We start from the raw sequence: 71,898 nt of genomic DNA, 5'->3' as shown, positions 1-71,898 counted from the left end.
GATTCCTCAGATATCTCTCACTCCTTCCACCATGTGAAATCACAGCCAGGAGGCCCTGGTTGTGAACCTGGAGGAAGGCCCTCATCAGAATGTGACTGTGCTGGTGCCTTGATCTTGGACTTCTCAGCCTCCAGAACTGTGGGAAAGGAATTTCAGTTGTTTCTAAGCCACTTGATCTTTGGTATTTTGTGATAGTAGCTCTAATGGACCCACTGTCTGTCCACCCTCTGGGAGAGACTGCCGGGGCAGAGAGCCAGATGAAGATAGGTGAAGAATCTAGAAGGCTATGGGGCGTCTGGCTGGCTCAGTTGGTAGAGCATGCAACTCTTGATCTTAGGGTCATAGGTTTGAGCCCCACGTTGGGTATAGAGATTACTTTAAAAAAAAAAGAAGAAGAAGAAGAATCTAGAAGCCCAAATGGAAGGTGTCCACCATGCAGCCTCTTCAGCCTAGTCACCAGTTGTGATAGAACAGGAAAGGAAAATTGTGATGGACACCACAGGGCTGGGTGAGCAGAGAAGAAACATGCCCCATGAGACCTCCAGAAATAGTGAAGAGGGCCTCTTTGGAAGGGGCCGATGCTCTCCAGACAAGTGGAGGTTTCAAAAGCCACTGAAATGGAGTTTGTTGGAGTCACTGTGACCCCACTGTGAAGGCTCTAAAAGGACCCAGGGAAATGGGGATGTTTATCTGGGAAACATTTCTGAATTTCCAAATAGTCTTCTCTCGGGCATATACATATTCATAAGTGTTCCTCTCGGGACCTTATGATAAATTTTTCACTTCCTGTCTGGAGGCTCCATTCTCAGAGCCACTGGGTGGGGGGGGGGGGCGCAGTCAGGTCGAGGCACAGAGGAAGGATGTCTTCATTAGCTTTGTGTGGTTTTGAAACATGAAGAAACAAGGATGCAGCTGCACGCAACACTGGGGTCTGTTGATTTCTCCACTGGACGTGTTTTGATAAGCATGACTGATAAGATGTGAAATCCCCGCGGTCCCCAGTTGTTCATTTTTGTAATATAAATAGTTATCTTTATTTTAAATGCTATTTGGTGACTTTTATATTATTCCTGAAAAGGCCATATAAACGCATAGTTCAGAACTGAAAACAATGTAAAAAGCCTCATTTCCCCTCTGCCATCTTTCTGTTCCCTACCCTTCACACTGATAACCACTTCTTTTCTTTGCTGAGATACAGCACTTGCAAATAAATATCATGATCCTGTCCCCCGTCTTTCCTTACACAAAAGGGAGTATTCAATACACAACACTTCATATCTTGCTCTTTTTCTACTTACAAATATATCCTAGAGATTGCTTCATATCAACACATAGATTCTCACTTTTTTTTTTTTTTTTAAGATTTTATTTGTTTATTTGACAGAGAGAGACACAGTGAGAGAGGGAACACAAGCAGGGAGTGGGAGAGGGAGAAGCAGGCTTTCCACCAAGCAGGCAGCCAGATGCAGGTTTTAATCCCAGGACCCCAGGATCATGACCTGAGCCAAAGGCAGACACCTAACTACTGGGCCACCCAGGCACCCTTTTTTTTTTTTTTTTTAATAGCTACATAATATTCTGTAGGCAAGATTTTACATAATTGATTTAGCCCACCCCTTTCTAAAAATTCAAGGCCCACTGCATTCAGTTTCCAAATCTGTGAAATGAGTGTTGTAGAAGTACCTACCTCTGGGGGGAGGAGGGTTGGGTTTAGGATTTAATAACATGATACATCTCAGAGCCCAATGGCGTGTTGGGCACCTGCTTAATGCTCAGTTAATATTTCCTCTTCCCCTGTCCCTTTCTTCCTCTTTCTCTTTTCCTTTGCTTTCTTTTATTTTTAAAAAATATTTATTTATATGAGAGAGAGTGAGTGAGAGAGAACGCGCAGGGTCAGAGGCAGAGGCAGAGGCAGACGGAGACACAGACTTCCTGCGGAGCAGGGAGCCCTACGCAGGGCTGGATCCCAGGACCCTGAGATCATGACTTGAGCTGAAAGCAGACATTTAATTGGCAGAGCTATGCAGGTGCCCCTCCTCTACTTCCTTTTAATCCTCCTTTTCTCCTTTCTCCTTCCCTCATTCTCCTTCTAAGAGCAGGGAAAAGCAGCATATGAACAGTTCTGCCCATGAAAACAATTTTCCCTGTTTCCAGGTCCGGGAGGAATTACGGAGAACTGTGCCAAAAAGCCACCACAATGTTGGATAGTAGCATAAACTAATACATGCTAAATACACCTCTTTCCCCTTGTCTCTTTTTTCCTCTTGGTTTTTTTTTTTTTTTTTTTTTTCCCGTGGCATCAAATATGAAATGGGCTGTCTTCATATCAGATCCAGGAGAAATGGGACAGAGTAGCAACTAGATAATGTAAGCTCCACGAAGGAAGGAATTTTATTTTATTATTTTTATTTTTAAAGAAGATTTTATTTATTTGAGAGAGAGTGAGAGAGTGAATGAGAGACAGAGAGAGAGCAAGAGTCGGGGAGAGGAGGAGCAGGGTTGGGCAGAGGGAGAGGGAGAAACACACTCCCTGCTTAGCAGGGAGCCTGATGTGGGGCTCGATCCCAGGACCCTGAGATCATGACCTGAGCTGAAGGCAGTTGCTTAACCAACTGAGGCACCCAGGCCCCCCATGTGCAGGAATTTTTAGAACATTTCTATTGAGATATAACTCATGTACCATGAAATTTGTCTTTTTAAAGTATATGATTCAATGGTCTTTGGCGTACTCAGCTTAGCAACCACCACACAATCCAAATTTAGGACATTTGAATCAACCCTAAAAGAAACCCCATGCCCATTTGTCCTCACTCCTCATGCCCCCAAAATGCAGCCATAGACAACCTGTAATCTACTTTCTGTCTTGATAGATTTGTCAGTTCTAGGCATTTCATATAAATGGAACTATACAATATATGGTCTTTTGTGACTGACTTTTTTCACTTAGCATCATGTGTGCTGATTATTCATTTTAATATTAACAATGAATTATTAACCAACTATAAATTATTAATAAATGCAACCAACCAAGTATCAATCATCTATTAATCAATTTAATTATTAACAATAAATGATAATTGACAACAGGTTAGTAATTAATTAAATAATTATAGGCAGTAATATAATTAATGCATTATTTATAAAATGTTATTACATTATTAATATTAGCGAAATTTGCTTCTGAGTGATGAAGTTTTGAGTGATGTAATTTTCTTCTTCAAGCTCTTAGTTTTCTTTTTTAAAAATTATATATATATATATAGAGAGAGAGAGAAAGTGTGTGTGGGATCCGGGTGGCATGGGGGGAGCGTGGAGGGGAAGAAGGAGAGGGAGAATCTTAAGCAGATTCCCCACTCAGGGCAGAGCCAATCCCCAAGCTCCATCTCATGACCCTGAGATCATGACCTGAGCCTACGTCAAGAGTTAGACACTTAACCACCAAGACACCCAGGTGCCCCTATACCCTTAATTTTCAAAATTACATCTGAGCTTGTGATTGTTAGTATAACTTGAAAAAAGTATGTGTAGAGCTGTCACTTTGCAAGAAGGGCTGTCTTTCTAAAATAAATGTTTGGATTTTACTCTGACTACTAATTACTTAGTAAAATTAGCAGAATTTTAAAACTCCTCAGGTTGAAAAAAATCTTGTTTCAGAAAATTCAACAAAATAACCAAAATGTTCTTTAGTAAGTGAATGGATAAGTAAACTTCAGTACCTCCGGACAATGGAATATTATTGAGTGCTAAAATGAGCTGTTAAGCTATGCAAAGACATGGTGAAACCTTAGATGCATATTACTGAGAGAAAGAAGCCAATCAGAAGGCTACACATTGTAGGATTCTAACTATATGACATTCTAGAAAAGGCAAAATCATGGGGACAGTAGAAAGATCAGTGGTTGCCAGAAGTTAGGGGGAAAGAGGGATAAAAAGAGGGGCCCAGGATTTTTTTTGGGTGGTGAAGCTATTGTATGTGACACTGTATTGGTAGCTATACATTCTGTTGTCAAAATTTGTGTGATGTACAACACTAAGTAAACTATGGGCTTTGGGTGATCACGATGAGCCGATTCAGTGTACCTACTGTAACAAGTGTTCAGGGGGATGTTGATAGTGGGGAGGCGGTGCACGTTGGGGGAAAGTGGGTTTATGGGCACTTTGCATTTTCTGCTTAATTTTGCTGTGAACCTAAAACTGCTCTAAAAGTTAAGCTTATTTAAAAAAATCAAAATATGAAAGTCAGTGAATAATATTCAGCACCCTTACTTTCAGTGAATAACATGTGGGGCTTTGAGCTTTTTGTTTGTTTCTTTCCGAGCCTGCTCTGAAGCACACTCAGTCGGGAAAACGTTGCACAGTTGGCTCTCAGATGCTCAAGAATGTGTTCCTCCTCCCAGCTGAGCTATTTGACTTTTAGCCTCTTTGTATGGAACGGAAGAATGGAGAACACAACAGTCCCAGGAAATCAGAATAAACATCCAGTAAGAAAATCTGTTGAGAAATTTGTGGCATGAATTTTGGGGTTCTCTGGGTGGTTTGAAAAGCATATGTGACTCATCTATAAACTGCCCAAGTTGTTAGGAGTGGGCAACTTCTGACATCAGTGTGCTTTTCTTGTTTTCGAAATTTGGGAACTTTTCACTTTTCTTCTGGTAAGATAGCCTGGCTTTCTTCTGGGGAACATCCCCTACTCCTCTCTCAGCCCATGTGAGGCTCCAGCCCCACTCAGGTCAGGCAGCAGAACCCTCTGACTTAATCTAATCAGAGTGTGCCAAGACACAGGCAGCAGGGACTGACTCAGAGCTTAAGGCAGGGTTTTCTTTCTTTTCTTTTTTCTGGAGCCCGCTGTGCAGGTTTAAATCCCACCTCTCCAGTCCCAGCACCTACTCGCCAGTCACCTTGGGTAAGTCACTCGTCCTGTCTGGGCCTCAATTTACTCTGTAAACAGGGACCAGGTATCTACTTCCAGCCTCATGCTACTGTTGCTGGGATAGAATGAGTACTATCTGTAAGACCCGAGACAGTCCTTGCTTTCTCATTTTCACATGGGTATGTAGTAGGCATCTCAGACTAATCATGCCCCAAATGAACTCGCTCTCTCTCTCTCTCTTTTTTTTTTTAAGATTTTATTTATTTATTTGGCAGAGACAGATCACAAGTAGGCAGAGAGAGAGAGAGAGGAAAGCAGGCTCCCTGCTGAGAGAGAGCCAGATGCGGGACTCTATCCCAGGACCCTGAGATCATGACCTGAGCTGAAGGCAACGGCTTAACCCACTGAGCCACCCAGGCGCCCCCAAACGAACTCTCTTTCATTGACTCTTCCTCAACTTAGTTAATGACAACTCCCTCCTTCCAGTTGTCTCGAGCCCACATCCTTGGAGTTGCCTTTGACCTCTCTTATTGTCTTACAGATTCTCCCAGTTCTACCTTTGAAATATATCCAGAATTCAACCACATCCACTGATGCCAATCTGGCCCAAATCACTGTCATCTCTTGTCTGGATCATGGTGTCATCGCTTCCTGAGCAGTCTCCCTGTTTCTGCCCTTGTCCCACTTCAGCTTCTTCTCAACAGGAACAAGAGCAAGTCTGAGAAAATGCAAGTCAGAAAATGTCATTTCCTGCTGCTGCATCTCTGACCTCAGCTACTTCTTTTCTCCTTGCTCCTTCTGCACCAGCATCCCTTCTTTGACCTTTGCTCCTCTTCCAACACACCAGATGTTCAGCACTTGCTCTTTTTCTCCCTCTCTACTGGAACTGTTTCCAGATGTCATGTGGTTAGGTTACCTCACCTTCCTCAGATCTTTCCTCAGATGCCACCTTCTCAGAATATCCTGGCCCTCCATCCAATGTTATCACCCTCCTCCAGTCCTTATTCCATTCCCTCCAGTTTCATTTCTTAGCTCTCATCTCCACCTCACATACACTATGATTTACTTTTTTTTTATCTTGTCCATTATAGGTCTGTCCGCCCTCCCCATATGAGCTCTGTAAGGACTGAATTTTTTAAAGTTTTTTCATTTTTTGTAGTAATCTCTACACTCAATGTGAGACTCCTACCTATGACCCCAAGATCAAGAGTCATTCTCTCTTCTGAAGGAGACAGCCAGTTGCCCCAGGACTGACTTTTTGTAAACTACTGTATCTCCTGTACCCAAAACAGTCCACAGAACACAGAAGGTGCTTAGTGAACGTGTATGCATGCCTGGAAAAATAAGTGAATGAGAGGAAAAGACTTAACGTTAAAGTCTGATATTCATCAACACACAGTTTTCCAGGGTCTACTAGGTACTAGGGACTAGCTAGTCATTGGAATCATTCTCAAGATAAAGACTATTAAAGACTGTTTCAGAGTCCATGTAGAGGCTGTGTGGAGCAAAAGATGAGGAAGCTATCTGAATCCAAAAATAAAATCAGGAAGTATACAGCATATGAAAGAAAACCTTAGGAAAGGGGCGCCTGGGTGGCTCAGTGGGTTAAAGCCTCTGCCCTTGGCTCAGGTCATGATCTCAGGATCCTGGGATCAAGGATCGGGCTTTCTGCTTAGCGGGGAGCCTACTCCCCACCCCCTGCCTGCCTCTCTGCCTACTTGTGATCTCTGTCAAATAAATGAATAAAATCTTTAAAAAGAAAAAAAAATAAAGAAAGAAAACCTCAGGAAAGACAACAAGGAGAACGCTTATAAAAATGTTCAAGGCATGGAGTATCTAAGCTGTTCCCCGGAAGTTCAGGACGAGCAAGTAAAGGTGAAAAGGTGAGGGGTGAAGAGACGGTAGGGTGGAGAGTGCCGAGAAGTCACTGAATCTGTGAGGCTGAGGTTAGCCCCAACTGAAGGAGTGGCTGAGAAGTTGACTTCTGCACTTGAGCCACCACCCAGATTAAATAAACAAACCAGTGACTACCAGTGACGCCCAAGTGAATGAAAAGCATTTCAAGGCATTCTGCAGAGTCCTACTAATTCTTGTGTCATTGAAAATGTAGAATAAAGAGTGAATACAAGGTTCAGCTCTGCTCAGTTTCTGGATGTAGGAGGAGAAATCATGCAGCTTTCCTTTTCACAAGACTGCTAGAAAAAAAAAAAAAAAAGATAGATCACGGGCTACATCAGTGAGTGTGATTTTCAGTCATTTTGATATTCAGCATTTATTCACCCTTTTTCTGGTGAAAGTTCTTTGAGAGGTATAAAACATGTTGAGACGATAAACACCTTTCTAGGAGAACAGGCCCACTCCAAGCTTTTCAGTGATGCTCAGAGCTTCATGGTTGCCACCGATCCATGCCCAAGACCATATTTCTAGAAGTTTCTGCCGTAGATCACAAAACCTCATCCAGAACACATTGAGTCTGCCAACTCTGAGCCAGCTCATAGTGGGTGTCCATTAACTATCTGTTGCCTAATCATGTAGAGGTAGTGTTTGCCGAACAGACTTGAAAAGAGATTGTCTGGGTTCAAAACCCTTCTTGACTAACTTAATTTTGTCCAAATTGCTTACCTCCATTTCCCTATTTGTAATATGGAAATGATAAACTACTTCTATGATGGCAATGTTGCAGGGAATTTGTCAAATGCTTTGTCAAACACTCAATGATGTTAGCAAAGACTGTTGAAGGAGGAAAAAGAAGAATTATGTAATTAATTTAGCCTCTCCCCTCTTTCCCCCTCAACATTGTACTTCACTAGTCAGTAGGTGAACAACAGGTGCTGGTGGATGAATTTTAGCTGTTAAATCTGTTGAAGGCCCTGGACCTATTAGTTTCTCAGTCTCTGGTGGGTGATCAGTCTGTTGTCACTGGGTTCACACTGTGGGAGAGGGAGTTTGGCCGGCATTGCTTGAGAGCATACCAGGCATTATTCTAGTGGTAGGGGCTCCGTGGTGGAGAGAGATGGGGACTGGCCCTGCTCTCATGGAGCTGACCTTCTAGTGGGAAGTGTGAAGAGAGGAAGAAGCACCATTACTAAGAGGCTATGTCAGGTCTGTTCTTTACTGGTTCTTACAGGTAGCCTGACACACAGGGAAATTACAGGATAAGATACTCAGCTCAAAGTGACCACTGGGTACAGAGCTGGGATTTGAGCCCAACTCAGTGTTTTAGGAGAGGAGACATGGCCTGGCAAGAACCATGTATGCACAGTGAAGCGGAAAGAGCAAAAATTTTAAAATGTATATATGTATATATAAAATATTAAATAGTATAAAGTATAACTACTTTAAAGCCATCAGAGATCAGAATAAAGGCTGGAAGGAAAGATAACAAACTGTTAGGTAGTGGGGTCAGGATTTTGGAATAGGGGGTGGGGTATTTTTCTTCTTTTCCCTTTCCAATTTGTAAAATGTGATTGTATTACTTGAATGATTTAAAAATATCTAAGGAAGTTGACCAAGGAAGGAAGATAACTCAAAACCCACATGCGAGGACCCACACTTCCATGAACCAGCTATATGGCTCAGAGGTGGTCTCTCCTATGCTGCCCCAGACGTCCCAATATCCACCCTGCAGTGTTCCCTACAATTCTGTTTGAATGCCTTCCCCACCTTTTGTTTGCCCTTCAACAGCCTGATCTAGTGTCACTGTCTTTTAAAAGCCTTCCTAGAATCTACTGACTCATTGGGATCTCTCTAGTTTGCACACAACCATCCCAGTACTAGTCAAGTGGTCCCCACTTACCCACAGTTTTACTTTCCATAGTTTCAATTACCAGTACTCAACTATGGTCTGGAGGGAGATGCTGCTCCTTCTGACAAATGGCCTAAAGGCCAATAGTAGACTAGGGCTATATCACAATGCTTGCATGATTCACCTCCCTTTATCTCTGATCTCAAGCATTTTATCATTTGTTATCATCATCATCATAAGAAGGGTAAGTTCAGGGGAAAGCTCTTACACTGTTGGTGGGAATATAAGTTGGTATAGTCACTTTGGAAAAGAGTATGGAGTTTCCTCAAAAAACTAAAAATTGGGGCACCTGGGTGGCTCAGTGGGTTAAGCCTCTGCCTTTGGCTCAGGTCATGACCTCAGGATCCTGGGATTGAGCTCCACATCTGGCTCTCTGCTTGGTGGGGAGCCTACATTTTACATTTCCCCCTGCCCACCACCTGCCTCTCTGCCTACTTGTGATCTCTCTCTGTCAAATAAATTTAAAAAAAAATTAAAAATAAAGCTATCTATAACCCAGCAATTGCACTACTGGGTATTTACCCCAAAGATCCAGATGTAGTGAAAAGAGGAGGCATATGCTTCCCAATGTTCATAGCAGCAATGGCCACAGTTGCCAAGATGCTCTTCAACAGACAGATGGATAAAGAAGATACGGTCCATACGCACAATGCAATATTACTCAGCCATCAGAAAGGATGAATACCCAACTTTTGCATCAGCATGGTGGGACTGGAGGAGATTATGCTGAGTGAAATAAGTCAAGCAGAGAAAGTCAGTTATCATATGGTTTCACTTAATTTGTGGAACGTAAGGAATAGCATGGAGGGCATTAGGAGACGGAAGGGAAAAGTGAAGTGGGGGAAACCGGAGTGGAAGATGAACCATGAGAAACTATGGACTTTGGGAAACAAACAGGGTTTTAGAAGGGAGGCGGGGTGAGGGGATGGGTGAGCCTAGTGATGGGTATCAAGGAAGGCACAGGTTGCATGGAGCACTGGGTATTATCCAAAATGAATCATCGAACACAACATCAAAAACTAATGACGTACTGTATGGTGACTACCATTACATAGTAAAAATTAAAAAAAAAAGACGGTTAAGTTCAGTATAATATATTGTGAGAGAGATCATATTCACATAACTTTTATTATAGTGTGTCATTATAATTATTTTATTTTATTATTAATTATTGTTGGTAGTCTCTGACTATGCCTAATTTATAAATTAAATGTTATCATAGGGTCTTTATGTATAGGAACCAACATAGTATATGTAGAATTTGTTGCTAATATGTAGACCACAAGAATTTGTGGGTCTTGGAAGGTATGTCCTGTGGTTAAGGGGGGGGCCACTTAGCTGAGTGTCTGCTAACCGTTTGCTAAATGACACTCAGCTAATTGCCACCTAATTCAATCCTCAAAAGAATTCAATGACACCCTCAGGTATTGTCTTCAGAGAGGTTTTGTTACTTGCCCAAGTGGCACAGCCCACTCAGGTCTACCTGGCCAGAAAGGTTCTTTTCTTGCTGCTCTACTCAGGGATTCCTCATGGTCAGTTTATTTCTGTGCCTTCAGCAAGCTACCATGGTGCCCAGCACATGGTTATTAATGTTGGTTGAATGAACGAAGGTCAGAATATGCCATTTTTGGAGTTTCAGTGTATTGTAACTGTGTGCAAATAGGTCCACAACAATACTACTGTGTGTTGAGTGCTATACTGTCCTAGGTGTGTCTGTTAGCCCAGTTAATCCCCACTTTAACCTGACAAATAGGCACTACACTGTGTCCATTTTATAGAGATGAAAACTCCAGGTCAACTTGCCTGGAGTGCCTAGCTTAAGTGTCTGACTTCAGCTGAGGTCATGATCTCAGGGTTCTGGGATTGAGCCCTGTGTCTGGCTCTGTGCTCAGTGGGAGTGGGAGTCTGCTTGTCCCTCTCCCTCTCCCATTGCCTCTCTCCCTGCTCATGCTCTCTCTTTCTCTCTCCCAAATAAATAAATAAAATCTTAAAAAAAAAAAAGTGCAACTTGCCCCAAATCATAGCACATTTAGATGGTGTACTGGGAGAGTGTTCATTTCTTCAGGCATTTGTGATCTTCCCCAAGGGCATACCAGAATGTTTGACATTTGTAGCTGATACAAAGTGAGAGAGTTCACAAACCAAATGACTTTGCAGGAGCAAAGGATTACAGGGTCCTTCTAGATTTTATTTTCCAAGTGTTCATTTTCCAAGCACTCATTACATTTAACAGAAAGAGACACTGAAAGCTGAAGGTCTCCCAAGTCAGTCCTGATGAATAATTAGAAATTAAGACAAAGCAAATCTGAAAGTGTAACTCTGTGGATGGAAAAAACAAAACAAAAAAAACACTCTTGATTACTGTTGTGTAAGTGCCAATTGGCATAACCTCTGATTGGGAGCAAAATTCTAAATGTCTAAGCCCTTTGACACTGGAAACCCATTCTTAGGTCTGTATACTTGGATATGTGAAAAAACTTGCTGACACAGAAATATTTATCCCAAAATTTAATGTCATAACAAAGGAGTAGAAAATCCACGTGCCTATTGATCAGGTCTAGTTAAACAAACTTTAGTAGACTATACAATGGAATATAGAAGTCGTTTAACAGAATTAAGTAGAGCAATGTGTGGTGATGGAAAATGTCTTCAACGTATATCATGATGTGAAGGAAGCCAGGTGTACAACAGGGCATAAAGAATGCTATAATTTTTATGAAACAGTGAAAACTTACTTATCTCAATGTACAAGTATGAATGCTGCCTGCTCCTTACTATAGTAAGAGGAGAGTCCAGAGAAGGAGAAAGAATGATTTTCTACACATATTACTTTGTTCTATTTGACTTTTATTCCACATATATTTGTTGTATTTATTATCAATAAATAAATACCCTTTTTAAAGGGATTGTTTTATGGCAGGTCTTTGATGTTTTACAAGCCAAAATAATACCAGTCTGTTCAGTTGAGTAAGGAATGGGTGTCAAGCTCTGTTACACATTAGGTGATTTTGGACCTTGCACAATATTCAATATAAGAGAAAGTTCGTGCCCAGGATGAGAGGGTGGAGAAAGACCCAAGAAGGTGAGAGAGCAGATAAATGAACCCCTAGCAAAACCAACATTTCTCATCCCATTTCCACATAATTTTGTTTAGATCTGGGATTGTGAGAACAATTCTACGAATTCAGTTTGGAAAGGGTGAAATAATGGGTGTCAGAAATAAAACTTCAGTTGGTCATTCATTCATTTATTCATTCAACAACCACTTGTGGATGCTACTTTGAGTCCTGGGATACTAAGAGAATAAACTTCAATTCCTGCCAACCTAGCCTCCTAGTTGAGTTGGAAGAGGACATGTAGAAAAAATTTTAGAGGACATGTTCCAGGGCTGGGTCAGCCAGACCAGAGCTTTTGGGATCTGTATTGTCCTAGGAGATCTACTGGCATCTGTGTTATTCTGCTAGGAAAGTGTTCCGTTTGGAGATTAAACCCAGTTTGGTAGCTACATGGGATCAAAAAAGGCTTCTCTCCTGAAGATGTCATATAGAAGGAGATCTTCAGGAGTTAGGATGGGGAGGAATGATATCTCTGAAGGCCCTATACCAGGGAAGACCTTGGGCTAGTTGGGGTCAGAGATGCCAGGAGGTCTTGTGTGCTTTAGGGTTGGGGAGAGATGTGCAGGCTGGGGGGAGTAGCCAGGAGCTTACATGCTTGCTTGCTAAGTCTAGAGCAAGGGGAGAGGTGAGGTAATCAGAATTCTGTTTCAAAATTTGCTTCTTTATAAAGGTTGGTTTAAAAGGAAACTACCACCCTGTCTGTAGTGGAAAGAATGGATGGAGGAGGTAGGGAGGGTGGATTTGGAGAGAATGCTTGGAAACTCTTCATAGGTGAGAAAGAGGGTAGACTTTCTCTTGGACTAAGCCAGTGGTAGTGGAGATGGCAGAGTGGATACTTAATAATTTTTAGGCAGAAGGAACCAACTTCTAGGTGGATGTTTGTGATGAGGGAGAGGGAAGGAGCACAGAAGACTTAAGACTCTCCTTGTTTGAACAATGGGATAGATTTCAAAAGATTTACCAGAATTCAAAAGATCAGAAAAGAAGGGGTCCCTGGACGGCTCCATTAGTAGAGCATGAGACTTTTGATCTCAGGGTCATGACTTCCAACGCTACATTGGACACAGAGTTTACTAAAACAAATGAGCAAAGAGAAGACAAGCTGGTTTGAAGGAGGAAGATTAACAGTTGAGTTTTGGATGGAGTGATATTTAAGTGGAGATGTTCCCTCCTCTACCAACGATCTGGTGAAATGGGTTCTCATCTTTCAGTGTCTCAGATCCTCCCTCTGCCCTTCCTTTAGTTTGTGTGGGACTTTGGTGTGATGGTCCATTATTAAAATCCCATCTTTGCTTCCTTCCTTCCTTTTCCCTTAAGTACTCCATTGTACTTGCCAGGTGTGTTGGGCTGAATATTGTCCCCTCCCCCATTCATATGTTGAAGTCCTCAGTACTTCAGAATGTGACCAGTACTTCAGAATGTGACCAGATTTGGAGACAGGGCCTTCAAAGAGGTAATTAAGTTACAATGAGGTCATTGGGGTGGGCCTCTTCTGATAAAGCTAGTGTCCTTATAAGAAAAAGAAATTGAAATGGAGAGGGGCACCTGGGTGGCTCAGTCTGTTAAGCATCTGACTCTTGATTTCATCTCGGATCATGATCTCAGGGCTCTGTGCTGGGAGTGGACCTGTTTAGGATTCTTTCTGTATCCCTTTTTCTCCACCCCTCCCCACCACTAAAAAAAAAAAAAAAAAAAAAAAAAAAAAAAAAAGCATTTAAAAGAAAATAAATTGGAATGGAGATATGTGGACACACAAAGGGAAGACCATGTGAGGACACAGAGAGAAGGTAGCCATCTACAAGCCAAGGAGAGAGGACTCAGAGGGTATCAGCCCCTTGGATATCTTGATGTCAGCTTCCAGAACTGGGAGACAATAAATTTCTGTTGGCTGAGCCACAACAGAATGTATGGCTTTATTATGTCAGCCCTGGCAAATCCAGCAAACCCCAACCTCCTCAAATCCCACTCTCTGCCTACTTTTGCCCTTTTTCCTAGGCAGTGGGGAGTAGCCAGACAAAAGAGCACCCCCTCATTGACTGGCCTTTGTTAAAATTTCTGACTACTTCATGATACCCTGAGAATCTCTCTGGTTTCCCTGCTTTGTCCACTCTGCTGGTGTCCTGGAATTCTACCAGCCCACATCCTCTCTCAGTAAATGGATGACCTCATTTCACTGACAAGCAGTCAAAAGAGGATGTCCATATGTCACTGTCTGCCAACCCATGAACATAACGCCTGAAACCATGGTCTCCACCTTCCTTCTGTGAGGTAGCAGAGTTTCCACACACACATCCCGGTGCCTCGGTTCCCTCTTACCTACACATGAGCTCTTCACAAGTTTTCAGGGTTTTTTTTCCCAGCAATTTCCCCCTCTTCTGCATTATCAGCAGTTGCCTGTCTCTTGGGCTTTCTAGTCATCCTACAGACATAATGCTATAGGTCTCTCCTAAGAGAGAGAGACTACAAGTTGTCCTCTTGCTATATCCTCATTTCTCTACTCTTTTGGCTGAAAACTCTTCAAAACAAGTCATCTCTCTTAAGGATACCAGTCTCTTCACATATATTCTCATGAACCTACTTCATCAGGCTTTGTCCTCCATATTCCTCCAAAAACTGTTCTTGTCAAGAGCACCAATAACTCCCTGTCTGGTCTCAGTTTCTTGTCGCAGGGGTCACTCTGGCCAGGTCCCTATGCTGAAGCTCTTCTCAACCCTCTGACCTCTGCTACAGGCTCATACCCCTGGTTGAGTCTCTGAAACTGTTGTTTCTGCACACACTCTCTATGTGATCTTATTTATCCTCTTGGCTTTAAAAATTATCTGCATGATAAAGCCTCCCATATTTATGTTTCCAGCACTGACCCCTTGGATTCCAGATATTTATACCCAAGTAGCTACTTGATATCTCCTCCTGGGGGTGTAATAGGCATCCTAAACTTGCCTCCCAAACCAAATTTTTATTTGGTGACTTTTCTACCAAACCAAATCTTCATCCCCCGTCTTTCCATCACTCTAAATGGCAATGCTGTCTTCCCTTTGGTCAATTACTCAGACCAAAATTCTTGGAGTCCTCTTCGACTCCTCTTTCTTGCAAACCCCACATCCAACTCATCAGCAAATCTTGTTGCTTCTATTTTCAAAATGTTTTCAGAATCCAGCTGCTTGTTTTCTTGGCCACTTTTGTTACTACTTCCTTTTTAAAGTCACCATAAATGGTCGCGGCCTTTCCATCCTTGCTTTCCTACAATTTATTCTCAATGCAGAAGCATTGAGAATAAATCACCCAGTGACCTTGAATAGGTTAAAAATAAAATTCCCTGTCCAAAAAGTCCTTATCCTGTCCTACAGGGCTGTTAGTGATTTGGCCCTCTGCTACCCTCAGAACTTTCCTGTTCTGCCTCCCTTAACCCTGAATTCCAGTTCCAATGGCCTCCTTGCTGCTTCTGAAACTGGCCAAGGGCTTTTCTTTCTCTTTCCTTCCTTCCTTTTTTCTTCTTTTCTTTTTCCTTCCTTCCTTCCTCCTCTCCTTTCCTTCTGTCTCTCCTTCCCTCCTCCCTTCCTCCCTCCTTCTCTTTTTTCCTTTCTTCCTCCTCTCCTCTTCTTTTCTTTCTTTTCCTTTCTTTTTTTTTTTTTTAAAGATTTTATTTATTTGACAGAGAGAAATCACAAGTAGGCAGAGAGGCAGGCAGAGAGAGAGAGAGGAGGAAGCAGGCTCCCTGCTGAGCGGAGAGCCCGATGCGGGACTCGATCCTAGGACCCTGAGATCATGACCTGAGCCGAAGGCAGCGGCTTAACCACTGAGCCACCCAGGCGCCCCTTTTCTTTCTTTTCTTTTCTTTCTTTCTTTCTCTCTCATTTTCTTTCCTTCTCCTTCCTTCCTTGCTCCCACTCTCCATTTCTTTCTCCCCAGAATTTTTTGTTTTGTTTTGTTTTGCCTCAACCATGATTCCTGCTATTCCTTCCATCTGGAAAACTTTTGCCCCAGGAAGCCCTGTGGCTTGATTTTTTGCTTTCTTTAGGTCTCTGCTGAATATCACAGAGAGTCCTAGTGCTAAGGAAACTGGAAGAGAGTGCAGGGGATGTCTGAGACTAGCCACTGGATTATTTATTGAACCATCACGTAGAGTGCTTGCTGCGTACCAGACACTTTTCCAAGCTTATCCCATGGATTCTAGAATTACATCTCTAGCCTCACAGAGCAGGTAGTAGTAGCTAATATTTGTTGGATACTTAGCATGTGCCAGGCGTTGTGCTAAACACACTGTAAATATGACCTCTCTTAATCCTTACCATACCCCATGAAATAGGTAGTGCTATGATCCCTGCTTTACAGCTAAAGCACAGAGCTGTCAAGTAACTTGCCCCCTATCACTCCGGTAGTGGGTAGTGGAGCTGGGTTTGAACCCAGGCTTAACTACTGATGTCACTTGAGTTAAGGGGTAAGTGGTAAGGCTTGAGTGGAGCTTTTGAAGGGAGCTGAGCAGGCATTTGTCAAGGCTAAGAAGTAGCAGTAGAGATCTTTTCCCAGGCAGCAGACACTGCTTGTAGGCATGTGCCCAGGTAGCCAGCTTTGACACTTTGCAGGATCAGCGGTGGCTAAAGTGTAAAGTACAAGGCTGATAAAGGGAGCTGGCCGGAGAAGTACAAAGAAATATTGTCGGTTTTCCCAACACCTGCGGAGAACCCTTAAGGCAGCGGCTTTTCCCTGGAAATGCAAAGTCTGGTCTTTGTCTGATTAGGAAGCTGGCTGTGAGCGGCTGTAGTAGTAGAGGTCTTTCAAGTTCTTTAAGTCTTTATTGGTCGGCGGGCCTGGGAACTTTGCAGGAGTGGGTGGGGGGTGGGAAAGGAAGCCGAGAAAAGGCGAGTGCAAGATAAAGGGAAGTGCAGTTTCCGAACCGGGCTAACTCTTTTCTCTCTGCCTGAGCGGTGTCTGGCGGGTCACTCCTCCAACTTCGCCCGGCCGACCTCCTCAGTGGGCCCCAATGGCCAACCACAGATGCGGTTCAGTGTCTGAGGAGGAACCCTGCTGCGACATTTCCAAGAAAACCAAGATCTGTCTCTGCGTCTTTTTTGGTCTCCTGGTCGCGGTGATCATCGCGGTGCCGGTCGGTATCCTGATGTGGCGCCATCCGCTCCAGGAGTGGAAGGGGAAGGGCACCACTGCCCATTTTTACGAGATCCTCCTGGGACGGTGCTACACTTATACTCAAATCGTGCGACCTGAGCTGGGGTGAGTCGGCGTCCGTGGCGCGCGGCTGGGCGCGGCTGGGCACAGCTGGGCACAGCTGGGCACAGCTGGGCACCGCGCGCGAAACAAAGCATCTTCTATTCCGGGTCAGCAGAGAGCCCGCTGGCCAGCGCTGAGCAGGGGGTGCTGGCCTTGCCACTCCGTGCCACTCGCCAGAGTGCTTGGAGTTGGCCCCGAGTGAGCGAGCGAGCGGAAGGGGAGCGCCGGGCTCGCTGGCCCAGCCGGCTCAGCGGCGGAACCCCTGCGAAGATGCCCACCTTCTGCGCAAGGTGCACTGAGTCGGGCGGGTCCCGAGCTACCCGCGCGAAGATAACTGATAGGGGTGTGTGTGTGTGCGCGTGTGTGTGTCTGTCCTGGGGGATCGCTAGCGTTTTCTACTTTGAATGGGTTTTCTGTTCGCTGTCTCTGGCCCCAAAGTGCCCGGACAGTTACGGCTGACACCTGGTTAAGTGGCTTGTGGAGGCTGCAGGGGGTGGGGGAGCGTCAGGGGAGCCAGACCATTAAAGTAATTTTTTTTTTTTTCTGTGAGTATAAAACAGTACTTCTCGCGCGCCCAGAGATATAGCGGACCAGAGAGCCCAGTAACAAAACCAAAACAATAACAACTTTTTAAAATTGAGATAAAATTCACACTGTAAGGTGCATCCGTTCGATGGATCTGTACAGACCCTGAAAAGTCTGTGGAACCTTTCCGGACGGTTCCTCGTTCCTCCTGCCAGGTAGTTCGTAATCTCCGCTCGCTTTCTTGACTCCAGTCGCAGGGTTTGGTTTCACCCAGAGAACTCACTTTTGAAGTTGTTCATAAAGGAGAACCAGCCAGAAGTAAGACCTATTCCCCAGACTGCCCAAGGCGAGCACTGGGGGCCACGGCTTGTGCTGGGAGTTTGAAATTGCACAATTAATTCCGGCTGCGAACACGGGAAAATCCGCATTCCCCCGCCCCCGCCCCCGCCCCGTCTGGCGCGTTCTCAGCCCACCGATCCTAAGGAAGATAGCGGAGGTCTCGCTTGCACATTTTTCAAGGCCAAAGATTGCCAGGGTCGCTTAAGTGCTTTGTTTCCGAGTAATTAAATAGTTAATTGAGAAACCAGAAGTTGAGCCGTTCCTTCAGGTTGCACTTAAAAGTAGCAATAAAATCGAGCGCTATCTGATCTGACATGTAATGATAAATGCCGTCTTTTAATTTTCATCTTAGTGTAACAGTTCTAAAATTTTTGTTGTTGCTCAGTCATCTTTGGTAAATTTACACTGTTGGTGAGATGATCACCACGGACTTGCAAGCCAGATGCACCACAGAAGCCACATGGCATGCTAGTGTTTGTCAGGGCACTGGCTCAGTATTAAGCACACACACTCACACACAAATATATATAGATAAAAATACAGATCTCCAGCGTACGCACGCAGGTATATGGACATGTACATACATAGGTATTTGTGTGTATGTTCAAAAATAACAGAAGAGGATATCTGTTGTTAATATTTCCTGAGCATCCTTCCAGATACCTCACAATACATGCACATAGGCGCGCTGTAGAGATGGGTTAGTAGTTAGTACGTCCTGCATGCCAGGCGCTTAAGAAATACACATTCATTGAATCCTTCACTCTTTGAGGCACTTAACTATGGCCATCCCTATTTTACATATGAACAAACTGAAGGGCAGAGTGTGAGTAAATTGTCCAGATTTGGGCTCCAGAGACGGAACTCAGCCTCTACACTATGCCTGTGCTGCTTATAGAAGGTCTGTAAGTAGAGTGACCATTAAATGTATTGACCATGCATGGGACTTTTTGAAAAGAAAGGGGATGCTGTTAATTATACCGACTCAGTAGACTTAAACTAGAATATGTGATCACTTTATCCTTGGGTGGTTTAAGAGCACACACTAGGAGACCTGCTGCTTGGATTTAAGACTTGGCTCTGTCACAGTGTAATTTTGGGCAGATTACTTACTTTCTCTGTGCTGCAGTGCACTAAGCCGTAAAATGGAATGAGGGTATCCACCACGTGTGGGAATTCTGAGGATCAGGAGGGACAATCCTGATAATGTAGTGAGTCATAATGCTATTGTTTTCAGAACTGCAGTATCACAGACATCTTTCAACAGTGATAAATATAGATCAAGGCCAACATCAAAATGGATAGCTAGTATTAAATTTATTGAAATCACAATCCAGTAAATCAGTCCTCCAGTGATGGAATTTATGCTGTTTCTAATTTTCTTTTAACTGATCTTTTTAATTGTTTTTTTAAAAATATATTTTTTATTTTTTTATTAACATATAATGTATTATTAGCTCCAGGGGTACAGGTCTGTGAATCACCAGGTTTACACACTTCACAGCACTCACCATAGCACCTACCTTCCCCAATGTCCATAACCCTACCTCCCTTCTCCCAACCCCCTTCCCTCCAGCAACCCTCAGTTTGCTTTGGGAGATTAAGTGCCTCTTAACGGTTTGTCTCCCTCCGGATCCCATCTTGTTTCATTTATTCTTTTCCTACTTTTCCTAACCCCCACATTGCCTCTCAACTTCCTCATATCAGGGAGATCATATGATGATTGTCTTTCTCTGATTGACTTATTTCGCTAAGCACAATACCCTTTAGTTCCATCCATGTTGTCGCAAATGGCAAGATTTCATTTCTTTTGATGGCTGCATGGTATTCCATTGTATATATATACCACATCTTCTTTTTTTTTTTTTTTTTTTTTTAAAGATTTATTTATTTATTTGATAGACAGAAATCACAAGGAGGCAGAGAGGCAGGCAGAGAGAGGAGGAAGCAGGCTCCCTGCCAAGCAGAGAGCCCGATGCGGGACTCGATCCCAGGACCCTGGGATCACGACCTGAGCCGAAGGCAGAGGCTTTAACCCACTGAGCCACCCAGGCGTCCCTATACCACATCTTCTTGATCCCTTCAGCTGATCTTGTTTTTTAATTAAGCACATGGCCTTGGAGATCTTTCAGTGTTAGTACATGTAGATTTACCACATTATTTTTAACAGCTCATGGTATCCCACCAGGTAGAGGGAACTGTTGGGACAGAAAATTAGTTACCAATTTTCAGGCCTGTTCATTCATTCAGCAGATACTTGCCGAGTATCTACTAAGTGCCAGGCAGTGATCTACTACCGACGACGCGGGAGTGGAAGACAAACTTCCCACTCAGGAAACTTTCATTCCTCTTGGGAGTCACGTGCTTCAGTGAATGTCTTTGTATATATATTTCTGTGCGCTTACAGGAGTGTTTTTGTAGGAGAGGTTTTTGGTGGTGGAATGGCTGGATCAAAGGGCGGATTGTCCATATTTTAAATTTTGATAAGAATTTCTAAATCCCTTCAAAATAACAGTACCATTTTAGGCTTCCATTACTATCTATCACAGAACATGCTTTCCATTGCTCAACAGTATCAACTTTTTTTTTTTTACTTATGAGAAAAATGGCTCCTAATTGTTCTCTGATTATCAGAGGGTGTCAGCATGTTGTATATAGTAAATGGTCACTTACATTTTTATCTGTGAATTTTCTGTTCAGACCCATGCTAATTTCCACTGAGCTGATTATTTATTTCTTTTTAGGGCAGTTTGTTATATATTGAAGATCCTATATATGGTATTTTCTTCTTCTCTGGTCACTGTCCTTGGAATCCTTGTGATTTCTGTTGTGCAAATGACTCCCTGCCCCAGACTTGACCTTCAAGGTTATGACTCTTTGATCAATAATCTGTTTCCTTCTATGTTATTGCAAGTCTGGCATGCTGATGTCTTCTCTTCTAGTCATACCCTCTTAACATCAGAAATCTTTTCTCTGGGGCACCTGGATGGCTCAGTTGGTTAAGCTTTCCACTCTTCATTTCGGTTCAGGTTGTGATCTCAGGGTCCTCAGATGAGCCTCCGGAGTCCAGCTTCATGCTCAGCAGGGAGTCTGCTTGAGTTGCTTTCTCTCCTGCCCCCACCCCTCCCTTTGCACTTGTGCACGCACACTCTCTCTCTCTCAAATAAATAAAAATCTTTAAAAAAAATCAAAAAACAAAAAACAGTAACAATGTTCTCTGTGCCTATCCAGCCTTCATGAATAGTCTCCTTGAGGTATTTCTGAGCTCAGCCTGCCACACTCACTTCCAATCCTGATGCCACATTGTGGTAGCCAGGGCTCTCCAGGGAGACACAAAGAGGTGGGGAGAGGCAGAGATGGGGGGAGAGGAGAGGTTTATTTTAAGGCATTGGCTCCCATGCTTGTGGTGGTCAACAGGTCCAAAATCTGAAGGGCTGGGCAGACAGGCTAGAGACCTAGGAAAGAGTTGATGTTGCAGCTTGTGTCTGAAGGTTATTTGCAGACAGAAGTCTCTTTTCCTTTGGAGGGGTCAGTCTTTTCTTAAAGGCATACGGCTGGCTGATGAATGGGAACCATCATTATGGAGGGTAACATGTCTTAACTCAGAGTCCATTCATTTAAATATAACATGCACACGTGTGTGTGACCAAATATGTGGGTACCTTAGGTCCTGCCAAGTTGACATGGAGAGTGAACCATCATGCAGATGTTTTAGGTTCTCCAGAAAAAACATGTCATTTCCAGATACCACTTTCTGTGTTGGTTCTTGATTGCTGATAAACTACCCTAAACTGTGGTGATGGAAAACAACAGCCATTTAATATCTTTTACAATCATGTGTTGTCTAAGATCAGTTGGAAGGTCTTTTCACTGATGTCAGCTGTATTCATTCATCTGGGAGGTTGACTTGACTGGAACCCCCCAAACGTTGTACTTATGCAATGGTGCCTGGGTTTTGTGAGGCTGGCTGGGCTTCTTTTTCTGTGTCCTCTCAGGGCCTCTCCTCAATTTCTTCAGAGCTCATAAACTCTTTAAAGTGAAGTCTGGCAGGCCTTCTTTTAAAAAAAAAAATTCAATGCAATTAATTAACATATAATGTATTATTTGTTTTGGAGGTAGAGTTCAGTGATTCATTAGTCATATGTAACACCCAGGGCTCATCACATCCTGTGTCCTCCTGAATGCCCATCCCCCAGTTACCCCATCCCCCACCCTCTCCCTTCCAGCAACCCTCAGTTTGTTTCCTACGATTAAGAGTCTCTTATGGTTTGTCTCCCTCTCTGACTTCATCTTGTTTTATTTTGTCCGGTCTTCCCCTATGATCCTCTTCTTTTGTTTCTTAAATGCCACGTATGAGTGGGATCATATGATAATTGTCTTTCTCTGATTCTGGAGGGGCCTTCTCAAAGTTAGCTAGCACCCATAGCTAACACAGCATCCCTTCTCCCACATTCTAAAGGTTAGAACAGTCACCAGGCCTGTCCAGCTTCAAGACAGAAAACAAGCCCTACCCCATGATGAGAAGAGTAACAAAAATTTTGTGGGTGGCTTTAACCCTGTGTCTTTACATTAGCTTTTAAACGTTTATTTCCTTCTTGTCTCTTTTGTTCTTTTGTTACATCTATTGCTCTTTACACATTATTATCTTTTATTAACTAGATTTAATAATGATAGAAATCTGATACATGCCTCCTTGAATATAAGCTCATTGAGTATAGAAATTTTTTTTTAAAGATTTTATTTATTTATTTGACAGAGAGAGATCACAAGTAGGCAGAGAGGCAGACAGAGAGAGAGAGAGAGAGAGGAGGAAGCAGGCTCCCTGCCGAGCAGAGAGCCCGATGCGGGACTCGATCCCACGACCCTGAGATCATGACCTGAGCCGAAGGCAGTGGCTTAACCCACTGAGCCACCCAGGTGCCCCGAGTATAGAAATTTTTTATTGAGTGATAGATGTCGAGGACCTAAAATGGTGCCTGCAATATAATAAGCAAAAATAGTTCATTGAATTAAATGAATGGTATAGAAGCCAGTATATTACAAATAATAAGAAACAAACAAAGCTATAATAAATAAACTTCTCCAACAAACTTTTCCATACCATTTCTCCCAAATCCATCAATCTCTATTTTGGCTTTTAAGGTGTTGATTTTTCTTTTATGTAAATAGCTTCTCAGTATTTCTTTGTAGATCTTAGGACTCTATTTTCATATATTCCTTTTCCAAAGCCTCTGACCGCCCCTAGAAGTCACTTTCTGCCAGTCTTTGAGTGTGGGTTGGCGAACATTGAAACTTGTCCCTGCTTGTTGAGCTGGGATTTTTTTAAGTTCAGCCAGGAGCATTAAATGCAGATGACACGTGGTTCTGATGTCTCAAGATCACATTCAGGAGCTGCAGTCCATCCTGAGATGGCCCTCAGCTTGTGAGACCTGAGAGACATCCAGCCATGACTCCCCAGAGGGTTAGCAGATGCCTAGTGCTCTTGATAGTGTGGGAGAGTGTCACCTGTCGGGGCAATAGTTGGGAGCAGGGGATGCAGGAAGGTGGGGCACAGTCTGCAGGAGGAAATGGAGAGCCACCACATCCAGAGATGGACTGGGTTCAGAGAGGCCCTCACTGGTACATTACGGTTCCAGGAAGCTTCTTGCCTTGGGGAATGCCAACCCTCCCCATAAATTTTGGCCATCAGTGATAGCTGCTGGCTGTTGAGGGACAGGAGTGGGCATTCCTCAGACAGCTCTCTTCATCCCTGCTCCATGCAAGTGGGGTTCCCAAAGAGAGAGACACTTTTATTCACCCCTGCACCCCTGTCATTGCTCATCACATTATAGTCCCTTAGTAGATGCTGGTTAAGCTGGACTCAGTCAGGTCCCCGTCATGCTGGTAGAAGCATAAACATACACCATGAGACACTTCATAGAGAACGTTCTGCATCCGTTTTATTCTGCTTGCTGTTGATCACAGACAGCTGTATCAGCTACACTGGGCCTGTACTGACTGTTCTTTCTGATTCTTTTTCTTCACTTCTCAATTTCTTTTGCTTCTCCTTCCTCTTCAGAATTTCTAGCAAGATTTTTCAAGGGACAGTTCTTCATTTTTACTACCCCAGGCCTCCCATTTCAGTGACTTTAGCGTTTTATTTATGTCTACTCAGTAAAATTCGTGAGTTCAAAATGTACAAGATAGCAAATTCTTGCAAACACATAGTAGAGACTCGCTGTGTGCCTGGTGCTAGGGCCACTGTGGGATGCGGGGTGGGGTGCTTCAGAGAGTCTGAAAACACCAGGCCTGGTGAACACACCAGGGTCCTGCAGGGAGGTCTGGGATGACTGGCCTGGAGACAGCATTGTGCAGGGGCAGGGTGATCTGTAATGGCACACGGCTGTGTCCATGGGCAAGAGGGGCCCTGTGGAGGGCAGAGTGGTTTCTGTTCTCTAAAACCTTTACTAGATTCTGTAGGGGGGTGTAAGAGGTACTCAGCTACCCATCAAACAAGAAAATATGTGAAATGCTGTGAGTCAAGTTCCTGCACCACACCACAGAGATTCAGAAATGAGCACTACCTGCCTGATGGAGCAGAGTCAGGAAGGACCCCACGAGAGAAGTAGCATATGAGGTCTTTCTTTGATGACGGAATTTCAGCAAAGGGTTTTCTGAACAGTGTGTGTTAACCTATTCAATGAATCTGGGAGACAGATAAGCTGCTGCTCCTGGGGAAAGACTGGCCAATGGTTGGATCAAAACTCTTTATAAAGAGTATGGGACTTTGACAAGACCCTGCTGGTGAGAGGGTGAGGACCTCATGTTAGCCCACACACAATGTGGAGAGTATAAGCATGACCATATTTGAACAGGACAGGATTGTGTAGCATGTTTTCCCTGTGGGTGGTGGAATGACTTCCTGTTCAATATCTGTATTTCCAGTGAGACCCTGAACTTCATTAGGGCAGAGTCAAGTTGACAGCCTCATATTCATCTGTGTGTCCTAAGTTCTTAGGACTATGGTTGTCAGGCTTCCTTTAACCCTATGTTTCATGCTGGTGTTCTAAGGCACATCAGTGGCCAGAGTCTTAGATGCACCGGACTGAATGGGGAAGGTCAAATTGGGAAGGTGAAACTGGTTTTCCAAGGGCGGGACATGGGTGCATGGGTGTAGCTGTGATTGTATATGGGGAAGTTGGACCACAGGGCTGAGTTATCTTTGGAAGGAAGGGTGGAGTACACAGGCAAGTAAACAAAACTGCGAGGGTTGAGATGCTATCAGGACACCCGAGAGAATGTAGCTGTGGGGTAGAATCTTCTAGAAGGAAAGGCTACTTGAAAGCCCTGGGAGCACCCCAGATGGCTGAGTGGGGGAAAGCAGAGATGAGAGGAGATGGAAAAGGAAAGCTGCTACTTCTGTGTTTCACTTCAGAAGTTCCTAGAAAGGTCAGGAGCGCTGCCCGCTAATGTCACGCCCATGCTTCTGGTTCTGGTATCATTATTAACAGCCGAGGGAAGTGGTGGTGTCTACCTAGAGAAAACTTTTGTTCTTTATCACAACGAACACTCACGACCTCTCTGCTTCCCCCTTTCCTCTTTGGAGAGAAAGCCCTTGGAAAATTGTTGCCAAAGTTCGCTTAGAAATTTTGAAGAGAGAATGGTTGAGAATCCATGTTTATGGGTTGTTAGCAATGTACTCGGAACCTCACATAGTTGGTTTTGTTATCAGAATCCTGTCAGAAAAGTCTCATGACACATCCTGTGGTGGAGGAAATGAAGCCCGAGAGAGGTTAAATAATTTCGCTTCTCCTGCAGTTGGTTAGAGCAGGCTGGGTAATTTGTGGGGCCCAGTGAAAATGAAAATGTGGGACCCATTGTTCAAAAAGTAGGAAAAAGCTTTTACTTTCCTCTGAGGTCTTGTCACCAGCTGGATGGTTTTCACTTGCTATTTAATGTTGAGTCCCCTTGGGCACCAGGAGTCCTGCAGGGACACAGCTGACCTTCACAAGTGCCTGGAGCTGCTCTGCACAACTTGGGACACGGGGAAGGTGCCCCTGATCCCACCCAGATGCGCTCAGCTCCTGCTGGGGTTGGGGTGTGGCAGCCTGAGAACCCATCCCAGGGAGATGTGAGCCAAGGCTTCAAGCTCCCCAGTGCAGGCTCCAGCACTCCATTGGCCTTGTCTCACAAGACACAAAGCAGATAAAATTATTAAGAATTTTTGGACAGCAACTGCAGAACATTACACTCCTGGACCTGAGCCCAGGACCCCATGTGACTGCATTGGTCAGAGGCCTGTGAAGTTGGCTTTGTAGTTAGTAAGTAGCAGAAACCCATCTCTTTCCATTCTTGGCGTCATCAGACCCATTAGACTGATGGAAAACTGAGGCATGCAGTGATTTTTGTTGTTGTTTTTGTTGCTGTTCCTAAGGACCAGAGCTGGTAAGTGGTAGAGGTGGTTTTTTTTTTTTTTTTTTTTTAAAGATTTTATTTATTTATTTGTCAGAGAGAGAGAGAGCGAGAGCGAGCACAGGCAGACAGAGTGGAAGGCAGAGTAAGAGGGAGAAGCAGGCTCCCTGCGGAGCAAGGAGCCCGATGTGGGACTCGATCCCAGGACGCTGGGATCATGACCTGAGCCGAAGGCAGCTGCTTAACCAACTGAGCCACCCAGGCATCCCTAGAGGTGGTTTTTGAACTGACAGATGACACTGCCTAAAGCCATCACATCATAAAGCTCCAAAAGAGTGTGTTCTCAGCTCGTCTCATGCCCTCAGGCAATCCATTCCAAAGATAAGAGCATTTGTAAAGTCTCCAGATGGAGGTATGTATTACTTTCTCTGTCTCAAAGATGAGTCCTGAGGCTGCATTGTGAGGTCCTTGGGCTCCTCCTTTTAGGGAAGCAAGGTCCTAGAGCCCAGAGCTTTGTCTCTGTACTTCAGAAGCTATTATGGACTGTTAAGGTAAAGCAGCAGAATGCCCAGTCCTGCCTGGTGGCCAAGCCAGTTTCTTTGTGGCTTATCTTTCCTGTTGAGCCATCTCCTCCCAGAGCTTGGTCAGGAAAGATGTAGGGCACACTCTGCACTCCTAATCCTGTGCCTGTAGAGGGCCTTGCTGATTGATCACACTTCACTGGGTGGGCCTGGCCCAGCCTCAACATGGTCTACACAGCAGGCTGGGTAGATGCTATCAGTTCGTTGGAGCTGTTCCAAGAGATGACATCTGTTTGTGATTCAGTGTCAGAATCATGTTGCTTGTCAGCCTAGATAGATACGTTTAAGTATTTTTTTTTTTTTTTTTAAGTAGGCTCCACACTGGGGCCTGAACTTACGACCTGAGATCAAGACCTGAGCAGACATCAAGAGTTGGATGCTTAACTGATAGAGCCACCTGAGAGCCCCTGTTAAGTACTTTTTATCCCACCTGGGGATAGTCACCATCCATTTTCAGTCCTGGATGCTTAAGTTCAAAGGTGACTAACAAGTGAAGAGGTCGTAAGGAAGGGGCAGCAGGAGGAGAAACTGGATCACAAAATTCAAGGGGCTCGGGCAGCTTGATTTGGAGGAATTTGATGGGACAGAGTATCGGTGACCAAGTGGTCTCTACTGGTCAAGGGATAGTCCTGATGCCCGGGTGTGTATTGTGTTGCTCTCTCTATAAGGCCAACTCAAAGCCTCAGATAGCAAAAAGTCAAGAAAAACGGCCAACAGGTGCACAGTTCATCACAATTTGAGTTCATTTGTCAGAGTAGAAGTTTCAAAAAGTTAAGAGCTTGACTTTCATTAACGTACAAAATCAGTGCATGCCAAAGATTTATTTCCTCCTTTATGGAGGAATCAGTGAAATGATAAAGTCAGTATAAAGAACACCTTGGGAGCACTGAGTATTTATACATATTCAAAATAGAATATTAGTGGGGCGCCTTGGTGGCTCAGTGGTTAAGCCGCTGCCTTCGGCTCAGGTCATGATCTCAGGGTCCTGGGATCGAGTCCCGCATCGGGCCCTCTGCTCAGCAGGGAGCCTGCTTCCTCCTCTCTCTCTGCCTGCCTCTCTGTCTGTCAAATAAATAAATAAAATCTTTATAAAAAATAGAATATTAGAATTAGGCTGATAGGTTAGATATAAAACTGGTTAATGTTGCACAAGTTAATTAAAAGCTATAACCTTTGGGGTATATCTTTTCTATCAGACAGAAATTATTTGCATCTTTAACCAACCACATGTATATTGTTAGCATCTAACTTCATAAACTTTGATAGTAAATAGGAAAGGCAAAGACACATTCTGCTACATGATTAAATATTTCTAGGGGCAACCTATCAATGTTTTTGTAAGATACTGAAAGGATTCTACCCACCTTTTTGCCATATTTCCAGATGCTAAGTGTTTTTGTAACACATTTATTCAGTAAGTGTTTCTCAAGCTCCTTTTATGTCCTACAAACTCTTCTAGATCCTGGGCATATAACAATGGACAAAATAGATTAGGTTCTTGTTTACATGGGTCTTTTATTCTAGTGGGATTGGAGTATAGTGGATAAAACAGGAAAATACACAGTATGGCAGATGGTGGAAAGTTCCTAAAAAGAGTGCTCAGCAGTAGTCTTAAGGTGTTAAGTACAATAATAGATAAGAAAGGCTTCCCTGAAAACTAACATTTTAGCAAAGATCTGTATAAGGAGGGAGAGCAAACCTAGAAACATCTGGGAGAGGCTTCTGGGCAAAAGGAAGAACAAAGACAAAGGCAAAGGGAAGCAACAAGAACACTATGATTGGATCTTCTGTTAGGGAAACGCTTTAAAAATGTTAAACTAGACAAAATAGTCAACCCCCTTTACCTAATCCCCATTGTTGATGACTAACATTCTGCTCTTAATCTATCTCCTCACTTTTCCCCCCTAAAGAACTTCATTTATTTAAACCATTTTATTTTTTATTTATTTATTTTTTAAACCATTTTATTTTTAAGATTTATTTATTTATTTGAGAGAAAGAAACAATATGGCAGGGAGGGGCAGAGGGAGAGGAAGAGAGAATCTTTTTTTTTTTTTTTTAATTCTTTTTATTAACATATTATGTATTATCTGCCCCACGGGTACAGGTCGGTGAATTATCAGGCTTACACATTTCATAGCACTTACCATAGCACATACCCTCCCGGATGTCTATAACCCAGCCACTCTATCCCTACCCACAACACCCCCGCCCCCACCCCCAGCAGCCCTCAGTTTGTTTTGTGAGATTGAGTCTCTTCCGGTTTGTCTCCCTCGCAATCCCGTATTGCTTCATTTGGGAGGAGAGGATGTTGAAGCAGATTCTGCATCCAGATCCAGGCCAATCCCATGACCCTGAGATCGTGACTAGAGTTGAAACCAAGAGTTCTATGCTTAACCAACTGTGCCACCCAGGCACCCCTATTTACTTATTTATTTTTAAAGCAGGCTCCATACACAGTGTGGAGCCCAGTGTGGGTCCTGAACTCATGGCTCAAGATCAAGACCTGAGCTGAGATCAAGAGTCAGGTGCTCAACCAGGTGCCCCTCCCCTAAAGTACTTTAAAAGCAAATTCCTGACTTCATATCATTTTGTCTGTCAATGCTTCAGTTTGTATCTCTAACAAAAAATAACATTAGAAAAACATATTTGACATACCATTGTCACACCTGACAAAACTGAGACTAATTCTTCAATATTACCTGTATCCACCCTGTTTATTTTTTCATGAGTTTCTTAAAAATACGGTTTTATGATGGATTTGTTCAAATAAAAATCCACACGTTGCATGAGGCTACTTTATCCTTTAAGTAATATCTTAAAGGATATCTTAAGCATCCTTTAAAAAAAATCTTACTTTTATGTATTCTCTGCACTCAAAAAAGGGCTCATGTTGAACTCATGACCTCAAGAGCAGGAGTCATATGCTTCATTGACTGAGCCAGTCAGGTGCCCCTCTTAAGCATCCTTTAACTCCTAGCCATTTTTCCTTCTCCATTTTTTAATGCCTGTTAATTTTGAAGAGACTGCGGAGACAGATTGGATTTGAGGGTAAGCAGGAATGCATTCCAGAAGGAGCCATGGATTTCATCAGTTGCAGCAGGAGGGACATAATGTCACAGCACCCCGCATTTAGGGGGTTAACAGAATTGGGTATTATCTGCTTGATTCATTTATTATAAAGTTCTTCAACAACTTTTCATTTAATTAGCTTGGCACAATTTGGGGATTATTGCCAAGATCAATTATGTCCATAGGGGCTATACAATGGATATTTTATAATTTTAAGACATCTTCTGCATTTATTTACTCTGATTCATCTAAACAGAAGCCTTTCTTTCACCCAACATTTGGATGCCTTGAAATACGGTCCAAAAAGAAAGGCAGGATAGATGCTTGATTCTTTTTCTTTATTGATCAGTTTGCAGAATAATGGGCTAATGCCCTATCAACATCTAGAGATGACCAACAAGTTTCTTTTTGGTTTCAGGTCTGTAACATTAAAAAAAAAATTTGTTTTTATTAACATATGGGTGCTTGGGTGGCTCAGTTGGTTAAGTGACTGCCTTCAACTCTGGTCATGATCCTGGAGTCCCGGGATCGAGTCCCACAGGGCTCCCAGCTCCACGGGGAGTCTGCTTCTCCCTCTGACCTTCTTCTTGCTCATGCTCTCTCTCTCAAATAAATAAACAAAATATTGGGGTGCCTGGGTGGCTCAGTGGATTAAGCCTCTGCTTTCGGCTCAGGTCATGATCCCAGGGTTCTGGGATCGAGCCCCGCTTTGGGCTCTCTGGTCGGTGGGGAGCCTGCTTCCTCTCTCTCTCTGCCTGCCTGCCTATTTGTGATCTCTCTCTGTCAAATAAATAAATAAAATCTTAAAAATAAATAAGTAGATAAATAAAATATTAAAAAAAATTTTAAATTAACATATAATGTATTATTAGCCCCAGGGGCATAGGTCTGTAAATCACCAGGTTTACACACTTCACAGCACTCACCATAGTGAGGTCTGTAACATTTAAAAAATAAATCACGTATGGTCATTTTTACCAAGCCATTCAACTTGGTATTCATAGTTTTTTTTTTTTTTTGAAAGGTTTTTCTTGTTGCACTTACCCATTTTAAGTACAATTTAATTAAGTTATATAATTAAAGCAACAGGTATAAGCATATTTACAAATAGATAAACAAGCAAGTTGGGTGTGGTAGACAGCAGCCTATTGATTACGCAGAGAGAATGGATACTGTTGGTGCCTACAGGGAGTCACAGAGACAGGGGTCAGGTAAGTGTTTTGCAATAAAAATGAATTGAGATGTGGTCAGGTATTTTTTTCTTGCCATTAAGGAACAGAAAATTACCAAGACAAAGTTTTGTTTTTTGTTTTTTAAGTAGGTTCCACACCCAAGGTGGTGCTCAAACCCACCGCCCTGAGGTCAAGAGTTGGATGCTCTACTGACTGAGCCAGCTGGCTGCCCCAAGACAGAACAGAACAGGAAAGTGAATGAGATAAAATCAAGAGTTGATTTTGTGTACGTGGGTGTGTGTATGTGCTTGCACGTGTGGGTGTTTCAAGGATTCAGGGTTTGCTAGGGGAGGTAGAATTATGTTTGCGGATTTACGTAGTTGATGTGAGCGGGGATCGTCTTTTTTCAACAAAATCTCCCCAGTAAGTATCTACTGTGGAGCGTGGGGATGATGAGACTCTTGTTTTGAAGACAAAAACGTAAAAGCCGAGATCAGAAATTTGACAAATAAATGGAGCAAGAGAATATCTTTTTATTTTCCCTCTGCAGTGACTCTCACTTTTTCTAATTACAAAAATAAAACAAGCCATTGGAGGACATTGAGAAAAATACAAAAATAGAAGAATACAAAATCACTTGACCCCCAAAGTGGAAATTCTAAGTAGTGAATGCCACAATTGCCCTCCCCCCCAAGATAGTAGATTCACAAAAGGAAGATAATAGAGCTGGTTAAATGAACGGTTTCAGTATACGTAATTAAAAAAACATTATTTGACAGAGATTAGGTGCACATGCAGGGGGAGGAGGAGAGGGAGAAGCAGGATCCCTGGTGAGCAGGGAGCCCGATGTGGGGCTCGATTCCAGGACCCTCAGCATATACATTTTATAGATATAATTCAAATGTCTTTTATACTATGACATTTAGGAAAATCACTAAGCTCGGTTTTCTACTTCTTGGTAGAATGTATCAAACATGATGCATCCACGTGGTAGAAAGTTATCTAGGTCTTTGGTCCTTGGATGTTTTGAAGCAGTAAAGTCTAATTTGAAGGGACATGAGTAATTCTCCAAGACATATTTTTACTTGGCCTCCATCTGTACTGGCCTCAATACCATTCAAATGTTACTTTTATTATGACTATCCAGCAAATATTATGGAGCCATTGCTGTGTTTGGCCCCTCATAGTTTTATTGCAAATTTCATAATAAACGTACTTACCTCATTATCTCAGTTCCTGGGCATAAGAGTTTGTTGATGAATTAACTTAACCCAGAGTAGTGTCCAAGTTAGTAATTATATCTCCTTGGGAATTCTTCAAGAGCAAAGAAAGACTGAAAACAAATAAACTGTGAGAGATCTAAAATTACAAAGGAACATTTGAGACTTGGGTCAAAGACAGTGGATCACATTTTGGGGAACTTCCTTCCTGTTTTAGCACTTCTCTCTGGATTCAATTTTTTCAAGGTGACTTTTGAACCTCTGGATGGGAACACATCAGTTTACCACTGAAAACTGTCCTCTTTGTACTTGCTATGTCTTTTTCCTTCTTTAATATTCCTTATTCTCATGTCAGTATCTCCTCTCAATTTGTCTTTTTTTTTTTTTTTTAACTGAAGATGTTAAATTATGAACATTTTGAACACACTGAAATGTTAGGGAATAATATTACAGATACCTATCTACATATCATACAGAGTTAGCAGGTGCAACATGTTTGCTTTCCATCTTTTTTCCTAGGGTTTTTTTGCTTGCTTGTTTGCTTTTGAGTTTCAGTCTCCATGAATTTGAACTTGCAACCCTGAGATCCTGAGATCAAGACCTGAGCTGAGATCAAGGGTCTGATGCTCACCAGACTGAGCCACCCAGGTGCCCCTTTTGTAGCTTTTACAGAAATAACACATGACGCTTAAAATCAAAGTCTCTATCTCCACAATTCCCTTTTCTTCTTTCTTTGGAAAGGAGGCTTGTAAACTGAGTATTTGATATTTTGGATTAATGTGATAGGAGTCACGCTTTGCCAAGAGGGAAGAAGAACAAGGAAAGTCTATTTGGGTTGGGAACCAAGTGTCTGCCACATTATGTTTACCCAAACTGGTCTCCAAATTTGTGGTGTCAGCTTACTTTTCAGAAAAGGAATCTGAAGGTCCTTGTTTCTAGGCATCCTTACCATGGCTTGGAACAATTTTTGCCTAGCTCTTTGTGGCTTTAATTTTTGTTTCCCTGATTACTAACACAATTAACCATCTTTTTATGTGTTTATTGGCCATTCTAGTTTCTTCTGTGAAGAGCCTATTTTTGGTTTTTGCTTGTTTTTATGCTGAATTGTATGTCTTCTATATACATTCAAGATTTTAATTATTTTGGTCTGTTACACGGATGGCAAATATGTCCTCCCAGTCTGTGTCTTTTTTTTTTTTTTTTAAAGATTTTATTTATTTATTTGACAGACTGAGAGAGATTACAAGTAGTCAGAGAGGCAGGCAGAGAGAGAGGGGAAAAAAGGCTCCCTGCTCAGCAGAGAGCCCAATACGGGGCTTGATCCCAGGACCTTGAGATCATGACCAAGCTGAAGGCAGAGGCTTAACCCACTGAGCCACCCAGGCGCCCCCCAGTCTGTGTCTTGACTCTTGATTTTATTTGGATCCCTTGTATTGCTGATGATTTTAATGTGATTACATTAATGTGATTAATGTGTTTATCTTTTATGTCTGTGCGTTTTGTACCTTATTTAAGAACTTACTCTTTTTTTAACCAGAGGTCACAATAAAGATCACATATATTTCAAAATTTTTGAACTTTTGCAATAAACTTTTTTTTATCCATTTGGAATTTGTCTCTGTGTGTGGTGTAAGGTAGGGACCGAATTTCATTTTTTCCCCACAGATGGATAATCAGTTGAGTGAATACTATATATCAAATAATCCGTCCTTTACCAGAGGCTTTATAATGCCCCTTCTATTGCACTTCAAATTCATTAGTTGGTTATGGGATTCCCTAATCTGCTTTATAATCTGTTTATCCCTAAATAATTACCACATTGTTTAAATTACTAATGTCTTGATATCCAGCATGGATGGTCCAATTTCTGTTGCTAGACATTAGTTTACATATTTTGGAAGTACTTAGAGAAACAGAATCATAGGGCGCCTGGGTGGCTCAGTTGGTTGAGGTCTGCCTTCATGATCCCAGGCTCTTGGGATCCCAGGCTCCCACCTCTAGCTCCCTGCTCAGCCGGGAGCCTGCTTCTCTCTCTTCCTCTACGCCGCACTTGTGCTTGCTCTCTCCCTCTCTCTAATATAAATAAATAAAATCTTTCTTAGAAAAGAGACAGAATCATATGCCCTGTACTCTTTTGTGTCTGGCTTCTTTAATGGCTTTGCCTTGATGTTTTAAAATTCATCCCTGTCGTGTGTATCTGCTGTAAACTGTTCCCTTTTATTGCTGCATAGTAGTCCATTGTGTGGCTGTGTACCCCAGTTTGTTCTCCATTCATCTTTTGATGGACATGTGGCTTGAATCCCCTTTTGGATATTACCAATAAAGCTCCCATGGACAGGGTTATTGTGTGGATACTGTGTTTCATTTCTCTTCGTTGAATACCCAGAATTGAAGTAGCAGAGCTACAAGCTTAAAAAGCTAATGAAGAAACTATTAAATGATTTTACAAGGTAATCGTGTGGTTTTACATGTTTACGGTCAGTGTACGAATATTCTAGTTGCTACACATTCTTACTGACAATTGGTATCGTCAGACTTTTATACCTTAGCCATTTTAATGGGTTTGTAGTGGTATTTTTATAGTGTTTTTAATTTTTCATTTCCCTCATGACTAGTGATGATGTTGAACATCATCTCATAGGCTTATTGAATTAGGTTTTCACCCTGCCAAGCAGGGAGCCTGATGCAGGACTATCCCAGGACCCTGGGATCATGACCTGAGCTGAAGACAGATGCTTAACTGACTGAGCCCCCCAGGTACCCCTGGCTCTTTAGTAAGTCTTCAAGTCAGGTAATGTAAGTCTTCCAGCTTTTCTCCTTTTGATTACTTTGGCGAGGTTGTTTGTATTTTCACATAAATTTTAGAATCATTTTTTGAATCACCGTTTGCATCCACATGGATGGAACTGGAGGGGATTATGTTAAGGAAGTCAAGCAGAGAAAGGCAATTATCATATGGCTCCACTCATATGTGGAACATAAGCAATAGCACAGAGGACCACAGGGGAAGGGAGGGAAATCCAAAGGGGGAGAAATTAGAGAGGGAGCTGAACCATGAGAAACTCTGGACTCCGAGAAACAGTCTGGGGGTTTTGGAGGAGAGAAAGGTGGGGGAGGGGTAACAGAGTGATGGGTATTGAGGACTGCACGTGCTGCGATGAGCACTGGGTTTTATACTTAACTAATGAATCATTGAGCACTGCATTAAGGATGAATTATGTACTATACAGTGGCTGACTACACATAATAAAAAATAAAAATGAATAAAAAAAAGTGGGTAAAATTATTTTAGAATTGTTTTGTCAATATTAACAAAGTCTGCTAAATTTTTGATTTGTGACCTGTGAAATCCACATTTCACATTTTAGCGATACATTTTAGATATTTAGATACATTTTAGCGATAGTTAACATCTTGATAGGGAGCCTTCCAAGCCATGAATATGGTACACTTCTGTTTTTTCAGGCATTTAAAAATTTCTCTCAGCAATATTTTGTTTTCAGACCACTAATCTTGCATATATTTTGTTAAATTTATGACTCAATAGTTTCTATTTTGGGACTGTTACAGCTTTATTGCTATTACATCAAAGTAGAATATATATGTGTGTTTATATAATAAGTACATATGTGTATATACATGCATACATATATATATAATTTGATAAATGTTTTCTTTAAAATTTTTTTATTTTTAAGCCTTTATTATGCAGTTCTCACACATTCGCAAAGGCAGAGCAAATAATGCAACAACCTCCCTTGTGCACATCATCCAGCTATGGCAGGCATCACCTGATGTCCAGCTTCCCACATCCTGGGTTCTACTGACTACAACCCTGGTGTCAGTTAACATTTTTGAAAAATGTTTTCCAGTGGTTCAAGTTTTGAATGTTGGTATTGTATCCACAATTTTTAGATAGCAACAAGTTTGACATGTTTGAGAAATAGAACAGTTTTGGCACCTAGCAGATGAAGGGCAGAAGTGAACAATTTCAGGTCAGAGGTAGTCAGAGATGACACAGTTATGAAGGCATTTGACATTTTTTCTTAAATATAGTCCAGAAAGATCCAATCTTACACAAGAGCAAGTCCTAAAGTGATACATTTCCTTAGTGACCACACATTTTATTTATGGTTATCTCCTGTTTAATAACTAATTCCCTATGGACCAAAAGCTTTGGAGGTTAGGAGTGCTGTGTGCCTTGTTTGCTGCTATTTTCTAAGAGTATACGTAATACTCTGCATGGTGCTCTGTATTAACTGGTCAAAAGAATACAAAGTATAAATAATTTTTAATATGAGTATTTTATAAGTTCATGTTTATAACATTTGGATATTACAGGAATGATAATAGATCTTGATGAACCCAAAAATTTAAGCTAAGGGATTATATAGAAGTGACTATCACAGAATGACTCAAACCTCAAGATTAACTCTATTTTCTAATCTGTTTTGCTTTATAGTTTTAGGAAAATTGTCATTCCAACAGGTGATTGATTAGTAAGGAACTGGCTTGCTTAAAATTCTAGAAGTAGCTCTTTCTGCCCACAGGTCCATCCTGTGCTTTAATAAAACCACCTTTTTGCACTTAAAAAAAAATTCTAGGAGAAGACATGCTCAGGCTTGAGATGGGCATGAAGGGTGAGCACATAGAAAGATAGATTCAGGGATATTGCTTTCTTAACAATACATGTATGAAATATTTAGAAATGTAGGCGTATTTTCCAAGATCTTCCCCCAAGTAAATTCACAAAATACATGATTTGACATAAGGGCAGAAAACCAAAATCAAAACCCAAAACAAATCTAGGAATCAAAAACAAAAAGATGAGCATCCCCCGGCCCCCATTGGTTTGGAAATTAAAACAGCCCTTCTTTGGTGATGATCCAGACAATCAGTTCTCAGTCTTCATATGCCTGGACCAGTCAAGAGCATCTGATACAGTTTCTCACTTCCTCCAACTTAGTATACTTTATTCTCTTGGCTTCCAGAATACCCCATCCTCCTGCTTTTTGTCCCACACTCCAGTCTGTTGGTTTTTTTCTCCCAATTTCCTTTTTTAAAAAAAGATTTTATTTTTTTATTTGACAGACAGAGATCACAAGTAGGCAAAGAGGCAGGCGGAGAGAGAGGAGGAAGCAGGCTCACTGCTGAGTAGAGAGCCACATGCGGGGCTCGATCCTAGGACCCTGGAATCATGACCTGAGCCAAAGGCAGAGGCTTTAACCCACTGAGCCACCCAGGTGCCCCTTTCCCAACCTCTTTTGTTGGATTGCCTCAAGGGTAAATCCTTGGTCATGTTCTCTTTGTCTTTTGGGTGCTGATCTCAGATCGGTTCATGGCTTTGGTTCTCCTTAACTTTAGACTCATACATCCCTCTGATTATTCCGTAGCTTCACTGCATGTCTCATAGAAATTTCAAATCCAGCGTATTTAGAACTGAGCTGGTCAGTGCCACCTCCACCTAAGCCTTCTCCATCCCAGTTCTGGGCAACCCCATCCCTCTAGGGGCTCAGGCTACAAACCTTGGAATTACGATTGACTCCTTTTTTTTTTAACACCACACATCTAATCCGTTAGGAAGTGTAATGCGAATTGGGGAATTTATCACTATTCATCGTCTTTGCTGGACCACCCTGGTGCAGATGACCACTGGTACTTGCCCAGATTCCTGGTCTATGTGCCTCCACTCTTTCCCTCATTTGGGCTGTTCTCAATGAGGCAGTCAGAGAAATCCTTTGAAATTTAAAGTAATATCATGTGCTTCCTGTGCTCCGGATCCTTGGTGGCTCCTTAGTTCTGCATGAGTGGAAGCTAAATTCTGGACAATGGTTTGGGAAGCTACCTGAGTCAGCCCTCACCTATGTCTAATATCCACCTGCCTTTCTGCAGCCATGAACCACACTGGCTTCTTTACTGTTTCTTGAACATATCAGGCAATAGGGCCAGATTCATGGGATTAATGACTTCTGAACTTTATTTATTTATTTACAGCATAACAGTATTCATTATTTTTGCACCACGCAATCCGTGCCCTCTCTAATACCCACCACCTGGTTCCCCCAACCTCCCACCCCCCCCCCTCCACTTCAATCCCCTCAGATTGTTTTTCAGAGTCCATAGTCTCTCATGGTTCACTTCCCCTTCCAATTTCCCCCAACTCCCTTCTCCTCTCTAACTCCCCTTGTCCTCCATGCTATTTGTTATGCTCCACAAATAAGTGAAACCATATGATAATTGACTCTCTCTGCTTGACTTATTTTACTCAGCATAATCTCTTCCAGTCCTATCCATGTTGCTACAAAAGTTGGGTGTTCATCCTTTCTGATGGAGGCATAATACTCCATAGTGTATATGGACCACATCTTCCTTATCCATTCGTCTGTTGAAGGGCATCTTGGTTCTTTCCACAGTTTGGCGACCGTGGCCATTGCTGCTATAAACATTGGGGTACAGATGGCCCTTCTTTTCACGACATCTGTATCTTTGGGGTAAATACCCAGTAGTGCAATTGCAGTGTCATAGGGAAGTTCTATTTTTAATTTCTTGAGGAATCTCCACACTGTTCTCCAAAGAGGCTGCACCAACTTGCATTCCCACCAACAGAGTAAGAGGGTTCCCCTTTCTCCACATCCCCTCCAACACATGTTTTTTCCTGTCTTGCTAATTTTGGCCATTCTAACTGGTGTAAGGTGATACCTCAATGTGGTTTTTAATTTGAATCTCCCTGATGGCTAGTGATGATGAACATTTTTTCATGTGTCTGATAGCCATTTGTATGTCTTCATTGGAGAAGTGTCTGTTCATATCTTCTGCCCATTTTTTGATATGATTATCTGTTTTGTGTGTGTTGAGTTTGAGGAGTTCTTTATAGATCTTGGATATCAACCTCCAAACTACCAAAACTCATACAGCAATTCAGTAACGTGGCAGGATACAAAGTCAATGTATAGAAATCAGTGGCTTTCTTGTACACTAACAATGAAAATACAGAAAGGGAAATTAGAGAATAGATTCCATTTACTATAGCACCCAGAACCATAAGATACCTGGGAATAAACCTAACCAAAGAGGTAAAGGATCTGTACTCGAAGAACTACAGAACACTCATGAAAGAAATTGAAGGAGACACAAAAAGATGGAAGACCATTCCATGCTCTTGGATCGGAAGAATAAACATTGTTAAAATGTCTATACTGCCTAGAGCAATCTATACTTTTAATGCCATTTCGATCGAAATTCCACCAGTATTCTTCAAAGAGCTGGAGTAAATAATCCAAAAATTTGTATGGAATCAGAAAAGACCCCGAATCGCTAAGGAAATGTTGAAAAACAAAAATAAAACTGGGGGCATCACGTTACCTGATTTCAAGCTTTACTATAAAGCTGTAATCACCAAGACAGCATGGTACTGGCATAAAAACAGACACATAGACCAGTGGAATAGAGTAGAGAGCCCAGATATGGACCCTCAACTCTATGGTCAATTAATCTTCGACAAAACAGAAAAAAATATGCAGTGGAAAAAAGAGAGTCTCTTCAATAAATGGTACTGGGTAAACTGGACAGCTCTAAGTAGAAGAATGAAACTCGACCATTCTCTTACACCGTACACAAAGATAAACTCAAAATGGATAAAAGACCTCAACGTGAGACAGGAATCCATCAGAATCCTAGAGGAGAGCATAGGCAGTAATCTCTTCGATATCAGCCACAGCAACTTCTTTCAAGATATGTCTCCAAAGACAAAGGAAACAAAAGCAAAAACAAACTTTTGGGACTTCATCAAAATCAAAAGCTTCATAGCAAAGGAAACAGTCAAGAAAACATAGAGGCAACCCATGGAATGGGAGAAGATATTTGCAAATGACAGTACAGACTTCTGAACTTTCTTGATCCTGACTCTGAGATCAAGAGTCCTATGCCCTACCCTACTGAGCCAGCCGGGCACCCCAAGAATCTTCTGCCTTCAAGACCCTACTTGGAAAATCCTGACTTCCTCAGTGAATCTCGCCAGTTGCTCTCTTTGCCCACAAGGTGGCAGTGTCCACCTTCAATTACAGGTTTTCCCAGCCTTAAATTTGAGACTAAACCTACTTGTTTTCCTTGGGCCCAGTCAACGTGCCCTGCAGGACTTGACAGCCGGAAAATTCATGGAATGAGTGTAATTACCACTTGTGATCTAAGTGCTTTTAAGGATGAGGATTGTGTGAGAGCTTTCCCTGGGGGAGGAACACATGAAGAAGCTGATGTTGCTTTTGCGGGGCAGGGGGACACTTTGAAATAAAACTTATTTGTGGGAAGCGTGGGAGTGCATCCAGAGAGGTGACAGCACAGACTTATGTAGCATAAAGTAGGCTGACAACATGCGGATTTCACCACCAGGTGTACCTGTTTTTCACCTTGGCATAGGACTTTAACTCTCTGCCCATCTCCCGGATCCCACTGCTGTATCGCATCACCTGGGAAACACATGCCCTGTTCTGGTCCTCAGCTTCTTGTGCGATCCAGGGAAAGGACAACCCCTCTGTGGTCTTAGGTCCTCATTTCTGTTAGAAGCAACTTTGTTTCCTGTGGGAGGCAGCATTGTTTCAGAGGAAGAGCCTCTTTTGGAATGTCAGGCAGCTCTGCTCCTCCCTCATTGTTTGGTTTTAGTCCTTCCTACTGGAAGGGGGGGGAGGACATGCTGTTGACCTTGAATCCTGACTTTTGTGCCCAGCCTGGTTGGCACAGAACCTTCAGATCACCAATTAAGGAGGCAAACAGAGAAATACTGTCACGGCTAAGATGCAACTCAACATGCGGACTTTATTAGCAAATCGGGTCTTCCAGAAACTATTCCTAGAGCTGCTGCCAAGCATAAACCCTGCTTAAGGCATGATGGTTTTCCCAGGCCTTTCGATTCTTTAGTATCCCACTCAAGACTGCAGGTTCCTGTCAATGTCCTTCAGCCCAAGACCACCAGGAATACAGAGCAGTTGAACAAGAAGGGTTTCATGGCTCTTTGCAAGGGTGAGCACTCATTACAGGACCCATGGGGGCAGGGGAGCACTCAGTGTGAGGATGTTAGCAAGGATTTTAGGGCTGGAGCTTGTTTGATGACATTTAGGGTAAGTGTCAGAGAGTCTGGCTTTGCCTGGATGCTGCTCCGTATGAGGGTCATTCTTTGATGCGGTATGTTAATCCTATCTGTCGGCTGGAAGAATGAAGCAAAGTCGAAGCTGTCACTGTTAAAGAAGGAGCAGTCACTGGTATTTGTGACGATACAAGGATATTTGGTCTTTCTGTGTGTGTGTGTGTGTGTTAGCTGGAACTCCAGGTAGATGGGCTAAACGTTTGTGCTAGAATGAAGAGAACTATCTCTTAAATGCCCTTTACAGGATGTCCTTGGTTAAAGGATTCCTTAGAGAAAATAACTTCATAATCTCTGAGGCATGAGTCCCTGGAAAATCATTTAAGCTGTGGAGCTCTCTGGGGAACAAGATGGAGCTGTTTCATCATTTCAATCCTTCCAGTTGTGTGACTGACCATACAGAACCCAGAAGGTCAGTCGGTGGCACGATCCATGATTCTGGGTGAACAAGTGTGTGTCCCATACAGGAGAGCAGGCAGGCAGGATCTGGTAGGTTATGCAGGAAGCACCATCCTCCCCTCTCTCCGTCTGAGCCTCCGGATTGCTTGTCTCCTCGGAAGTATTCATAAACTTTGACTCTTAGTATGATCTGTGATGAAGAGTGATTTGACAACCCAGTCTTGCTTAAGGAGGCAAGGAAGTCTTAAAAGTGGAAAGAAAGCTCTACTGGAGAAACTCTGTGGCCCTAACCTATACCTCTCCTCATATTTTCACCTCACTGGGCCTCAAAAAGTGGGATTGGGGCACTAAGTCTTGCCTGGTTATGTGCTTTTGTCTTTTTTTTATTGGGGGGGGAGGGATAGGGTGGCTGGGTGATGAACATTGGAGAGGGTTGGTGCTATGGAGAGTGCTGTGAAGTGTGTAAGACTGATGATTCACAGACCTGTACCCCTGAAACAAATAATACATTATATGTTAATAAAATAAAATTTAAAAAGATTTATTTATTTATTTGAAAGAGGGAGAGAAAGAGTAGTGGAGAGGAAGGGCAGAGGGAGAGAGCATCTCCAGCAGGACTCCTTGCTGAGTGCAGAGCCCTCTCCACTCAGGGCTCCATCACAAGACCGTGAGATCATGACCTGAGCCGAAGCCAAGAGCAGGACATGTAACTAACTAACTAACTGAGCCTCCCAGGTGCCCCACATGCTATCGTCTTTAACTGGAGGGATGATGAGAAAAAAACATCGTAGCTGAGAGAAAGGGGGGAGGGCACAAAAATGACGGGGAGTGACCGGGTGGCGATCCATGTTCATTTCTGCTGGACACTGGAGTTCCTAAAGCCGTGGTTTTCTCTCATCCCAGGTCCTAGGACTTTCCAAGATTCTCAAACGTTTGGTCTAATTGCTCAAGTGACTCTAAACAGAAAATGAAAGTTTTATTATGAACTTCATTGTAATACATGTTTATTCTAGGAAAATTCGAAGTATAAGGAGGGGAGGATGACAAAGCAAAGCAACACTTACACGCCGCGCAACCAGACACAGCTATTTTTATAGTATGGTTTAATTATTGTGAGCCTTTTTCTCCCCTTCAGTTTCTAAAGTTCAGTTGTGATTGTACTATATCTCTGCATAAAAAAATTGACCCCCCCTCCTTTTTATGTCTGTCTGTCTGTCTGTATTTATATTTAAATTCAAGTTAGTTAACATATAGTGTGTTACCAGGTTCAGGGTAGAGTTTAGTGATTGATCAGTAACATCACAAGTGCCCCATCCCCCAGTGACCCCATCCCTCCCCCACCTCCCCTCCAGCAACCCTCAATTTATTCCTTAGTGTTAAGGAGTCTCTTATAGTTTGACTTTGTTTTTACCTTGATTTTTTTTTTCCTTCCCTTCCCTTATGTTCATCTGTGAACATGAGTGAAATCATATGGTGATTATCTTTCTCTGACCAACTTATTTTGCTTAGCATAATGCCCTGTAGTTGCACCCAGTTTGTTGCAAATGGCAAGATTTCATCCTTTCTGATGGCTGAGGCATATTCCATTGTAGATATACACCACATCTTCTTTATCCATTTATCTGTCGATGGACATGTGGGCTCTTTCCATAGTTTGGCTGTTGTGGACATTGCTGCTGTAAACATCGGAGTGCACGTGCCTCTTGCAGTCACCATGTTTGTATCCTTTGGATAAATACCCAGTAGTGCAATTGTTGGGTTGTAGAGTAGCTCTATTCTTAACTTTTTGAGGAAATGCTACACTGTTTTCCAGAGTGGCAGCACCATCTTGCATTCCCACTACCAGTGTAAGAGAGTTCTAACACCCTACCATATTTTAGGTACCTTGGATAATACATGAATCCATTTTTACTGTAAGCCAGTAATACAGAAAATATGGGGTGAAAGTAGAAATTCGCCTTTATTTTTCTTCTGAGAGACAACCCCAATTGCCAGTTTGATGTGCATCTTTCTGTTTCCTACAAGGTGAGGTCTACCATCATCACGTCATGTAAAATAAACATCCCCGAAGAGATTCCAAGCTCTTTATAAATACAATGTTCAAAGGCTACTTTATATTCCACTGAGCGAAGACACCTTTTGAATTCATCCCCTTCTATTGGCTGCGCCCCTCTAATCTCTCCAGAACCCATCAAAAAAAGCAAAGCCACAACACAGGCAGATAGAAACCCACAGCGGTTATGAATGCAGTTAGATTTTGCATGTCACAACAACTGGGGGAGCACACAAGAAAAATCACTTTCAAAATGAGGATACTGATTCATACTTAATCAGTGAGTGAATGGTTTTGTTTTTGGTTCTGTTTCTATCTTTTGTAGCAAAAAATTAGAGAACTTTATACAATTTATTGGGGTTTTAAGTTTTAGTGCCTTTGACAAGTCGCCAGCACCCTGATTGTAACTTGTTCTGTTCCTTCTCAGCTTTGTACCATGATATGGCTCTCGGTAGGACCTAGGTGAGAATTTATGGACTGGAAGAGTGGATGGATGAATGGATCAACAGGATGACAGTTAAACCTACAATGGAATGTTACTTGGTCTTAAAGGGGCAGGGGATTCTGACACCTGCTACAACACGGATGAGCTGTGAGGGCAGTTGTGCTGGGTGAAATCAGCCAGTGAGGGAAAGACAAACAGGGCGATTCCGCTAACGCAGTTTCTAATTCCCTGGTTTGGAAAGTGGGAAGACAATTTCCAGGGGCTGGGAGGAGTGGAGAATGGGAAGATCTTGAAAAATTCTTGCTTCGGCCTTTTCCACTTTTCCCATTCTGACTTGGTCGGCCTGGAGTCAGGCACCGTACCTTTTCCAAAACTCTGGAAGCTCTGGTTACTGGAACACTGGTCAAGGGTGGTGGGAGCTGAGAGCCACAGGGCCAGATGACTTCCAACTGCCCTTCTGGTTTCAGCCCAGACAGCCCTCGGGAATAGCCCCAGGGGTGACAATCACCACATCATAGTCTCTAGCACAAGCGTCAGGTCTACCTGGAAGTATCACCATTTTGGGACAGATGAGCCATTTTTAAAGAAAAAAATTTTTGAATTTCCAGAAACGGCTCATATTCTTTCCATGCTGCTGCTTTGGTCAGAGCTTCACCTCCATCTCTGCTGGACACGGGAATGCCCAAGCCCTTCTGATTCTCTGTACCAGGCATCTGACTGAGAACAGCTTTCATTGGCTGCTGTTGGGGACAAAAGCGAAGCCTGGGGACTTTTGCAAAGAAGCTGCACTTGTGACTATGAAGCTCTTTCCTGCAATGACCTGTATGAATGAGTTGGGCAGATGTCTCTGGACGGTGTCATCCTAATGCCTTTTTATTTCTTTATATTTATGCCAGTGGAAATGCTGACCTGCACATTTAGGGTGAAATGTTTACTTTTGAATTCAAGGATCAAAAATAGCTTCATAAAGTCTGTCTTCAGACTTCTCTCTGCCTCTCCTCATTTTTCTCTAACTTTGGGGCACTTGGAGGCTATGGTCACGGAGACAGAGAAAGGGAAGGCAGCTGAGTCATAAACTCTTCCAAGGTCTATTTCAACTCTAATGTTCTGTCACTCTGCCCTGTCTAAACAAGGATCTCTGTGAAATTTTTAGTCTGGGATTCTTGAGCCCAGAAAGTAGTGTTCTTGAATTGGGTCTATATGCCTAAGAAATGTAAAAATAATTTTGGAGGTTTGTGAGTTCTGTAGGAAACTCCACCGAGTCTTTGGTGATTACATAAGAATACATTCATGAAAGCATCTAGCATATAGCGGGGACTCAGTACACATCCCTTTCTCTTTCCTGCCAGATATTTTGTAGTGGAAAATTCTCTTGCTTTTCATCTTAGGAAGACATCTCTCCTCCTTCAGCCTTTGTCTGTCTCAAGTCCCACAGATGCTGCTAGGGCCAAAGGTAGAAAAATTATATGAGGGAGTTGGAATCTGGAACAGCACATTTCTGAGAAGGCCACTGCATTAGATTAATGGAACTAAAGCACGATTCCCATGAACACCGTCAGGTGCCCCATAAATTTTGATTGACATTGAAGTACATAATGCAATAAACTTTTTTCCTTTAAATGTATGATGCATGGAGAAAACCCAGTGGAAAATAGTTTCCTGGCACAGCTTTGGAAGGGCAGCTGAGATGCAGTTAAAATGTCCTGTGCAGATTGGGGAACGGAGGGACCTCGGCATGAGAGACCCTTGTCCCCAACCCCGGAAGCCAGACACATGTGGTGTGGTAGCTCATGGAATCCTCACAGACCTTCATGAGTGAGGTGTTACTACTTCCCTTTTACAGATGGGGAATCTGAGGAGCACTTTGCTGTGGTAGTGAGGTAGGAGCCTGACCTTCAGGACACATCTGGCTTTCCCATGACCTTGATGCTTTGCTTAAGTTCACAGCCATCAAAAGTCCTCATCTGTAAAATGGGACAATGGTGGTGTCTCCCTGTGACAGAGACTCTTTTTTCTCTAGAATTGAAACAATGATTTTAGGCATGATTTTAGGCCATCACGGTGGAAGGTTGCATTTCTCACTTTCACTTGCAGCCAGGTGTGGTCTGTGACATTTTAGCAAATGAAATGAGAGCAAATAGAAAGAACGTCTTCTAAGTATCTGTTCTTAGGAGGCGGCCCACATACCCATCACTGTTGCTGTTTTCCTCTCCTCTTCCTTCTTCTTTTTCTTCCTCTTTCTTTCCCCTACTGTTTTGTGCTGGCTGGAATGTAGTCATGATGGCTGGAACGGAAGCAGCCATTTTGGACTGAGCAGATGCGTCTCTCATATGTGGAATGTCATAGAAATCCCAGATACTGGCCTTGAGATTGAGATATGTAAGAGAAATAAAGCTTTCTCTTCAGTCCCTGCAATTTTAGATCTTATTAACCCAAGTCAAATCCTGATACATTTGCTAATAGAAATGTTTTGAGGTTAAATGAGGTACATATGTAAAATGTTTATTAAGCCCCCAGTAAGTGCTATGTGTTATTATTTTATTATTGTTATTATTACTATTACTACTATTATTATTATCTCAGTCCACCTAGGGTGGGCTGGATTACTGATCTGGAATTCCATCCTTTGGTTGTTTTATATCAAAACTATTATATTTTTTATAGGCTAATTCTTACTAAGGTGAGGGTGGATGCCATGCCCATCCAAAGCTGAGAGAGAAAGGAGACCATCATATTGCCTGTGGCCAAGGGGGTAGACTGTGGTGTTACCCTCTGGGTTGTGTTTGCACCCTAGATCTGACTCCTAGTAGCTGGTGGTGGTCTCACCACCCCAGGTGTGGACATACTGACTCTCTGCGCCCCTCCACAACCTGTGAGCATGAGCTCCAGACCTAAATTAGCTGGGGAATTATGGGCTACACCTGCTTCTGTTGGTGGCAGATGATTGCTTATAGCCAGGGGCAGGAAAAGAAAGATAAGAAATAGAATGCTGATGTTGAGTGAGTTTTATTCTGTGCTGGGCACTGTTCTGAAAGGATTTACCATGTACTTTATTTAAGCCCAGAACATCTGTATTAGGTAGATACTTTACAGATGAGGAAACAGAGTCCAGAGGGAGGCTGACTTTCCCAAGGAACACAGCACAGGCAGGCAGCCCAACTCAAGGGCTTTCCTCCTTGTCCTAAACAAAGGGGTTTTCCGACATTTCCTTTTCCAAAAAGAACTGGTAGGAAGGGTGGCTTCTATGTCAAAAGGTCAGTCAGTGCCTCATTAATGTTTTCTGATTCCTTGGCTTATTAAGGGGAAGCCAGTCTGAACTGGGAAAGCAGAAGACCCTCTGGAGTGGAAAAGAAGCTCAGGAGGGAATGGGAAACTGGGGTTCTTTATTTTCCCCGGGGGCAAGTTGCCTGACTTGGTATTGTCCCTAAGATCCCCACTGCAAAGGCAAGAGTTTATTCAGATAATGATAGCTGAGTGCTCCAGAGGAGTGCTCCCACTTCTTTGTCCCAAGGAAATGATGGGTTTCCATGTACCTGTTACCAGAAACGCAGGAAGAGTTCTAGTTTCTGTCTTCTCCAGCACCCTTAGGTCCCCTCATTCCTCCAGCCCCTCTTCCCTGCCAGCATTCTCCCTGCCAGGGGTTGTATGGGGGGAAATGGACTTGGAAATCTGTTTCAGAGACTTTTCTCTTTCTTTGGGTGAGCTTAGAATTTTCCAGTGATGGGTCAAAAAGAAAAAAAAAAAAAATCCGATGAGACCGCATTAAAAAAAAAAAGATTTTATTTATCTGAGAGAGAGAGAGCATGGACGGGGAGTGGGGTGGGGAGAAGCAGGCTCCCAGCTGAGTAGGGAGCTCAACCCAGGACCCAGGATCATGACCTGAGTGAAGGCAGATGCTTAACTGACTAAGCCATCCAGGTGCCCCAAGATGAGACAACTTTCACGCTTAAAACCATCCAATGGTTTTCCACTGTAATTAGAACAAAATCTGAAATCGTTTCTTTGGTCCAATGGGACTAAATGTTCTACCGCTTGATTATTGTTTCTGACCTGATTTCTTAACCCTTCTCTTGTTTGTTCTTTTCTGCTGCAGCTGTGCTGTGCGCCACAGGGCCTTTGTATCTGCAGTACCCTCTGTCTGGAATGCTCTCTTCATCATTCAGTCTCAACTTAAATGACCTATTAGCTCTCCTGGCCAGCCTCCCCAATCAGTCATTGCTTCAGTAAGCAATGCTGCCCCTCCCCATTGATTTTTCTGAATACTTTAAATAATTCGTACTTATTTTGTTAGCTGATTTGCTTGTTTGTGTACAGTATCTCTAAACAGAGTGATCTCCAGGAGAGGCAGGGGCCTTGCAGTGTAGGGAGAGTAATGCTCATCTCCTAAAAAATACTACATGATTGGATGAGACAATGCTTCTGAAACTACTTGACCCAGAGCCAGGGGTTCCCAAGTGATAGTGGGAATTGTCAGTGACATTGGAAGTGACAGTGTTCCCAAGTGACCCTGGGTAATTATGCTCCAGAAATATGTTTGAGATCTAACCTTTCGTGCTTTGTTTTATTTTCCATGTTTTATCTCGCAGACATAAAGACTGCCAAAAGATAGGGAAGGCGTTCACAACTGCGTTTCTTTCTAAGGACCCTTGCAGCAGCACGGAACAGGACTACCAGCCCCTCCTGGAGCTGACCGCTCAAACTGTCCCTTGCAACAAGGTAACAGGGGCAGACTCTTGGTTTTTAAAACAGAGGATAAAAGCCAAAGGAAGGGGCCATAGGACCACATTTTGACCAGAACGAGGGAAGAGGAACATCTGGAGATTGGAATGTATGAGTGGTTGGCCGAGATGGAGTTTGTGGGGTTTTGGGGGGACCAGGATCTCATCAGGATTTAGGACGTCTGGGGAAGGATGGTGAGAGAGAGAAATGGGAATGGGTAAAGAGGAGGGAGACGTGGCCAAAAATCAGGCAAAAACGAGCCTTCCTGAAACCCAACCCAACCCAACCCAAACAAAAATGACCCAACCTTACATAATTGCCAACTCCGATGATGATGATGTTAATGACAACTCACAGTCACCCTGTAAAACAAACAGGTCAAGAATCAAGACCCCCATTTTACCAGTGAGAAAACCTAGGCTTGGTGAGGTCAGGGGTCAGTGAGGGCTCAAGTCTGATGGCCTCCAGAGTGACCAGCCGAAATGTTAATAGTGTAGGATTAGGAGCCGGAGCGGCCTGGGTTTTATACATTGATTGTTCCAGAAAAGGCTTGTAATGGGTGCATCTTTCCTGAAGTTTGCATTTAAGATGAGAATTCAGTGCATGCTCATCATCTTTGTGAAGCTCCCAAGCCGGCCCCATGTTACAGCCGCTCATCCCAGCTTGGAGAGCCGGGGACAGGAGAGAGCTCCTGCCCGAGCAGGGAGGCTCTGCTTGGTAAACGAGCCCCCGGTGACAAGCATTGAGGCCACAGACGTGAGACTAAGCACTTTATTTGCAGTTGTCTCATTGTGTCTCCTCATGCCCCTGAGTTCCTTATGTTTATTACCCGTACCATTTTATAGTCAGGGAAAGTGAGGCGTAGCAAGGTTTTGGCTGCCTGGGGTCCGACAGCTGTAAGGGCTGGGCAGGGGGCATTCCGGGGCGGCAGGCGTCTGGGGCCCACACTTCCACCCATACCCTCCACTGCCTCCTGTCAAGAAGGAGTAGACCCATGGGCTCAAGATTGTTCTGAAATTTGAACTTACGTACTTTTACAAGGGACCCCTCCCCCAAATTCACAGTATTTGTCTTTTTATTTTCCTTTTTTTCCTCTTTGTGGGGGTAGGAGAGTGTTTGGGAAAGCAGCAGAGATTATGGAGCACGTGAAGAATATAAGAGCACTTTTCCCAGAAAATAGCATGGAGACAAAATGGTTTTGCAGATAACTTTAGGAATTTCCTAATGCCTGCTCCAGATGTGTTCTGGTTCTGTGTTCGTTGTAAGATTGTGATTGGTGGTTTTCAGACTTTTGTTTACTGTCACCAAAAATAACAAGGCATTTAGTATTATGACCTAGAACACACACACACACACACACACACACACTCCCCATGCTCTCAGGATCACACACAGAAAGCAGTGATTACTCTGTGTGATTTTCTCTGATACTCTGTTTTTCTTTCATTTAAAAAGATACGGAGTTTGTGTGTGTGTGTGTGTGTGTGTGTGTGTGTGTGTGACTTACTGAATTGCTCTTGATGACAGATTGTGTTTTCCTTTCCTAGACCCTCTTTTGGAGCAAATCCAGCCAGCTGGCCCATGACTACACGCGGGTCCAGGGGGACCTGTTCACCCTGGAGGACACACTGCTGGGCTACATGGCGGATGGCCTCAAGTGGTGTGGAGACCCGCGCTCTTCAGGTGAACACCAGGGCCTTTTGGGGTTGCCCAGGGACGTGTTGGGTAAAGGAGCCCCTGCTGTGCAAGGGGCCGTGGCAGGTACCTGCCTCGATGCCATCTCCAGCCTTAATGATGATCCAGGCTCATGTAAAAGACTGTTCCTTCTCTCTTTTCTTTTCTTTTCTTTTCTTTCTTTCTTTCTTCGACAGAGAGAGATCACAAGTAGGCAGAGAGGCAGGCAGAGAGTGAGGAGGAAGCAGGCCTTTTAGGGGCCCCCATGTGCCCCTAAAAGACCGTTCTTTATTTCTGGAAAAACGGACTTCTGAGTTTGGGGTTGTCTGTGTTCCCTGATTCCCTCCTTTCTTTCTTTGAAAATATTTTATTTATTTATTTGACACAGACAGAGATCATAAGCAGGCAGAGAGGCAGACAGAGAGAGAGGAGGAAGCAGGCTCCCTGCTGACCAGAGAGCCCAATTCAGGGCTCGATCCCAGGACCCTGAGATCATGACCTGAGCCAAGGGCAGAGGCTTTAACCCACTGAGCCACCCAGGTGCCCCCGATTCCCTCCTTTTTGAGAGCAAGTGTAGCTGCTTCTAGATTGGCGGTGTTTTGCTTTCTATCAGGCCAGTATTCAGGACTAAAGAGTGCTAGAGCTGGATGTAGCCTGAGAGGGAGCCAGGCCAAAGTCCTTCCTCCCCAGAGCCACCACAGCCACGGCCCTGGCCACGGCAGCAGAAGGCTGGGCTCCTCTGTGTCTCAGGCCAGCGTAGGGCTTTGCTGTTATTTTTCAGAGGCCGCCTTATCTTACCCAGAAAGACCCAGAACACCACACTGAGGGAAGATGATTTCTAATCAGAAAATCCTATTGAGCCTGTTTTCACTTCTTTTCTTAATCTTTTTATTTATACTGAGCGTATTTTTACTTTATGTTGTTTTATTATTTCTTTAAGAATAAAAATTAAAAATTAAAAAAATTTTTTTTAAAAAGATTTATTTATTTGCAATAGAGAGAGAGAGGGAGAGCATGAGGTGAGGAGGAGCAGAGAGAGCGAGAGCGAGAGAGAGAGAGAGAGAGAGAACTCTCAGGCAGACTCCTTGCTAAAGGTTGGAGCCCAGCACGGATTTTGATCCCAGGACCCCAAGATATGACCTGAGCTGAAATCAACAGTCAGACGCTTACCCAACTGAGCCATCTCGGTGCCCCGCTTTTGACTATTTTAAAAAGTAAGCACTTAAAGACTGACTATAAAACTTCTTCATTGCAGATTTACATCATTTCTTATTACAACAATGATGCACGCTTATTTGCAAAGTACTTGTATATTATGGAAATGTATAAAAGTAAAAAATGAGGGCTTCTGGGTGGCTCAGTGTGTTAAGCCTCTGCCCTCAGCTCGGGTCATGATCTCAGGGTCTTGGGATCAAGTCCCACATCAGGCTCTCTGCTTAGAGGGGAGACTGCTTCCCCGCTGCCACCCCTCCCCCTGCCCTGCCTGCCTCTCTGCCTACTTGTGATCTCTTTGTCAAATAAACAAACAAAATCTTAAAAAAAAAAGAAGTAAAAAAAATGAAGGTCACCCTGTACCTTCCCCACTCCTAGGTTTATATTATTTCTCAGAAGGGGATTGTTGTCAATATTTCGGTACAAAGCCTTCCCACACATGGCCCCACACTCACATGAACATATATATTAAAATGTACACATACTGTTTTGCAACTTTGCTTTATTCATCTAGAATTAGTAGATAGAAATACAGCTGTATTGGGGAGCCTGGGTGTCCCAGTCGGTGGAGCACCGGACTCTTGGTTTTGGTGCAGGTCGTGATCCCAGAGTTGGGAGATGGAGGCCCTGGTCAGGTTCCGTGCTCAGTGCAGAGTCAGCTTGGCTTTCTCTCTGCCTCTCCCTCTGCCCCTCCCCTCTCTGCTCGCTCTCGCTCGCTCTCTCTCAAATAAATAAATAAAAATATTTCTAAAAAAGATTTTGTTTATTTATTTGACAGAGAGATACAGCGAGAGTAGGAACATGAGCAGGGAAACTGGCCAAGAGAAAGCAGGCCTCCCGCCAAGCGGGGAGCCTGATGCGGGGGGCTTGATCCCAGGACCCTCATGACCTGAGCTGAAGGCAGATGCCTCATGACAGAGCCACCCAGGAGCCCCTGAATAAATAAAATCTTAAGAAAAAAAAGATACAGCCATTTTTTTTTTTTTTTAAAGCCCTCATTTGTCTCCTTTATGGACGTTAGCATAACTTATCTAATGATTTTCTGACTGACGGACTTTTAGGTATTGCTATTGCCAGTGTTGCAAGGATCACTGTGTACAACACACAAAGACACACACACGGATACCATGGGCACATGCACATCTGGCTGCTTGGGGAAGTGCTTTGGAAAGGTAAATTTCTACAAATGAAATTTCAGTGCGGAACAAATTGCGGTAGGAGCTGATACTGTCATTCAAAAGGTGGTAATCACTTACACACTCATCAGAATATGGGAGGTCACTTGTTTGCTCATTCCTCCTGCCAGTACTGGTTCATACTTAGAAAAATGTCTTGGCCAATTTGATAAGCAAATAATACCTTGACTTGTTTTGCTTTGCTCTGATTATGAGGCTGATCATATTTATGTCATTTAATGGTAGATATTTCTATTTCTTTTATAAACTGGCAGTTCACGTATCTTAGCTGTTTTTATTGGGATGCCTGTTATTTTCTTACTTACAGATGTTCTTTATAAATTCAGAATATTAGCTAATACTTGCTGCTCAGTTATAAAAATCCCAGCCATCAGGGGCACCTGGGTCGCTGTCGATTAAGCGACCAACCCTCAATTTTGGCTCAGGTCATGATCTCAGGATTGAACCCTGGGATCGAGCCCTCTGACTGAGCTCTGCACCGGGCTCCGTGCTCAGTGCAAGTCTGCTTGTCCCTCTCCCTCTGCTCCTCCCCCCATTCATGATCTCTCTCAAACATATAAAATCTTAAGAGAGAAGTGCCTGTGTGGCTCTGTCAGTTAAGCATCTGCTTTTGGCTCAGGTCATGATCCTAAGGTTTGTGGGATGGAACTCTGCTTCAGCAGGTTCCCTGCTCAGTGCAAAGCCTACTTCTCCCTCTCCTTCTGCTCCCTCCTCTACCCCTACTTGTGTGCTCTCTCTCTCAAATAAATAAATCTTAAAAAAAAAAAAGTCACATGTTCTACCAACTGAGCCAGCCAGAAGGCCCTAAATTTTATAGTTTTTGCCATGTTTCTTGCTTTCCATTTTACATTTCCCATTTTGCAGGTCAGCTTTTCTTAGTCATTCATTTATTTCTTTCAGGTTTTAAATTTGTTTGCCGTAAAACCTTCTCCCTTTGGCTTTATTTTTTTTTTTTTTTAAAGATTTATTTATTTGTCAGAGAGAGAGCGAGAGAGAGCGAGCACAGGCAGACACAGTGGGAGGCAGAGTCAGAGGGAGAAGCAGGCTCCCTGCGGAGCAAGGAGCCCGATGTGGGACTCGATCCCAGGACGCTGGGATCATGACCTGAGCCGAAGGCAGCTGCTCAACCAACTGAGCCACCCAGGCGTCCCTGGCTTTACTTTTCAATTCTAGATCATGTCGTTTCTGAAAACAGGGCTTCTGTCGGATTCATTTTTTTCTCCTCAGGACCTAACCCTCAATTAATGGTTGTATAGTCAAGTGGGTGAAAAAAGCAAAAGTAGGTACACATATACACACATGATAGACTATTATTCATTCTTTTTTCAAAAAGAAAATCCTGCCGTTTGCAATGATAGATAAATCTGAGGGCATCGTGCAAAGTGAAATAAGCCAGACAGAGAAAGATAAGTAGTGCATGAAATCGCTTACATGTGGAATCTTAAAAGAAGAAAAACTTCCTCAAACTCCTAGAAACAGAGAGAAAAGTGGTTGCCAGGGGCTGGGAGGTAGGGGAATGAGGGAGAGGTTGGGAAAAGGGCACAAACTTTCAGTTATAAGATGAATAAGGTCTGAGGTCCTAATGTACAGCATGGTGATTATATTTGCTAACATTATTATATAATTGGAATTTGCTAAGAGAGCAGAACTTAAATGTTCTCTCATACACATAAAAAGATCAATACGGGAGATGATAAATGTGTTAAATTAACTCCATATGTGGGGGAATCTTTGCACAATCTCTCTCTCTCTCATATATATGTGTGTGTGTATATATATCCTCACATTGTACACTTTAAATATCTTACAATTTTGTCAATTATATCTCAAAAGATAATTTAAACCATTTTGTGCACTAGACGGATATGCCTGGGAGACGTACCATGGAAATGATGTATTTGTGCTCTACATCTGCTGAATCTCACGGACTCCTGAGCCTGTCTTTTTGGGGAGAGTGAGCATAGAAGGACTCAGAGGCTCTCTGAACCCAGGGATGTGGGGGCTGAGGCAGGTCAGGGAGAAAGACTGGTCAGCAAGAGAGAATTGGCAGGAAGTGGAGGAGTAGTTGGCAAGAGTGGCCCCTGAGGGTCCAATTTTATCCCTGGTTTTTCCTGGAAGAGGGGATCTTGGAAGAGGGCTTGTTTCTGCCAGATGAATTTTTGCTGTAATTTCCCAGAATGATGACTCAGAGCTGGTCACTGTGTTCCTGTCTGGAATTTGGAGGATAAGGTAAGGACTTGGAAGGGACGCAGGGGCATTTAGTTAAATTGGGTCCAGATGAGTCCATTCTCCCTCCTCCGTCTTGGCAGTGGTGGCCATTGGAATATGGCCCCGCTGTGATCGAATAGCCCGGGAAAAACGGAGCTTAATTACACCCTTACTTTTCTACTTTAATTATTTTCTAAAACCTATGTCTTTTAGAAATGAACTATCAGTCCTGTCCAGACTGGAGGGAAGACTGCAGCAACAACTCTTTTTCTGTGTTCTGGAATGCAGTGTCCAAAAGGGTAAGTACTAAAAGGAAATCTTAGAATTTTAGAGACCAGAGAACTTTAGAGATCATCCAATCAGGGGTTGGTTTTAATCCTTTTTTACACCACAAATCCTTTAGGGAAAAAAGTTAAGGTTCTTTCTTGAGAATAACGTATCTAAGCACATAGCAGTAGATTATCATATACAATTTTAGGGCATTCATGGACGGTATGTGGGCTCTAGTTGGTGAATCTCTGCTCCTACCCAGGTTTTGGCTTTGGTTGCCAGGAACCTCCAGCTTGGTTTAATCCTCTGATCTAGGCATTGACCTAACTTAGATCCCTGATCAGTCTGAATGATCAACGTTTGGAGACCACTTACTATGTGCCAGGTGAGGCCTCATGAGTATGTTGAGTCCCTACTAAACTCTGCATAATCATACAGAGGCGCTATATAACTTTTTGTTTGCTTGCTTGTGGTTTCTGAGAAAGGCTCCTGCTTATTTTCTCACTCTCTGATATGTCTTGGGAGCAGTGCTCTTGTGAACAACTCTTAAAGACAAGCCACATTTCATATGTGTCAAGCACGAGCTTGGAGCTAGGAGCACATTGAAAGTGATGTAAGGTGCCCTACCGTGGTGAGCTTCCCTGGGGCTACAGCTTTATTCTGGCTAAATGCTCATACATGTACCAAGACAAGTTTGTTTTGATCCAATGAGATTCTTTCTTTTTCTGACAAGAGAGGCAGAGCTCTTTGGGGTTTGAATTTCCCTTGCACTTCCTTGCTTCCAAGTGATGTGACCTTGGGGCAAATTGACCCAGTGCTTATTTCCTGGGGGCTCTTGAAAATCATAGATGGCAGGCTCAGCACTTGGCCCCAGAAGCACTCTATTGACTTAGCCCTTGGGATGGGTAGAAATCGGGCCCCTGTCCTCTGTTCGTCACACCCAGCCAAAAGACAGAAGCTGCGCTGGACTCTTACAATTTGGTTTCAAATGGTTCAGTGGTGTTTTATCACCTGCAGAGTAAAGGCCAGATTCCTTGGCCAAGCATTCACGGCCCTCTGTGAACTCACTTTTCTACCCAACTTCTGCATCCCACTGAGGTTTTGACCAAAACCACTGTTTTCTCAAACCCGTAGGCCTTTCTGTTCGCACCTGCCTCAACCCTTCCTGGGTGAGATCCTACCTGTCCTGTAGGCCCTAGCTTTTGTTGCCCTCTGCCATGCCTTTTCTATTTCTTTCCTAATCACCATCACTGACTATTTAGACTTCTTCTCTTCCCTTCCTCCTTCCCTCTTTTCCCTCCATAGATTTTCTCTGGGTGCCCACCCTGTGCCATAAACCAGCTCCAGGCTTCAGGGCTGTGGTGCATAAAACAGCCAGGCTCTCAAAGAACACTCAGTACTGGCAGCTTAACCCACAAGGAGCTCATCTTCACAGTACGACATAGTAGTGAACCTGAGCTGAATCTGAGCTGGTCCCAGGGGGCCTGGGGGCCTCTTGGAGGGAACATGCAGATTGCTTTGCTTTGTTCATTTTGTTTTTCCCAGTGCCTAGCAAAGATTCTAGCTGAGTATTCATTGCAGGAAGAAATAAAACTCCTTGCTCAGTGATTCCTTCCTTCCTTTGTTCCTTCCTTCCCTATTTCCTTTTGTGCCCATGCACACCTGTGTCCCTTCTCTCCTCAGTCTCCCCTTTCTTCCTGTCCCTTGCCCTTGCCCTTGAATTGTCCACCTGCTCCCACTAAATGACACGTGCAGTGTCTACAGCACATGACACAAAAAAGTGCTTTTATCTTCCTCCTCCAGCAATGTTTTTCTTACTCCCTGGACTTTCAGCTTCTGAACCATCAATTTAGCAACCTTGTGAACAGTGAGGTTGACCTCCGTTGTTCAAACACAGATTGGAGCAGCCGCTTCCAGAATTCTTATTTGAAGCATAATCCTGCCAATGTCTTAGGATGCAAATTACATACACCTGGCAATACTGAGGGAGCCCTATACAGGCTCTTCCCTCTTTAACCTGCTAATGCTGAGTTGTTTCAGAAGGAGCTGTTGGGGTGTGGCAATTAAGTTTGCATGCTGAGGAATGGTGGGCTTTTTTTTTTTTCTTTTAAGTTTGCAGAAGACGCCTGTGGTGTGGTCCATGTGGTGCTCAATGGGTCCATCAGTAACACCTTTGATGAAAGAAGGTACTGGTTTCTTTGCAACCTATTTGCAGGTGTTAGTGCAGCCTCCTGTTACATATTTCATCCCTAGAAGAATATGCTTTTCGTGGTTAGGTGAGAACTGAAGATTTGGGCTAAAGAGGTGGAATGTTTTCTACGGAGAGATTGATCTAAGTCAGCATATTTGTCTGGTGTCTCCTTTGTTTAAAATACTTTAAATGTCCCATTGGCCCTTGCTCTGTGGCCAGCTCCTCCCCTTGGCTTTTCAAGGCCTGGTGTCGTTTTCTGAGCGCTCCCAACTTCCTGCCTTTATTCATGCTGGTCCCCCTGCCCAGCCACCCTTCCTGCACCCACCTGTTTAATCTTCACCATCCGTGAAGATCTGGCCTGGCTCCTCTGTCCTCCATGTAGAGTGTACATCCCAGTCAAGATGTCAAAGCACTACTGTGCTGGGCTCTTGGCCTTCACTATCTCATTCTAGGCATTACCCATCATTAATTGTAGTGGTTGAAAGCAGGGGCTCCCATCATTTCATTTTACCTGTATGACCATCAGCTGGGCACCTAACCTCAGGGGCCCTGAAGTATGTACCAGGAGAGGTGGTAGTGGTGACTTGAAGACTAACTGAGCTCTGTGCCTCACAACAGAGAGAGGGCTCAGTGGGTATCAGCTGTTGTTCCTCATTTAACCCACAGCGCTGAATCTGGCCACACCAATGCCCTTCTTCTCCGACCTCCTTCTATACTTAGTTTTTAGCACGATGGATGCTTTCTCAGCCTTTGTTCTCTAGTCTTTCCCTGGAAAAGGCTGGATTGAGAAGAGAGGCAAACACTGGTGGGCTGCTCCAGGCTCTCTGGATGCCCCAAATGAATTTTTCTTTTCTCCTGTTTTAATATTTAATTCTGCAAAGAAGCATTTGCCCTTTTGTCTTCTTTTGACCCTAAGCTTGCAGGATTTCAGGTGAAAGTGTTAACACTCCATAATTTTATAATCTGATACTCCGCGTCCAACTACTTACAAAAGGAGTGGTGGCTGTCAGAGACCAATAGGGAAGAGTTGAGAGCTGGCGTCCGAGCAGGGCCCCAGGGGCTCTCAGAGCAGCGCCTCTCCAGCCTCACTGAGTGTGGGTCATCTGGGGATGGTTCGGCTGCTGGTGGGCTGAGATTCTGCAGGTCCCACCATCTCTCAGGCAGTGCTCATTATGGTGGTGCAAGGCCCCCCTCTTTGAAAAGCAAGTATTTAAAGAATCGCCATCAAGTTATCAAGTAAGAATCTTATTTTGAGAATCGTATTCAGTGAGGGTCACAGTGCATGAGATTGGCTGTTTCTAGTGCAATTCACCGGTTAATCCCAAAGGGCAGGTTCTAACCAGTGGTTCCCTGCCTGCTTGCTCTTGACAAGGCCTGGGGATGGCTGAACAATTCCGTTTTGGCTTAACAATATTCACTGCCTCTTCTATTGTAGCACTTTTGGACGTGTGGAAGTCTTTAATTTGCGTCCAGAGAAGGTACATCAACTACAGGCCTGGGTGATGCATGACGTTGGAGGTGTTCACAGGTATATGTTCCCACTTTGTGTGTAAGTATTCTCAGGGTCATTTTTGGGATTTGTCCGTAGGAAGCTGCAATCACAGCAACGCATCGAGAACAGAGTGACTGAGGAAATTACTGGGGCCTCCCTGGACATTCAGCCCATTCCCCAACCTCTCAGTTTCATATACACAATAGCTATCTATGCAGTTCACACCTTCAGCTCCCCTGTTGCCCTGTGAGCTCTTAAAAACAACTTCTGCTTCGTTTCATCCCAAGTTCTGGCCCAGAGCTTGCTATCTAGAAGAAACCAAGATCGGGAAGTGTTTGCAAGAAACTTATCACTTAACTCTTTTTTTTTTCTTTCTTTCTTTACCAGTGACTCCTGTTCCAGTTCCTCCGTAAATAATCTGAAACGGATTCTAAAGGAAAGGAGTATTGCATTTTCTTGCCAGAATAATTACGGGTAATTGACTTCTTAAAAAAGCAATGGCTGTCTTGCCGACTGTAGGTATTTTCCTCTCCTTGACCTCCTCTGAGCCAGGAGGGCTGTGGAAACCTCTCTTGGGCCTTGTTGGTGATCCGGGATGGTGACCTATGGTGTGTGTTCCTTCTCCCCCGCCCACCCTACGAGCTGTTTCCAGCCAGGGTCCTTCTGTTGACCACCTTTCTCCCATCTTCCTCTTCTTTCTTCTCCACCTGTCCCTGATCATTGATTTGCCTCTGAAGCGGACCCAGCCTTTGAGAACGTATTTTCTGGTTTCCCACATGAGACGCCTGACCCAGGGCTTGCAAACCTGTTGGCTTTCAGGGGAGTGGAAGCATGTTTTATCCAATGCAAAGGATTTTTAAAATCCTTGTGACACAGCGGTGTTTTGCATGTGTGGTTTCTTTAGTTGGATCTCGGTGTAGATCCCTAACACTTGATAAGTTGCTACATGGATGTGTCTACCAAACTTTATCTTTTATAAATTAGACAACGTAAGTAAGATCTAATTTCTTTTTTTTTTGCCAGTAGTACACGTTCATTGGGAAAAGTTTAAAATTACAGATGATATATATTTTCAAAGTCATCTGCAACTCTGTTATCCAACTGGGACCCTCACTCACTTTTAAGTAGTTGTAGCAGGGACTCCTTGCTAGAAGCATCTTTGGAGATTTGCCCGTAAGTAATGGCTTAGAAGAAGGATATGGACAGAAAAAATTTTCTCAAAGAACACAGAGCCTGGAATTCAAGAATCCTTTTCCTGTCTCTTTCTGTTACCACCTTCTCCCAACAACCCTATTGGAAAGGCAGAAGGACAGAGTCCAGGAACATTCACTGAGGGCTTTTGTCTCAAAATGACCTGAATTCCCCCTCAGTCAGCTGGCTCCTCTCTGGAAACTGCCAGAAATAACACAAGCTTTCCACCGCAGTTAGATGGGAAAACAAGCCGAACAAAGGAGCAAGAACAACTAGAAAGGAAGCATTGCAGACTGCAGACATCTGACCAGTCTGAGTTATTCAAAGATACCTCGTGTTGGGAAAAGAGAACACTAAACACCTAGGAGAAGACTGGGGAATGTGCATGGGTCTTATCCTCAACACACCCCCCCCCTTTCTTTCTCGTTTTAATCATTCTCCTTTCTTTCATTAATGGCCGTCAGTCAGCCTCATTCATGCTGACCACAGGTTCCAGATGAGCTCACTTCTTCTCTTCCTCGGAAGACTGTGAAAGCATACCTTCCATCTGGACTCTGAACAGCGGTCCATGTTGAAGGAAGTGATTTGTAAGACAATGACACCTGTCATTCTGAGCCTCAGCTCATGTAACCTTAAATTTGGGGATCATACTTGAAATCACTAGGCCTTTTCCCCAACCATGAGGTTGTAATATATTCAACACGATTCTTTAAATTACCAGCTTTTCAGGGCCCCTTGTAGTATTTTAAGAGTTCTGTGGCTTTGTAAGAAAGCTGCTTGTCCCCACAGGAGCCTAAAGTGAATGTCAGGGATATCGACGTAGAATAAAGGTGAAATCACTCCATGCCAAACACACTTTCCAATTGAGCAAACTTTTGTCCCACTGTTTTGGTGTGATTGTTTAATAGGCAAACAGAAGTGTAAATACATTTATATAGGTTAGACTTCCTGCTGATTCTGAGATTAACCTCTTAGAAATCCCCACCTGGAGACAAATGCTATTAACATTTGGCTGTATATCCTTCAAGTCCTTTTCCTTTTTCCCATACACATGCTCATACTCCCGATGAGATATATACAGAATTCACATGTATTCTAACCAGTGGAATGAACAGAGAGTAACATCCCTCTTTTCCATGACCTTAAAAATGTAGCATTTTTTTTCTCATTAGTGCCCCCTTGTGACATATTTATTAAAAACCTAAATGGTGCACTACCTCTATGATACTTCGAAATACACTCCCTCTCTCTCTGTCAGTGTGTTATCCAACATACCCAAAGTGTGTCCATTTTATTGTAGCATTGGATGTTAATATTTACATATCTGTGGAGAGAGATCATCTTAACAGCATAACTGCTGTTAATAATTGCTTTCCCCTGGAAAGTATTCATGTGGGGGATCCCAGGCTACCATATTGGTGTGGATGGAGTGAGGCCACATTTAGAACCATTGTGCCCAGCTGGTCGTGATAGTTGGCTAGAAATGAGCCTGAGATAGCCCATTCCAGAAGCCCAGGGGTGCAGAGAGCTGCTTCTAAGGATTTCTCTCTTTCTTGACTCAATATAGCAAAACCAGATTCAGCTACAATTTAATGAACCACATTCCTTACTATCCATCCTTTTCTACAGACCAGCCCCTCCCATTGGACCCTGTGGCTTTCTTATCTCATTTTTACTCAGCAGGGAGTCATTCACTGGTTAGATTCTTATCTAGGATTTGTTCTGTGCAAAGGACTTCAGGTCTTCCTGCTGGTGGCCACCAGCCTTCCCCCAGAGAGTCTCCACCCTCTCTCTGCCCTGGACCCTGAGGCTCAACCCTCTCTCAGGAACCTTCTGAAGAGAAGAGAGCAAATCACCAACAGAAAATACAGAGGTCCCTTCTCTCAGGTTGCTGCCTCTGCGTGTCTTGATCACCAGCTGACATTCATAGCACGTATTTGTGACATGTTTGACTCCACACATTATCATCAAACATCCCTTCTCACCATTTATTTCAATGGCTTTTTTTTTTTTAAGATTTTATTTATATATTTGAGAGAGAGCTGGGTAAGGAGCAGAGGGAGAAGCAGACTTGAGTGGGGTGAGGGGCAGAGAGACAAGAGGGAGAAGCAGACTCTCCACTGAGCAGGAAGCCCACTGATACTGGGACTCTGGGATCATGACCTGAGCTGAAGGCAGATGCTGAACCTACGGAGCCACCCAGGTGCCCCTATTTCTGTGGCTGTACAAGTGAAATGAAACCAAACCGGCCATACTTTAAGTTGTTCATTCCCGGAGTTGACCTTCCTCTGTGTTGTCACTGCAGGAAAAGAAGCTGAGTGCCCCATGTTGCTAATGAAAGAGCTACTTGCGTTGGGCAGTTGAACCATAGATGTATTGTACTGCCAACTGATCTCTCTCTTTCTCTTTTTTTCTTTCTTGTCATAGGCCTATCAGGCTTCTCCAGTGTGTGAAAAATCCTGAGCCTTCATCTTGCAGATTTTATGTATGAGCCAATCAGCATGGTCGTTTCGGATCTTTGAGCCTTACATACCCATCACACGTGTGACTCAGGAGACACGCTGTTGGGAAGCTGAGGACTTGCGGGGGATCTTCTGCCATAATGCCAACACTAGAGTTGGAAGCCTTTCCCCCAAAGTTTTAAAATGACATGTTGTTGCCATAGTTTTTATTTTGATTTCCTAATAATCAAAAAAATTATGGTATAAAATTAGAATGAAAATTTTATATTAAGTTATTTCATTTTAATTTTCATAGGTGCTTTTATGTGGTTTATATGTTAGTAGCATCCTTTCTATTGTAAATGACTATACCAAACCTCTCTTACTGGTGCAGATAATTAAGGGATGGTAAATGCTCATGAATGACCTTGTCTCAGGATCTATTTTTGTATCCTTTCTACAAATAAAGTATAAATGCTATAGTTATGGGTCATGCTGGAAGAAGAATTCTGTAGGATATAAGCTACCCACCTGCTTTATCTCCCATTCTTCCAACAGCTCTGTGAGGTTGGTACTGTTATCTCCCATTTGTTAGATGAGAAATGGAAGTTCAGAGAGGTTATATAATTTGCCTAAAGTCATACATTTAGTTCAAGGTAGAGGCTGGATTTCAACTCAGCTCTGTCTAACTCCAGAGTATATATGCTCTCTTTCTAGGCCTATAATACCAGCTGACATGCTTTATGTTCCCTTCTAATAAATGCCTGTTGGATTAAATTGAATATAATAGAATATCATAGAATCTGAACTGGGTAGCTTTTCTGGATAGCTTCAAAAACAGATACACTTTTTTTCCTCTTCATTCTCTTCCTCTTCTTCATCTCAATGTCTTACATATATCATAGGCCATTAAAATACATATTTGTTCCCGATACTGGCAATTTTTCTCATTTTTTTCTTGATTAGTCTTGCTTGGGGATTTATCACTTTTATTACTCTTTCAAAGAACTAACCTTTGTTTTCTCTTTCTATTTAATTAGTTTGCACTCTTCTCTTTATTTGGGGGATATAAAAATTTCTTTTAATTTCCTTGAGTTTCTTTAATCAGCTTCTTAAGATGGAAGCTTAGATCATTGATTTTTGAGCACACTTTCTTATTTTTTTAATATATCACTTAGTACTATCAATTTTCCTCTCAGTGCTGCTTTAGCTACAGATCTTAAGTTTGGTGTGTCTTTTTTTTATCACCATTCAGTTAGAAATATTTTCTAATTGTTATTTAGAAATGTGTTGCCTGGAGCAACCCCCTCAGGTCCCCTCCCTCCTTGGGAGCTTCCTACTATCATTTTGCTATCTCTCAATAATCATTTTGCTATCACTTGCTTTGCTGCGGAAAGAAAATGTGTTGCCTAATTTTCAAACATCTGGAGATTTTCTAGATTTTTTTTCTAAATGTAGTTTTGTTGAAGAGTAAACTAATTTGAGGATCTTTCAGGGAACCCATTAGGTTTGTTGAAAACAGCATAAATTTGGGAGTCAGCTGTTTCTGGGTTCATATTTTGGCACTGCTCTGTAATCTTGAATGAAATAGTTAATCTCTTTGAACTTTGATTTCCTTGCCACTCAAATAAGGATCATCATTTACTCCCCCGAAGGTGTGGTGGGACTAAAAGATGACAACAGTGAACAGTATACCTTTGTGCCTTGTAGGTAAGCAAGCATTCCACCAAGGCACCAAGGTTGGACCCTTTCTGCTGGCCCTTGGGTGGCAGTCCAGTTTCCTCCCCCCCACCAAGATTTCATTTGTTTATTTGACAGAGAGAGCCAGAGAGCACAAGTAGAGGGAATGGCAGAGGGAGAAGGAGAAGCACGCAGGCTCTGTCTTGAGCAGGGAGCCTGATGCAGGGCTTGTTTCCTGGACCCTGGAATCATGACCTGGGCTGAAGGAAGATGCTTAACCATCTAAGCCACCTGGGCATCCCGACAATCCAGCTTCCTCCAGGAGCCATGGCAGCTGTAGCCAGTGTGGCCAGTCCACAGATTTTTCACTAGCCCCCATGTGCACCTAGGCACATCCTCACAGGCTTTTAGTTTGGGCTGGACAGGAAAATGGATGCTCAGTACTAGTTCTGATTCAAATTCGGGATTGCCCCAGGGTTCAGTGAAATCCACCTGCAGAATGTCTTCAGTGATAGGTCCTTGCTGACCTCCTGGGTGACCTGGGTGTTTTCCTCTTAGGACACTTTCTGCCTTACGGTTGGGCTTGCTTGCTGATTTCTGGATTTTCTAATATATCTTTCTTCTTGACCAGGATACCCCTTGAAAATACCCCAGGAAAATTTGGTTCTTTACACCCCCTTCCACAGATGAAACAGATAGAGTAGCACTCAGTTTGCAAGAGGCTTTCCCTAAGAAAACTCTTAAGAAGACTGATTTGAGTGTTTAAGTTAAAGCTGGTGGAGACTAAAAGGAGGCTGGTCCCAAGGTTTTCACACTGTGCACAGAGCAATCCCGCAAGCTCTGGGGGTATCAGGGGGCAGGGGCACTCTTTCTTTGTATGTCATCTCTTTATCTTCATCCCCATGATGTCCATCCCTGCCTGTCTCTCTGCAGCTTTGGGAATCTTTGAATGACCATGACCATGCAGCCATCTCTAGTCCTAAGGACTTTTCTGGCCTCATACATGAATACATCCTTCATATCCCTCTTCTTTTAAGTGACATCCTCACTGAATTACTGACCGCTCATAGCGTCATATTTTGCTCACCAACCTGCTGCTCCCTGTCTCCCCATTCCATTCATGCTTGCTCTAGAATATGCTCTTATCATCCCAACTTGTACCACCACTGTCATACGTAACCCGAAGGCTCTGACCCAGGACCCAAGTTCCCTCCTCCTCACTTCTGAAGGCTCACTGTTTTCCTTCTACAGTGTTTTTTGACCTTTCAATATTTGAGACACTCTTTTAAATACAGTTCTGAAATTTTAGCTTGAATACTTGAAAGAAGACGCACACCTAAACACACGTATATATATAAAACTCTTGCTGGAAACAAGCTCAGCCCGTGTCTGCACACTCCTTGATAACCAGCAGCAACAGTGTTTGATTTACTTCCTGGCATCTCATTTCTCCTTAAAACAATTTCCAAGACTGTCACTTGAGTTTCTCAGGTAAGATCCATACTACTTAGAAGGATGATTTTTTTTTAAAGATTTTATTTATTTATTTGACAGAGAGAGATCACAAGCAGGCAGAGAGGCAGGCAGAGAGAGAGAGGAGGAAGCAGGCTCCCTGCTGAGCAGAGAGCCCGATGCGGGACTCGATCCCAGGACCCTGAGATCATGACCTGAGCCAAAGGCAGCAGCTTAACCCACTGAGCCACCCAGGTGCCCAGAAGGATGATTTTTTTTAAGCCAAGGATAAATGTTACGCATGGGAAATTAAAATTATATGAAGTTTATAAAATGTTAAAGTCAACCTAAAGTATGCTCCAACTTTGTAACGCATTATGTGAATGCAGTGCTAACCCAGGCATTTTCCCACAGGTTTGTTTGTTTGTTTGTTTTTTTAATAATAAAGGAGTTATTTTATTTATACTAGTAGGAGTTGTCATTTTTAACATACATCTTTTGAAACAACTTATCAGGAACTCAGTAGCTAGGTGTGCTGCCCCGAGAGGCAGCAGTTGACTGGCTTTCAGCTCACATGCACAAAACACAGAAGCCTTTGAACTGGTATCTGACAAGGCATTTATCCTCGAACTGGATATAAATTTCTAGCTGGAAATCAATTTCTAGACAATATCAGCAGCTTATAGGTTCTCCATGAGAGCAAGAAAACTGGAAGCTGCTTAGCCAAGAACAACACCCAGAATTACTGCATAGACTGGTCAGATAGAGGAGGAGTTTTTGCTCTGAGGACACTTCACTGTCGCTTTGTCAGTGCCAGTTCTGCTTTTGGGAATAGCAGTACAGTAGGCTCTCCACCCTTCTCTCTGTGAGGGGTATGTTCCAAGACCCTCAGTGGATGCCTGAGATTGTGGATAATACAGAGCCCTATGTCCATTATGTTTTTCCTACCCGTACCTATGGTGCAGTTTATAAATTCAGGGCAGTAAGAGATTAACAGCAATACTTATGAATAAAATAGAATAATTGTAAATATACTGTAATGAAAGTTATGTGAATGTGGTCTCTCTCAAAATACCTTATTATATTGTACTCGCATCTGTCATGATGATGTGAGATGACAAAATGCCTGTGTAATGAGATGAAGTGAGCTCTATTATTGACCTTCTGACAATAGGTCAGGAAGAGGATCACTTGCTTCAGGACTGTGGTCAACCGAGTGACTGAAACCGTGGATAAGGGGGTTCTGCTGTAACCAGAGGGTGCGATGGATGGCATATGGTGGACACATGGTGGGTGGCTCATGGTGGGTGGCATGTCAAGTGCAGCACCTGCCTCCTTGGCTCACTAGACTCAGGTTCATGGCTGTGCAGATCCCTCTTTGGTATGGTCTGATTCATGTAAAATGCTTAGAACAGAGCTCAGTTTCTCTACCTATAAAGTGAGGGGATAATAGTGCCTATCTCTTTGGGTTGTTTTGAGCATTGAACAAGATGATAGGTGTACAACTCTCAGAATGGTGCTTAACATATAGTAAGAGCTCTATTAAGGTTAGTTTGTTTTTTTTTTTTTTTTTTTAGATTTTATTTATTTATTTGACAGACAGAGATCACAAATAGTCAGGGAAGCAGGCAGAGAGAGAGGGGGAAGCAGATTCCCTGCTGAGCAGAGAGCCTGACTTGGGGATCGATCCCAGAGCCCTGGGATCACAACCTGAGCCAAAGGCAGAAGCTTTAACCCACTGAGTCACCCAGGCACCCCTAGTTTTTTTTTTTTTTTTTAAAGGTTGGAACTGCTTTTATTCTGGAGGAAATTCCTTGACAACCCTACTTGGTTTAGAAGCTGAGACCCCAGGGGCAATGGAGAAGAGGGCAGGGATGGTCCTCTTTCCAACCCGCAGCGTTCTCCCATCCCAAGCTGGATGTTGAAGAACAATATCAACAGGAACCCCCTAACCTCCACACAACCCCAAGTCTAAGAATTTGACATTTGTAACTTTCATTTTTCAAGCTGACCAGGAGTTCACCAGGCTCCTCTGGTGTTGCCAACCCAACCTTTGCTTTCTGGTGATAATAAAGGCGTGCAGCTCTTTTTGGTAGGTAAACCAGAAGGAAAAAGGTGCTGGAAGTAGATGCTGTCTGCTGTGTAATGAGCAAACAGAAAGAACACTGGAAAGGGTAAGACTGAGAAGAAATGGGATAGCCAACCCAAGACTTCACTTGGAATGGAATAAATCTCTCTTTGTGAATGACACAATAATCAGTCCAGTTTCCTCAGAGTTGCCTTCCAGGAATTTCCCTGAATGGGTAGAATAAGATCCACATTGGCTGTTTGGAGGGAGAAAAGCCCCTTTGCGAGCCACTAAGTCTCAGATTACTCTGTGTTGCCCAGTGTCCTGACTTTGTCTGGCTCATGGCCATGGAAGTTGGAAACTTCTTCAGGCACTGCTTGGTTGGACTGGTGAGGGAGGAAAGAAGGAAGCTCCTTGTGGTGGTGTTAGGTGTCCCTTCTGCTGTCAGCTTTCTGGAACACGGGGATGAGTTATTGAGTCTGTGCTATCAGAATAGTAATTGTAAAGATGGGTTATTTTTCAGTGTCACCCATGACCATTATTATGTCAAATGCTTCCACAATGAAAGTAACAAAGTAGACGTTTCTGTAATAACTTACTACAGAATCATGAAAGAATTATGGAACATTATTGCTGCAGAGCAGTGACTCTGTGCCTTCGCTTAATAAGTGAGGAAACAGTCCTTCTCCTGGGAGTCATGGTGGGTGGGTGTTGAGTTGTAGGCAGTAACCTGGGAGTCAAGGTGGTTCTCCCTTGATGTCTCCCTTTCTCCTCACAAAGCCGAAGAATGGTGGAGATTGCGCTCCGTTGTCTAGTGTCCATTATTTCCTCCTCTTCTTAAATAGTATTCTCCCACCCCCATTATTAACTGGGAACATGGTTTCTCGACCACAAAATACGTTGCCAGCTGGGTCTGGGTCTGACCACTGGGATATAAATAGACATGATTAATATAATTGCCTGATCATCCTTTTTTTAAAAATTTTATTTATTTGACAGACAGAGATCACAAGTAGGCAGAGAGGCAGGCAGAGAGAGAGGAAGGGAAGCAGGCCCCCTGCCAAGCAGGAGAGCCCAATGTGGGACTCGATCCCAGGACCCTGAGATCATGACCTCAGCTGAAGGCAGTGGCTTAACCCACTGAGCCACCCAGGCGCCCATGTTTGATTATCTTAGAGACAAAGCCACTTGCCCCAGATATTCCATTTTACCTCCTTCCCTTTGCTGAAAGACACTGAAACTCCAGGAGCAGCCTTAGACCTAGAGATGGAAGTCACAGGCGGAGGACAACAAATCCCTTTCCCCATCCCCGACCATGTTCACCATGAATCTCATGCCAGGTTGCAAAACTTGATCTGCTTTATCCTCAACCCTGGGCATGTCATAGAAGTTCAGAAAGTGTTGGCTCCCCTCTCCCTGTATTTGCACCTGTTTGATTCTTGCTTCTGTGTCTCAGTTTTCCTCTTTCACACTTGGCTTTGCTGGCTGCTTCAGCTTCACTATTAAATAATCGATTTACTGTTTATTCATTCAGTCACCACTGTTAGCTGATCATTTCCTTCGTCCCAGATACCAGAGACGGAATATTGATAGAAACAGACAAGGGCTGTCTTCATGGAGCTTATAGCCTAGTCCCCATGGGTTTAAGGGGGAAGCTCTTGGTGGCAGCTTGGGTCTAGAGGTCATTATCCTGCTCTGCTTCACAGTTGCCCACTGTAACAGACTGGGAAACTGCTTTCTCAAGAGAGCTGAGGATGAGATGGTTAGCACTGTCGTCAGCAAAAAGCACATTGCTGGATGGCAGGAAGCAGAGGATGAAAGCTTCCCCCAAAGGGGGAATTGATTAGTTTTCCTTTAAAACGGTTTTCTTAGGGGTGCCTGGGTGACTCAGCTGGTTAAGTGTCCAACTCTTGATTTCGGCTCAGGTCATGATCTTGAGGCCCTGGAATTGAGTCCTGTGTTGGGCTTCGCCTCAGTGGGACGTCTGCTTGAGGATTCTCTCCCTCTCCCTCTGCCCCTCCCCCCCAGCTTGTGCATGCGCTCACTCTTGCTCTTTAAGATAAATAAATAAATCTTTAAAGAAATAAAATAAAATAAATTAAAATGGTTTTATTAGCCAAGCTGCCCTTTCACAAATGTAAAGCAATACAGATAACAAAAACAAAAATAAAATAATCAATAATCTTACCACCCAGGGATCAGTACTCTTTACATTTATGTATATATTACACAGTTTTCATATAAATCAAGTTTTTCATATAACTCACACATTCATAGTTAAGAAGTTTTTTTGTTTTTGTTTTTTTTACATTTTTTGAATTTTTGAAATCAGGGTAAGTCTAAATCAGGGTAAGTACCTAAGTACTTACCTTAGGTACTTAGTACTTTAGACTAAGGTACTTAGACTTAGTACCTTAGTACTTAGTACCTTAGACTAAGTAACGTACTTAGAAAGTTGCGTGTCATGGTTTAATTGGCAGTATCTTTCTTCTTAGTGATGAGTAAATTAAAGCCCATCTTACAACTGATGACATTTGAGATCTAATGAAATAGATACATGTTTAGAGAAATGTTATCACCCTACAGTGACCTGAATTTTTCAATTTATATGTTGCAAACATCACCCTAAGTCAACAGTTATACACTGGCATTTTTAATTGGCAAAGAATATTGCACCATGTAATTGTACCATAATTTGCTTATCCATCTCTTATTTTGCTACATTTATTTTATTTCCATTAAAAGCATAACCATAGTAGGGTTGCCTGAGTGGCTCAGTTGTTTAAGGGTCCAACTCTTGGTTTCACCTCAGGTTGTGATCTCAGGGCCATGAGATCAAGCCCTGCATGGGGCTCTGAACTCAGCACAGAATCTGCTTGGGACTTTCTCTCTCTCACCCTCTCCCTCTGCCCCTACCCTGTGCCCATACAGGCTCTGTCTCTCAAGTAAATAATAAATCTTTAAAAAATTTTTTTTTAAAGATTTTACTTATTTGTTTATTTGATGGACATAGATCACAAGTAGGCAGAGAGGCAGGCAGAGAGAGAGAGAGAGAGAGAGAGAGAGAGAAGAGGAAGCAGGCTCCCCGCTGAGCAGAGAGCCCAATGCTGGTCTCAATCCCAAGACCCTGGGATCATGACCTGAGCCGAAGGTAGAGGCTTTAACCCACTGAGCCACCCAGGTGCCCAGATAAATCTTTTTTTTTTTTTTTTTTTAAAGTAACTATATTAGAAGAGTCTGTCTGCAGTGGGAGGCTGTGCATGTTTGGTGGTAAATATGTTTGGATAACAAATGTCTGTTTTCATTCTTATTGTCCATCTAAGTACACTTTGCTCATCTGAGAACTCAGGAGAAAGACCATCAGCTCTGACATTCCTGGCACTCCACTGTTCTGATCCCTGGTAGTCAGGAGCAATCTTGTGACTGAGAACCCAGATAGATTCTTCAAGGTGTCCTCCAAAGGCTTCACCCATGTGTTTGAAATTACCAGAAGAGATCAATAAAATTGTGTTATTTCTATAAACTGGGATGTATTGGGGTAGAGAGGTCTCTGGCCATTGTGGTTTAAAATAGAATCTAATCTTAGAATTGAATAGAAATGTCAATATGTAGTTTAAAAAGAGTTTATAGGAACATATTTTATTTGAATGAATTATGTACAGAAGAAAAAAACGTTGGTAGAAGTAGATGGAACTCTTCATAAATGACAAAGTGTTTGAAAATGTAGATATCAACATGGGGTTTTCCTCTTGAGTTA

General features: G+C 43.1%; 1 protein-coding gene across 2 annotated transcripts; it reads left to right on the top strand.

Moving 5' to 3' along the window:
• The first annotated feature begins 16,630 nt into the window (after positions 1 to 16,630).
• CD38 (CD38 molecule) lies at positions 16,631 to 66,541 on the top strand. Of its 2 annotated transcripts, XM_059165170.1 has the most exons (8): positions 16,633 to 17,020; positions 48,934 to 49,063; positions 50,614 to 50,749; positions 55,570 to 55,655; positions 57,739 to 57,812; positions 59,253 to 59,345; positions 59,697 to 59,783; positions 62,928 to 66,541. In XM_059165170.1, the coding sequence occupies exons 1-8, from the start codon at positions 16,773 to 16,775 to the stop codon at positions 62,989 to 62,991; spliced, it is 918 nt and encodes a 305-aa protein (XP_059021153.1). In that variant the 5' UTR covers positions 16,633 to 16,772; the 3' UTR covers positions 62,992 to 66,541. The 2 variants fall into 2 exon arrangements, with proteins under 2 accessions (XP_059021161.1, XP_059021153.1); XM_059165178.1 differs by lacking the exon at positions 59,697 to 59,783 and having other exon boundaries at positions 16,631 to 17,020.
• The last annotated feature ends 5,357 nt before the right edge of the window (positions 66,542 to 71,898 follow it).

This window comes from Mustela lutreola, chromosome 1 (assembly GCF_030435805.1).
Source record: "Mustela lutreola isolate mMusLut2 chromosome 1, mMusLut2.pri, whole genome shotgun sequence".
Classification (NCBI taxonomy): Eukaryota; Metazoa; Chordata; class Mammalia; order Carnivora; family Mustelidae; genus Mustela; species Mustela lutreola.
Note: the sequence above shows the minus strand (reverse complement) of the source record. Positions and strands in the feature narration are given on the sequence as shown.

What these genes read in the sequence shown, in the direction of transcription:
- CD38 (XM_059165170.1), top strand. Translation starts at nt 16,773, where the DNA reads ATGGCCAACCACAGATGCGGTTCAGTGTCTGAGGAGGAACCCTGCTGC. An exon ending in AAACTGTCCCTTGCAACAAG is followed by an intron (nt 49,064 to 50,613) that starts GTAACAGGGGCA and finishes TTCCTTTCCTAG; the next exon opens with ACCCTCTTTTGGAGCAAATC. An exon ending in TCTTGCCAGAATAATTACGG is followed by an intron (nt 59,784 to 62,927) that starts GTAATTGACTTC and finishes TTCTTGTCATAG; the next exon opens with GCCTATCAGGCTTCTCCAGT.